Below are 72,089 nucleotides of genomic sequence, written 5' to 3' on the forward strand. Positions count from 1 at the left end.
AATTTTTATCCTATCAAGCATGTCCACTACCTCCTCCTTTACTATATCTATGTCAGCAACCTCTTCCTTGGTGAAGACAGATGCAAAGTACTCATTTACTACCTCAGCCTCACCCTCTGCCTCCATGCATCGGTCTCCTTTTTGGTCCCTAATCGGCCCCACCCTTCCTCTTACTACTCTTTTACTAGTTATATACCTATAAAAGACTTTTGGATTACCTTTTATGTTAGCTGCCATTCTATTCTCATATCCTCTCTTTGCCCCTCTTATTTTCTTTTTCACTTCTTCTCTGACCTTTCTATATATAGCCTGATTCTCAGATGTATTTGCAACCTGACCTGTCATACGCATTCTTTTTCTGCTTCATCATATTGGCTATCTGTTTCGTCATCCAGGGAGCCCTGACTTTAGTTGCCCTGCCTTTCCCCCTAGTGGGAATGTACCTCAACTGTACCTGAACTATTTCCTCTTTAAAGGCAGCCCATTGTTCTATTACAGTTTTGCCTGCCAATCTTCCAGTTTACCTGGGCCAGATCCGTTCTCATCCCACTGAAATTGGCCTTCCCCCAATTATTTCTTAACTCTAGCCATATAAATTCTTAGTGCCGGTTCTGCAAACCGCCGGCACTTGGGAAATTAACAAGGAGGCGGGTTCAGAGTGGACTTCCGCTGCGCTGTCAATCACTGCCATTTTGATAGTGGATCCTCCTCAGAACCTGTCCTCTGAGCACCTGCAAAATTCAGCCCTAAATGTTTAGTTCTGTATTTATTCTGACCCGACATGTTTCTGGAATTATTCACAAGATCATTTTATACTAAAAAATGGTAAATTGTATTAATTATGCCCATTTCTCAGAACCTAAAATAAAATACGTCACTTGTCCTCAAAGGGTTGAATGACATAAAAAAATATCAGAGGGAAGTAATTATGTGCTATAGTGGATTTCTTCTCTTGCCACTTATAAATTGGCATTCAAACATGACAATCAGCATTTACAGCATGGGTTCACTTCAGTATCATTTCGTTTTTCTTTTCAGAGAAGCATTTAGGAGGAACCATTTTGTGATAAAATTGCTGGAAATAATTTGGTGACTTTTTGAAGTGACCAGTGCTGCAATTTGGTGAAGATTCTGATTGTATAATTAGAGGAAGCTGTGGACGCAAGTCAGAGATATGTAGGAGAATTGTATAGACATGAAAACATGGAAACAGGCTGTTCGACCCAACCAGTCCACGTTGGTGTTCATCCTCCACATGGGCAGTAGTCCTGATCCCATGTGCACACACTGTTCTCCTATCCCTTCATCCCCCTTTTCTTTAACCGCCAATATAACCTATAATTAAATGTTGACGTGGGAGGGGGGGGGATGTTTTGGCACGTGGCCCCTTCATCAGGCGGGCAGTGGAAGGAGCGAGCCCACTGCCCACCCAAAGATGTATGCTGGAGCTCCAACCTATTTTAATGGTCGGGCCTCATTTGAATAGAAGTGGCAATAGTGAGCATTTGCGAGCAGGTTGTCAATGCCTTTGGCAGAACATTTTCAGAGAAGTTGAGAGCATTTAAATTTAACACAGTGTGTTGTGGCGAATATTATATTTAAAACCATCAAAAGTTTTATGCACAGTGGTTCCACTTAAGACTGGCTGTGGTGACAAAGGGGGTGAAATTTAACTTTGATGGCGGCACAAAACAGGTGGAAGCGGTTCAGGCGTCAGTAATACACCCTGCCCGATTTTTCCTTCCATTGAAGTCAATGGGAAAGAATATAAATTGGGATGTGCAAGAGGCAGCCGATCTGCTACCGCCTGTTGTGTGTCCCTGCCAAAGCTGAATTTCACCCCCATAATCTCTACAAAATAAAGAAGAAAGGAAAGGACTCTCTTAGAATAATATTATGACAGGAGTTTTTCCCTGCTGCTTACACTCGTGGTTCTAACATTCCACTTTGTTTTCGAATGTAACGGTTAGCTCTTGTCGTCACATCACCAGGAGTTGCAACAGAGTGCCAGTCACAGAATGGTCTCGCACAATGCACATGGGGTTAAAAGGTAGCAACGTCTAAGGAGAGGATTCTTTGTTCACAGTATTCCACCTTTTTATAGGAGACTATAACAGTCTTACTATAAATGTTGCTAACATTTTACTAATTTTCTTGCAGCGATGGGGGCCCGCATTGTCGGAACTCCCTCCCTGCTAGGCTGTGCTAGTGAACTTGGAAAATCCTTGTGCATCCTGAAGTGACTCCATTGCAAACAGTTGGGTCCAAATTCAAAATGGCCTGAGAGCCAATTTACAGATGTCTAATCACAGCAATCCATGCTACAGGATGTGGATGTAGGTTTCCCTGAAGTCCTTAGCCTCCACTTGGTGCTCTGCCACAGAGGCACTAGGCTGAGACTCAGAACTCCAATGTCATTTCATCATCTGCGTCGTTATATTTATATTATTATGGAAAGGAAATTGCTGTGAATAGTTTTGAATTGGCTCGGATTTCAAACGTTGAGAGGAACAAGTAAATGTGGACAATGGCTACCTGGCAGTGAGTTACAAGACAAATTAAATCAAATGGTTCTGATGAAAATTAATCTGTGAGTGCAAAGATGAAGTGGTTCATGAAAGCCAGCAGAAACCTGAGACTGAATAATAACATTAAACTGGCAGCTGCATGTTATTGTGTATAATAAACAAAAGGTTTTTTTTAATTTATATTTAAAACGTATTTTCTCACCATTAGATGGTGCAAGTGTTGGACTTGCTGCAACACAGATGGAAAGATAACGGAACTGGCGCAGGACCTGAACTGGGGTGGCATCACAGGCTCCACAGCACAAGCCTGTGTGGCCCAGGAAAAACAGAAGCTTGGACAGCCTGGCTGTGTAACAGGTTCTAGGGGTGGAACATGGACTCTCCTGCAGTGGATCTGAATTTGAATCACAGACGTGATTTTATTTCAAAGTCAACTGCCCCTCAATGGTCCAGTTTTGCCTGTTCCCATGTATTTCAGTGCAGCAGGGTGCTCCAAACCAGGAGAAGAAACATCGCCAGGGCCCGAGCTGCACTGCAGTGGTCATAAAAAGCTCAGAGACTATACTATAGCTCGGGTTAAAACAGAGCATTTGGCAATGAAAGGCACCACTGTAGGACCTGAGAAAATTTATATTGTAAAAAAGTAATGATAGATTCTTCACAAAGCCAGAGAAACTGGTGAAACAATCTGGTTGCATAGCAACTGCATGCTCAGTTCAACATTTAGCAGTTTCTAGTAGGGTCAATCTCCTAGCATTTACCTGGGTGGGTCTTAATTACATGTTTAGTATGAGCTCCCATATTTTGTCATATTGCATCTGGTACTGGGAGTTCATCACAGGGAGAGGGTGGAAAATTGCACACAGCAGCAGCCCTTTAAGGAAAATTAAAGGAATATAGTCACGTAAAGTGCTGACGAGGATGGAATCAGTCTTACGGACAATGAGCTGCAGTATTTTTAGACTCATCCAGGATTTGACATCAAACAGGCCTAGAGTCAATGATAGTAGCAGAGCATTAGAGTTGGGTGTCTTTGGTGAACCTAACTCTACGGGCTGAATTTTGCTGGTGCTGAGGGTGGGTTCGGAGGTGGGTCCGCTGTCAAAATCGAAATGATTGACTGCGGGTTGGGAACCCGCTGCGAACCCGCCTCCGTGTAAGTTTTCCTAAGTGTCAGGTCTGCGATTTCAGAACAGACCCGACACCAAACGGCGGGGGAGGCACTTAAGATGGTTAAATGCTTGTTAAATGTTGTTAATTACTATTTTGCCAGCCTATTTCTATTTTACCACATTTTTTATGAGGTTCCCTTTGCTCGGTGATCACATCAGGTAAGTAGGTCGGGTTCTCTCTGTCTGCCCATTGCTGTGAATAGGTGACAGCTGCAAAAGTGGTATGAAAGCTACCATTTCACAGCTGGTCACTTTCCAGTGTCAGAAGCTTGAGCCTTCAGGACTTGGAAGACACGTTTGAGCTGTATGCAGTTTGGAAGTGTTTGGAGTAAACTCTCTATCCACTGTCCCCTCATTGGAGCAAGCTCTCTCACCATTGACAGATCGCTTCTATCATCTCAAGTTCAGCTGCCATCTATTCCAGCAACATCGGTGCCCTTGAAAAAATCTCACCTTGGTCCTGTGAATCCCTCCATGATCAGCCCCAACACCAACATCACCGGGCACACCAACACCACCAACAACAACACCAACCTTCTCCACAATCACCTGATGCTGCACAGGACACAGGGCATCAGCACCCGACCACATTGCTGCCCAGGAGGCCAGTGATGGCATCACCATGTCCAGATTTAATTCACTTGACGCTGTACACCCTGGCTGCTCATGATGCACCAGGTTGACACCACCCCACACCAGCACCATAAAGTATCCCTATAATGTCCGAGCCATTCCTTTCACACTCATCACAATTGGGGGGTGGGGGGGTGGAGTTATGTCTCAACATTCACTGGAACTCACTAAGACACTTCCAAAGGTGAGCACAGATCTGTCCAATTCGGTAAAGTGTTAAAAATATAGATTTCACTGTATGACATTACCAGAAACTTCACATGAACATTGGCTAAACCACTCAAGTGCCTACCCTTGTGTGTTGTTAGTTGGTATGATTGCAGTAGGATGAGGGTGAATATGAGGGGTGGCTTGTGAAATGGGGAGTGATAATGTAGATAGAGAGGGTTGGGTGAAAGTGTGAGTAAGGATGTGCAGGAGTAGGGTAGGGAAGGCAGAGTGATGGAAATGTGATGAGTGGCACAGCAGGATGAGGTTGAGTGTGGCTTTGCAGTAACATTTTGTGATCTACTGAGATCATTGAAAGGTTTGCACCACTGCAGCCTGGTCCTCCTGATGACATCCCTGCTTGTGCCCTCCTGAGCAATGTGCAACCAGGCTGCTTTGGTGTCCTGGGGAGGTCTCTTCCGCCCATTGGAAGGGAAGAGGACCTCACTGCGTGCTGTGACTCCCTCCATATGGAGGGAATCATGAAAGAGCCTGGGTGCAGCCGGCTACCTTTGTGCAATGCTTGTCAGTGTTTGCAGCACCACACTGCTGTAGAACACTGACAGCACAACTGTCAAAATGAATGTGGCCATGGTCCCTTTAAGGAAACCGGCTGATGACGCGTCATCAAAAGATGTCATCAGACCTGCTTTCTTTTAATTGGCTGGGAAACTCGCAGGGCGGTCTTAACAAGCCTAATCAACATAGAATCACTTGGAGAGAGTGTGCTAGAGCTGGGAGCAGGACCGGGACCCGCCACCCACTTCTCCTACCGTGATCCCACCTCCGCTGGCGAAATCACGGCCTAGGTTTTCAGAAGATGATGCCATCCTTACAGTGCAGATGATGAATAGGAAAGCACTAAAGATAGAGGCATTGGATGCACCAGAGGTAACTGTCAGGCAGAGCAGGAGAAACAATTTCAGGAAATGCTATAGTTGCATTGGAACTGGCAGAAAAAGAGCAACAGAGTGACGCCATTGAGGTAGATTGTGGAGAAAAGGCAGTGGAATAGAATAGACTGGTCAACAGTGTCAAAATGGCAGGAGGTTGACGATAATGAGAAGGAACATTGAATCGTAGCCACATTAGCATATTGCTGACTTTAATCTGGGCAGTAGGCTGGTTGAGATTGAAGGGACTCAACAGGGAGTGATGAGAGAGGTGAATACATTCAAGAAACTTGGAAAGAAAAGGCAGGTTAGATATAGTACAATAATGAAAAAAGATAGAGGGGGTGAAGTTGTGCCTTTTAAGAAGAGGGTCATGATGGTGGTTTGGCAGGGCCTGAGGAAAGGGAAATGTTGGGGCCAAGAAGGGGATGTTGGGTGGTTAGGCACCAAATCGCAAGAGGGTTAAGGAAGCCAAGGGTGGCTTGATGGAGGGCATGAGTCTGAGAGCTTGGAATGAGATGTGGAGAATCTGAAGAGATTATTGGATGCAGGCTGGTTTTGGAGGGGCCAAGGAGAAGGAATGGGTGGTGGAAAGTGGGTGAAGGTAGTGCATCTGAGTGAATAGCATGGATTTTGGGGACAGAAGCATGCATAACTTCCTCAAGTATTGGTGGTGAGAAGGGAGGGTGCAGAGGATAGGAGATGGAGGAGGTGGCTGTAATGATATCAGCAAATAGTGATGATATTTGTCTGTGTTTGATTACTTATGCCTTACAGCATATTTGTCTGTGTTTTTGATTGCTTGTGCCTGAGCAGCAGAGGTCATGTGACACAGACAAGCAGGCTGACAAGCTTTTACTTTCAGTTTCATTCTAGATGCATCACAGCATGGTGTGTCCTGTAAAGGCTGTTAAAAAGAGTTGAAAAGACTTTAGATTAAACAACATTCTCTTTCATAAATGAGTTGTTATTGAACCCACAAAGAAAACAATACAGTGGCTAGTTGGTGGAGAAGAGGAGCTAAGGGTTATAGAATAGAATAGAATCATAGAAAGTTACAGCACGGAAGGAGGCCATTTTGGCCCATCGTGTCCACGCCGGCCAACAAAGAGCCATCCAGCCTAATCCCACTTCCCAGCTCTTGGTCCGTAGCCCTGCAGGTTAGAGCATCCCAAGTGTACATCCAAGTACTTTTTAAATGTGTTTAGGGTTCCTGCCTCTACCACCCTTTCAGACAGTGAGTTCTAGACCCCCACCCTCTTGGTGAAGAAATTTCCCCTCAAATCCCCTCTAAACCTTCCCCCAATTACTTTAAATCTGTGCCCCCTGGTTTTTGACCCTTCTGCTAAGGGAAATAGGTCCTTTCTATCCACTTTACCTCTGCCCCTCATAATTTTATACACATCAATAAGGTTTCCCCTCAGCCTCCTCTGTTCCAAGGAAAACAGATCCAGCCTATCCACTCTTTCCTCATAGCTAAGATTCTCTACTCCCAGCAACATCCTTGTAAATCTCCTCTGTACCCTCTCTAGTGCAATCACATCTTTCCTGTAATGTGGTGACCAGAACTGCATGCAGTACTCTAGCTGAGGACTAACTAGTGTTTTATACAGTTGAACATAAGAACATAAGAACATAAGAAGTAGGAGCAGGAGTAGGCCATATGGCCCCTCGGGCCTGCTCCGCCATTCAATAGGATCGTGGCTGATCTGAACCTAGACTCACGTCCACTTCCCTGCCCGCTCCCCGTAACCCCTTATTCCCTTATCAGCTAGGAAACTGTCTATCTCTGTTTTAAATTTATTTAATGTCGCAGCTTCCACAACTCTCTGAGGTAGTAAATTCCATAGATTTACTACCCTCTGAGTGAAGAAGTTTCTCCTCATCTCAGTTTTGAAAGGGCAGCCCCTTATTCTAAGATTATGCCCCCTAGTTTTAGTCTCACCCATCAGTGGAAACATCCTCACCGCATCCACCCGATCAAGCCCCCTCACAATCTTATATGTTTCGATAAGATCGCCTCTCATTCTTCTGAATTCCAATGAGTAGAGGCCCAACCTACTCAACCTTTCCTCATAAGTCAACCCCCTCATCTCTGGAATCAACCGAGTGAACCTTCTCTGAACTGCCTCGAGAGCAAGTATATCTTTTCTTAAATATGGAAACCAAAACTGTACGCAGTATTCCAGGTGTGGCCTAACCAGTACCCTGTATAACTGCAGCAAGACTTCCCTGCTTTTATACTCCATCCCCCTTGCAATAAAAGCCAAGATTCTATTGGCCTTCCTGATCACCTGCTGTACCTGCATACTAACCTTCTGTGTTTCATGCACCAGGACCCCCAGATCCCTTTGTACTGTAACACTTTGCAGTTTCTCTCTATTTAGATAATAACTTGCTCTTTGGTTTTTTCTGCCAAAGTGCATAAGCTCACACTTTCCAACATTGTATGCCATCTGCCAAATTTTTGCCCACTCACTTAGCCTGTCTATGTCCTTTTGCAGGTTTTTTATGTCCTCCTCACTCACTGCTTTCTCTCCTATCTTTGTATCGTCGGCAAACTTGGATACGTTGCACTCGGTCCCTTCCTCCAAATCGTTAATATAGATCGTAAAGAGTTGGGGTCCCAGCACCGACCCCTGCAGAACACCACTAGTTACTGATTGCCAACCAGAGAATGAACCATTTATCCCAACTCTCTGTTTTCTGTTAGATAGCCAATCTTCCACCCATGCCAGTATATTACCCCCAATCCCGTGACTTTTTATCTTGTGCAGTAATCTTTTGTGTGGCACCTTGTCAAATGCCTTTTGGAAGTCCAAATACACCACATCCACTGGTTCCCCTTTATCCACCCTGTTTGTTACGTCCTCAAAGAATTCGAGCAAATTTGTCAAACACGACTTCCCCTTCGTAAAACCATGCTGACTCTGTCCGATTAAATTATGCTTATCCAAATGTCCTGTTACTGCTTCCTTAATAATGGACTCCAACATTTTACCAACCACAGATGTTAGGCTAACTGGTCTATAGTTTCCAGCCTTTTGTCTGCCTCCCTTTTTAAATAAGCAGTTTTCCAATCTGCCGGGACCTTTCCTGAGTCCAGGGAGTTTTGGAAAATTACCACCAATGCATCCACAATCCCTACCGCTACTTCTCTCAAGACCCTAGGATGTAAGCCATCAGGTCCAGGGGATTTATCCGCCTTTAGTCGCATTATCTTACCGAGTACCATCTCCTTAGTGATTTTAATCGTGTTTAGCTCCTCTCCCCCTATAGCCCCCTGTTTGTCCAGTGTTGGGATATTTTTAGTGTCCTCTACTGTAAAGACTGATACAAAATATTTGTTCTGCGTTTCTACCATCTCCATGTTCCCCACTAATTTCCCGGTCTCGTCCTCTAAGGGACCAACATTCACTTTAGCCACCCTTTTTCTTTTTATATAACTGTAGAAACTCTTTTTAAAATATTTTTTGCTAGTTTACTCTCATAATCTATCTTCCCTTTCTTAATTAATCTTTTAGTTATTCTTTGCTGGCTTTTAAATGCTTCCCAATCTTCTATCCTCCCACTAGATTTGGCTACTTTATATGCCCTTGTTTTTAGTCGGATACTATCCTTTATTACTTTACTTAGCCACGGATGGCTGTCTTTTCTTTTACGCCCCTTTTTCCTCACTGGAATATATTTTTCTTGAAAGTTGTGAAATATCTCCTTGAATGTACACTACTGCTCATGTACCGTCTTACACTTTAATCTATTTTCCCAGTCCACTTGAGTCAACTCTGCTCTCATACCTTCACAGTCTCCTTTATTTAAGCTGGTTTGAGATCCAACTCTCCCTCCAACTGAATTTGGAATTCAACCATGTTATGGTCACTCGTTCCAAGGGGATCCTTTACTAGGACATTTTTTATTAATCCTGTCTCTTTACACAGGACCAGACCTAAGATTGCCGGCCCCCTGGTTGGTTCAGTTACATACTGCTCAAGGAACCCATCCCTAATGCACTCTATGAACTCTTCCTCAAGTCTGCCCTGCCCAATTTGATTTGTCCAGTCAATATGAAAGTTAAAATCCCCCATGATTATAGCTGTTCCCTTATTACAAGCCCCAACTATTTCCTGATTTATACTCCGACCAACAGAGTTGCAACTATTAGGAGGCCTATAGACTATGCCCACTAATGACTTTTTCCCCTTATTATTCCTTATCTCCACCCAAACTGTTTCACTATCCTGATCCTTTGACCCAATATCATTTCTCACTATTGCAGTGATTCCATCCTTTATTAACATAGCCACCCCGCCTCCCTTTCCTTCCTGTCTGTCCTTCCTAATTGTCAAATACCCCTGGATGTTTAGTTCCCAGTCATGGTCCCCTTGCAGCCATGTTTCTGTAATGGCCACCAGATCATACTCATGTGTAGTTATTTGTACTGTCAACTCATCTATTTTGTTACGAATGCTGCGTGCATTCAGATAAAGAACTTTTAAATATGTTTTGTGACAACTTATTCCTGCTTTTGAAGCATAACCCCCCCTGCTCTTGTATTCTATGCCATGGCTAATAAAGGCAAGCATTCCGTATGCCTTCTTAACCACCTTATCTACTTGGCCTGCTACCTTCAGGGATCTGTGGACATGCACTCTAAAGTCCCTTTGTTCCTCTACACTACTCAGTGTCCTACCATTTAATGTGTATTCCCTTTCCTTGTTAGCCCTCCCCAAATGCATTACCTCACACTTCTCCAGATTGAATTCCATTTACCACTGTATTGCCCACCTGACCAATTTATTGATATCTTCCTGCAGTCTACAGCTTCCATCTTCAGTATCAACCACACAGCCAATTTTAGTATCATCTGCAAACTTCTTAATCATACCCCCTATATTCAAGTCAAGATTGTATATACCACAAAAAGCAAGGGACCTAGTACTGAGCCCTGTGGAACCCCACTGGAAACAACCTTCCAGTCACAAAAACACCCATCAACCATTACCCTCTGCTTCCTCCAGTAATAGGAGGATTTTGCTACATAGCGGGAGAGACGCTACTGCTTGAGGTAATCAAGCCTGTTCTGTATAGACTGGTCAAACACTATGCATGGTCTGGTCAAGGAACTTGAGGAAAAGGGAGGAAAGGAGACCAAAGTAGATCAGTTAGTGACGTTAGTTTATGGAAGATCAATAAAAGCTAGTGCACACGTACAAAAAGTCATCAAAAAGGCTAATGGAATATTGACCTTTATTTCAAGGGGGTTGGAATTCAAAAGTAAGGAAGTGATGCTTCAGTTGTACGGTGTAAGGCCCTGCGGCCTTAGTCAGACCCCATCTGGAGTACTGTGTTCAGTTCTGGACAGGGTACTTCATGAAAGCTATATTGGCCATGGAAGGCGGCACAGCGCAGATTCAGCAGAATGATACGAGGGATTAAAGGGTTAAATTATGAGGACAGGTTGCAAAATCTTAACTTGTATTCCCTTGAGTTTAGAAAATTGAAGGGTGGTCTAATTGAGGAATTTAAAATGATAAAGGGATTCGATAGGGTAGGTACAGAGGGGGAGAAATTCACAATTGCCCCGTTTGGGGTGCTAATTTTTAAAAGTTTGAAAAGATAGCGCCAGGTGCTAACGATTTCAAACTTTTGAAAAATTTGACGTTTGTGCTCCAAGAAGGAAGTGGAGCGCTAAATCAAGGTAAATGAAGCTAAATCAAGCTAAATCAAGGTAAATCAAGGTAAGTCAAGCTAAATCAAGGTAAATCAAGCTAAATCAAGCTAAATCAATGTAAATCAAGGTAAATCAAGGTAAATCAAGTGCTCCACTTCCTTCTTGGAGCGCAATCGGCAGCAGACGGGGCGGAGACTTCAGCAGCGCTGCACACTGGGCCGTGCAGCGCTGCCGCGTTCAAAGGCTCCTTCCCTCCCTTAAAGGGAAGGGCCATTGCCGCAGGCTCTGCAATTTAAAAAGTACCTACCTGGACCACCAAGGCAGCCGCAATCCCACACGATCAGCCCCGGCACTCAAGCAGAATGCCAGGCTGATCGATCGCGGGCAGGGACCCACAAGCAAACTGGAACAAGAAAGGTAATTTTTTATTACTTACCTCGCCCACCTCGCCTTTAATCATCACCCCCGAAGCGGCCGACCGCCCGATGCACGCCTCCTGCAGCTGTCAGTGTTTTCGACCGGCGCCGCTACAGGGGGTGGAAGTCAATTTCAGGTCCGGGGCGCTACCTGGGCGATGCGCACAGCGATGACGTCACAATCTCCGTGAGAAGGAGATCGGGGTGCAAGACCGTACCGCCGCCGCTAAACTCTCACCGAATATGGCGGGAGTCGATGTCAGTGCCGCACCTGGTCGCAAAGCCATTTGAGCCCCGTTAGCGCCCCCTGAGGGTGCTAATGGGAGGCACAAAGGCACCCAATTTTGCCCCCACAGGAACGATTTCCTCTGGTGAAAATCCACAACAACAGGGCATAATCTTAAAGCTCGAGCTGGGCCATTTATTCCTGAAGTTAGGAAGCATTTTTTCACACCAAGAATGGTGGAAATCTGGAACTCGATCCCCAAAAGGCTGTGGATGCTGGATCAATTTAAATTTTCCAGACTGAGGTTGATAGATTTTGGTTGGGTAAGGGTTTCAACGGATATGGAACAAAGGCAGATAATTGGAGGTGAAATGTAGATCAGCCATGATCCAATTGAATGGTGGAACAGGCTTGAGGGGCTGAATGTTCCTATGTTCTTATGTTACAAATTAAATTTTTTGCTTGATGAAAGGCTATAGGAAGCTACAAATGCTCTTACTTTTAAAGATTAAAAATATTTTTTCACAAATTCGAATAATCCTCCATATACATCAGGACAAAGTGACATCTGCTATTTCTGCCTCGTCCCTCCAATTTAAAATGGGTGATTGATGTCACTGTGATTAATGGACTTAGAATGGTTTGTAAATAAAATTATTCAGAAAATGTATTAACAGATGAAGCCTGGGGTATAAAATCAGAAAACCACAATCATTTCAGACCCAGTAGATGTTGTCATGCTTTATGCTTCAAATCCTGCAATTTGCTTAAAATTAAATATTTTAATTGCTTTCCTGGTCTAGGTTCATTCGTCTTCATAAAGGCTGATAGAAATTTTAACTGAAGCAGACTGTGCCCACGATGTAGGGAAAGGCTGTGAGGTGAGTGATTGCAGTCGTGGTATGGAATAGCCTAAACTGGTACGAGAAGCAATAAATGTGATTAGTAGGTTCAGGCCTACATCCATTTGTTTTTAAAGATTCTCTTACCTTTCCGGGTTAACTCATGACCAACAATAACCTTGGAAAGTGTTTGTTGGGCACCACTAGTCTCACAGAAAAAAATAGCTTCACAGAAAAATGTACAGTCAGTTATAATGCACGTCTTGTGTTAAGGGCCTTGGTGAGACCACACCTTGAGTATTGTGTGCAGTTTTGGTCACCTTATCTGAGGAAGGATGTTCTTGCCATGGAGGGAGTGCAGCAAAGATTCACCAGACTGATACCTGGGATGGCAGGAACGACGTATGAGGAGAGATTGGGTCAATTAGGCTTATATTCGCTGGAGTTTAGAAGAATGAGAGGGGATCTCATTAAAACTTATAAAATTCTAACAGGACTAGACAGACTAGATGCAGGAAGGATGTTCCCAATGGCGGGGGAGTCCAGAACCAGGGGTCACAGTCTAAGGATAAGGGGTAAGCCATTTAGGACTGAAATGAGGAGGAATTTCTTCACCCAGAGAGTGGTGAACCTGTGGAATTCTCTACCACACAAGGCAGTTGAGGCCAATTCATTAAATGTATTCAAAAAGGAGTTAGATGTATTTCTTAAGGCTAAAGGGATCAAGGGATATGGGGAGAAAGCAGGGACAGTGTACTGAATTTGGATGATCAGCCATGATCTCATTAAATGGCGGAGCAGGCTCGAGGGGTTGAATGGCCGACTCCTGCTCCTATCTTCTATGTTTCTATGTAACACAAAAGGAGAGATTTTACAAATTTGTGCTCTCACGGATGACAAATCCTGTGGAGCCTGCTGACCGCCTCACCCAAATTCCCAACATGAATTCCCAATGTGCCAGGAGCACAAATTCATAAAAGATGTCCTAAAATGGGTATTATGACTTGGGTGTGACGTTGCTGAACTGAAAGTGCTTCACGCTCCAGCAGCTGACGTGAGTTGTTGGGCATCACACCAGCTTCAACAGAAGTATGACGGGTGCACTATGAACTTTTTAAACGTAACTTTAACCTTTTTAAAAGTTAGGAGAGAAATATTTCTTTGGCTCTTTGCTCGTGCTAAAATGTAAGCTTCACTTGGATGTTAATGAGTGGAGCTCTGTGTGTGCACGTAAGTATCCATCAGGGAAATTCCATTTTTTCTGACTACAGTGCTGTTAGAGATAATTGTATAACTCAAGCCTTGCAATTGCCCATTGATCCAAGCAGCTATTGGTGTCAAACCAATCCTTTTAGCCTAATTGCATCCTAAAGTACCAGTATTCTACAGCAGAATATACAGCATACATAACCAATACACAAAGATATTACACCTAGAATGTTCCTGTAGATCTATCCAAAGCATGGTTTAATTTCATGAAAAAGTAAGTAACTCAAAGCAAAATACCATTCGCTGTTATAATAATGTAGTGCGAGTAGTTGATTAAATCTTGATGAAACTAACCTCCTGTGACAGGGCCTGATAGAAATGGCCACTTTTGAAGTCTTAGCAAGGTTAAATCAACATTTCCTAGTACAGTAGTTCTAAAAAATAATTAATTTTCTGATCGTGTCCTGTTGGCATAATTATTTTGTATTTTTGAGACTCCCACAACTTTAAAACCATGAAAGCAATATTATTTCTGACAGATTCATAACAACTGTAAGTTGATTGCAGAGTTTATAACGTTAGCAAGCACAGTAGAAGAATAAAGAGCTTATCCTGTGATTGAGAAGAATAGAAAATGAATGACAAGGAAAATAGATCATTGTTACTGAGGATGTGGGATGTAGATTTTTTACATACAGAACAGTAAAGAACTGCACTCTATGGAAACTGCTCAAGGAGCATCATTGTAACCTAAGCCTGCATGGCACTTGTCCCATCCACAACCGTGGCTTTGCCATTATGTAAGTCCTCACCATCTCCAAGATCTCTACCACTGACAAGGTCATTTCCAATCACTTCTTTATTCTTCTTGCCTTCCAGATGTCCATGTTGGCCTCCAACCCATCTACCATCATCCTCTGCCGCTGGGGGAAACAAACTATCCCCCAGCTCCCTTGCCAACTCCTAAATCTCTCTCCTATAGCCCTTCGGCTATCATGGTAAGACTTTCTGTACTGCCCTACTTATTGGCTCCATTTGCTTCTGCTTTTTACTCACTCACAGTATCCTATGTCACCATGTACAACATGCACAACCTTTGCACTCTCAAATCCGAAGGCTGCAAGCTTCGAGCACTCATAGTTTGAGCAGTCATCATCAGATTTGGTGCAACCACCTGAAGCAATATTGCTTCTTTTTTTACTGGCCAAACCTATTATTACAGCAGGGTCATCCTGAAGGGCAAGGGAATATCCAAAACTCCTCTTCTCTATTACTAACTGGAAAGATATGGTAAGGTTTTATAAAGCCATTTGATGGTTAGAAATGGGATTGATCTATAAACAATCCTAAATTTGTTAGCGCCCCAAACCATACGGGATTCCGCTGGCTGGAGAGGCAAAAGGACTGAGTTAAATTTGTCCTCTGGCCTCATCATCATAATTCAATTTTGGCCGGTACCGAGGCCCATAGGTGAGTGTGTGGAGGCCGGGGGCGGCGGGGGCGGGGGGGGGGGGGAACGGGGCGCTGCTTAGGATGGAGGCAGTTTCCCGCAGTTGTTTTGTGGAACCAGGAGGAGCACTTATCCTCCTTCCGACTTCACCTCCTTCCGACTTCACAAAAAACAAAATTTCAGACGTTTTGGGGCCTTTTTTTGAGCGGCCTCCAGCGGGACCCTTTAAAGTGGTTAGGCAGCTCGAGACCCGGAAATACTAGTTGGAGCTTGCGCATCGCCAGCTCTGACTAATCTAAATAAATTGAGGAGTCCAGGTCCGAAATGGGCACAGGAGCCTCGTTTAGGACTGTGTTCATTTCAGGCAGCTGCCAGGGCCGCCTAAAAAAAAGGCCTTGACCAATTTAGCAATGGTCCGAATGCCCTTGTGGATCGGGCATTGGACTCTGCACTGCTAAATAGGTTCTCCTTGTGGTCATTTTACACCCATAAAATGGGTTCAACAATATTGAATTTAGGCCCCATGTTCTCAGCAAGAGAGGCAGATATTTTGAATAAAGCTCAAAACTTGCTGCAGAGAGTCTCCTGAGAGTTGTTGTATGAATAGGCTTTACATGGTATTTATTCATGGGGTTAAAAATGTACGGTTTAAAGCTTCCAAATCCATTGAGAGTAGAAGAAAATGTTGCACGCGCATTAAGAGAATGGAAAGGCAGGCAATAGGTGAGGAAATGATAGAGATGTATATGTTTACTTATAGTGAGGGAGAAGAGAAAAGGAACCTGAAGGCAAAAATAGATACATTTGAGGAAGAATTCACACCTCGGAATAAAGTAATGTGTTAAATATCAAGTTTGAACCTCGAAGAGAAAACATTGATCAATTTATTATAGATTTACAAAATAGACCAAGTCTTGTGAGTACGGATTCTTTGTAGACAGGCTCAATAAAGGCAAAATTGTAGATAGAACGATCATGTCGGAGACAGATTACTAGGAGAAGAGTCTAAGGCCGGGAATTTCCTCAGAGCTGCTCCCACCCTGTCGCTGTAGCTTCTCCAGACAGGCAGCGGAAACCCCATTTACGTGCATAACCGGTGTTCCAGCAAAGTTACGGCAGTGGAGTGCGAGCAGCTCCAAGGAAATTCCTCACTTAAAGCTAGAGCAAGCAGTTGATATTAGCAGAGCAGCAGAACACAGCTAGAACATCTATACATGAATATGTCTGTGTGGTAAGTAACGCAAGTGGAATAGAGATGTTACTTCATACAATGAAAAACAAATCGATTTAACTTCTCAACAGCAGATCATGGCTTGTTAGTGTTGTAGAAAATCGACCGAGGGCAAAAATGTCCAATATCTGGCAACACGTGCGGCACAAAATGAAACCATTTTGCTACATTATGCAAAGACAAAGCAAAACTAACCTCATCAATCAAAGAATTAAAAAAATGTTCATAGAGTGGAAAAACAGGCTGAGAGGAAGAGGAAGAATTCAGATAGATGATGTGGGACAGACAGACAACCTTAAGATAAATGACAGAACTGTTCATTTAAGCTACAGTGAGGAGCTCAATGTGTCATACCACAGTCAGTTCACAAGAAGCTAAGAAAAAAACTGAGCAAATCGAATGTATTCTGACCGAAACATCAAGTCAATGTGAGAGTATAACGTGATGCATGAATACAAAGACAAATACCAAAGTCGAGAATTTCAAGTTCTGGAAGAGCGAGTACAGCCAGTCTAAACTTCAAGCGTACCGACAATTAGTATTGATAAAAAGAATTGAGCTTCTACTGTAGAGAACCAATTTCATGCTCCTGCACTGGTAGTGAGAAGCAGTGTTTGCAGGGAATGTATTATGGGAAATAATGGACATATAGTTGTGATTTTCCATCCATTCATTTTAATTGTTGGAAAGGTACCGTTGAATGCCTGCACTTTCCCGTAATGCACTCGGTGCGAGCACTGCTCCCCTCTGGAAGTGTGGGAATGTGGAATAGCTCTTGGCTATTTTACTTGGGTTGTGTATCTCGGATCACTCCCATAGTTGAGCCCTCACTCCCTATGACCCAGGTTGTGCCTTACCTGCCCAAAATCGAAGTAATTTGTTGCGTCAATGGATCCAGCAGACAAACCTCATTGCTGTAATTCGGCCCCAACTTATATGATGCATCCTCCAGTAATATTCTTGACTTCGGAAAGTGGTCGGATAAGCACATCACCAGACCATGACTTAGGCTAAAAGCTGCCAAAAAGAATTATTAAACAGTAAATATATATAAGCGAATAGAAGCAATGACACAATTCAGATTTTGAGTAGTTAACAGCTTAACAAAACTCACCAGAGGAGTGAAGAGCAACAAACATTAGTGTCTGCTGTGTTAAACTGCAATGTTAACTGGAGTGAACAGAGTCCCTGGATATTAACCTTACATGGCAGTTTGTCCCTGACCATCTATGGAGTCTCTCTGGTTTATCTATCTCTCTAATGGCTTCAGACAGATTGCTCATTTTTTTAAAATGCTGCGAAATACTTGTAAAAATCCCTTCAAGATACCTGGAATTGAGGGTACCTGGAATAAGGTAGGAAATCCATTTTAATTTAAAGCATAGTCTTGTTAAACTTAGAAGGAGCTGCCAATCAACCATTATACAGTACAAGTAAGATCCACAAAGTACTTCATTTAAATTGAATGGCTTGGTCGTTCCTTTGGACACCTGGCCGGAGGCAACATCTATAATCTGGGACTACTGTATCAAAACAAGCTGGACCATTTTCTGTGAGTGATCCCATTTTTTTAACCCCATATGAGCTTTATCAGCAAGAAAAATATCAATACCACGAGATATCTAGAATATATTAAATATGCTATGTAACTCCTTTTCTGAGCATCGCTCTTCTGTGACTCAGTGATGTCTGCAGGGGCACTTCCTACCACTAGATGGAGCTTCAGAAGCTCGAGGAGCTGCAGATCCCCATATCGGTACCTATAGCAGCACCAACACACACTGAGGGAAATTCACTTTGTCCTGACTTTTCATGGCCAAAGCCCTGGGAGGTCCATTAGTTATAGACAAAAAATGTTTCATTTCATGGCAGCTGTCACTCGCAATGAATGTCTAAAAATGACAGAGAAATATTCTGATGTCTTTAAAGGCTTGGGGTGCATAGCAGAAAAGCAATGCCTGTGAGTAATGCCAGGCACTCAACATCCACCAAGGAAAGTACCAGTCACCAATGTTCCCTCTAAGCTGCGCGGCCACACAACGGGAAAGGTCCCGCGCAGGCCGCTACCCGGATTCTCCAGTGTAAACGCCGCACATGCGCAGAAATTTAAAGGGACCGCGCACAGAAAGAAATAGGACGCACAGAACAGAGGGCAGCTTACAGGGAAACATTGCCAGTCACACATTGTGATAAAGTTCACCATAAGCTAAACAGAATGAGAAAACTTGGTGTAATAAAGAAAGCCAAAGAACTAAGCTGAGTCAGCAGTGTAGTGACAGTAGTCAAGCCAAAGCGATTGAGTGAGAACATGCCTTGAGTCTAAAGATTTAAATAATGGAAAGATAACATTGTCCAATACAGACCATAGAGGAAATAGTATCATGACTATCAAATGCAAATATCTTTAGCACACATGATACCAAACTTTGGCGACTGACATGAACAATTGAATGAAGACTCCTGAAAGTTCAGCAGCTTTAAATAATCCCTTTAGCAGATATGTGTCCAATAGAATGCCCTTTGGGATCAGGTAAGTTGCAGAAGTTTCCCAACAGATGATGCAACAGTTGCTAGATGGCAGTGAAGGAGTGGAAGTTATTGTAGATGATGTCCTGATTTGGGGAGACAGAAATATGATCAAAGGTTATAAAGCTCCTACAGTGCCTAAGAGAACACAAATCTACATGCTGTTGTCATGGTTTAGGGTCACGATTTGCTTTCAAACTTTACCACTGCAAATTGCTATGTCAACAGTTCTCATTCAAGTTTGCTATACCAATTGTCATGATGTAGTCACCGTGCTCTGGCTACTAGTTGGCTTTGTGCAGCATTTTTCTGAGCCACCTTGAATATGAAAAAAATGATTAACTAACTGTAGGTAACACTATGCGCAACTTAGTAGTATATTTTGGTAACTATGCTGTTTATTGTGTGGGTTTTTTTATTCATTCATGTGATGTGGGCATCACTGGCAAGGCCAACATTTATTGCCCAACCCTAATTGCCCTTGAGAAGGTGGTGTGAGCAGCAGTCTGCTCTGTGGTGAAGGTACTCCCACAGTGCTGTTAGGGAGGGAGTTCCAGGATTTTGACCCAGCGACGATGAAGGAACGGCGATATATTTCCAAGTCAGGATGATGTGTGACTTGGAAGGGATTTGCAGGTGGTGAAGTTCCCATGTGCCTGCTGCCCTTGTCCTTCTAGGTGGAAGAGGTTGCGGGTTTGGGAGGTGCTGTTGAAGAAGCCTTGTCAAGTTGCTGCAGTGCATCTTGTAGATGGTACCCACTACAGCCACGGTGCGGCGGTGGTGGAGGGAGTGAATGTTTAAGGTGGTGGATGGGGTGCCAATCAAGCGGGCTGCTTTGTCCTGGATGTTGTTGAGCTTCTTGAGTGTTGTTGGAGCTGCACTCATCCAGGCAAGTGGAGAGTATTCCATCACACTCCTTACTTGTGCCTTGTAGATGGTGGAAAGGCTTTGGGGAGTCAGGAGGTGAGACACTCGCTGCAGAATACCCAGCCTCTGACCTGCTCTTGTAGCCACAGTATTTATGTGGCTGGTTCAGTTTAGTTTCTGGTCAATGGTGACCCCCAGGATGTTGATGGGGGTTTAGTGATGGTAATACTGTTGAATGTCAAAGGGAGGTGGCTAGACTCTCTCTTGTTGGAGATGGTCATTGCCTGATACTTGTGTGGCACGAATGACTCTGAACCTCCATGCTGCCTGATTGTGACCATGTGTGGTTAATATGTCCTACTAATTTTGTAAGGCAGATTGAAGTAGCAATTTACTGAGAGACTAGTAACTGTTTTAGTTACATAAAACACATGACTGAACAGTATACAGTTTTCATAATGAGAACAATCAATTTCCCTGCACTCCTTGGTTATGGGAAGTAATAAAGACCCAACTTACTAAAACTCTAAATATGGGATAAATTTCTGTAGCTAAACTTCCAAAGCTAAGAGCTGGGCCAGACTTTAAAACACAGACAGCTTCTTGCTCCTGCTGTGAAAACACAGACCATTGTGTCACAGGGAGAGAAGTAGAGAGCTGCCTGTGAACCATCCCGCCCTTAAGGTGGAGCTTGGGCTTTGGAGCCGTCAATCAATTACTGGCCTGGGTTGAAAGTCTACCCTTTGATGTGGCAGTAGAAGGACCCCCAGTGTCTGCCTAACGAAGCCTCCATTGCACAAATGGAACAATATTTGGACCCTCTGGTGTCGCAAGGAACCATCTTCTCACAATAGCCCAAAATGTTTGAGATTATATATAATCAACTTTGAATAATTAATGAAAATTTCAAATCACCATTGTAACCAGCCTGGTTCCAGACTGCTATTTTATTGTTCAGGAAAAGGCCGAATTCAGCGTTACAGAAATATCCGGAAGTTCAAAAAGCCAACTCAGGCAAACCAAGCAAAATTGAATTTGCCACTGTCGGCTCCCCGGTCTGATAATAGGATTACATAGGATATACAGCACAGAAACAGACCATTCGGCCCAACCAGTCTGATGTAAGAAAACTACTCGGCACTTGGTCTGAGTATTAAACAAGGCTTTAATCAACTGTTTTTCAACATGGAGATCTAGTTGTGTCCTTCACTAGTTCCTGTTAAAGAATGTCCTGAGCAAGCTGGGCCCATGCCCGAGTATTTATACTCACTCTGGACAGCGCCACCAGCAGGCCGCCCAATATCATTTCATAAGTCATTTCCACATGAATGACAAGATTCATGTCACAGTCCATGCTGGCATTTATGCTCCACTCGAGCCTTCTCCTGTCTTTCCTCATCTAACTCTATCAGCAGAACCCTTTATTCCCTTTTCCCTCATATGCTTGTCTAGTCTCCCCTTAAATGCATCTATACTATGAAGGGATAATTACTAGTCCTAGCCCCTTTCGGGATACCCCGGATCAGGCGTATTCCCCAGACGTTCACCTTCAACTAAAGTTAGAGGTAGCTGAATCCTAAAGATGCTTAATTGGGTCTAAAGGTCCGGACTATCTCTCCCTAAAGGAAAGGAATGACCTGAAGATGTTACCGTCCTCCAGATAGCACTTTAATAAGTTTAGCTAGACTGTAACCTTCCGAATATTATGAGGGTCCGGAAAACTCCCCCAGAATTCTGCAACTCCTCACCAAGGAGTGTACAGAGATTGAGTTTGCGCGTTTGATACAGAGGTACTATGTGAGACAATTCTAAAAAAATATAGATTTATTAAAGAACTGACATGTAATTACAGCTGGTGATTCAGTCACAACATTAACAGTTCCAAATACAAAAGCTTACAAATCTTATCATCAGAGATCCTTATTCTCAAATCTTAACTTCATTACTTTTTTTACAGTTCTTAGTTTATTCCAGGATATCCACCAAAATCAAATACCTTTGATACCCGAGACTCAAAGAGTTGAAAACTTACAGAGCCTGCCTCTGAAGCCTGCGAATCGCTTTGCTCCTTTCAGCGAATCTATCTTCCTATTTGAAAGTTCTATATTTATACCTTTTTTTCAGTGGTATATCCTTTGAAGTTTTCTGCTGATGTAAGCTAATTATCTTTAGTCATTTTTCTGTTGACTCCTGCTATTCTTACAGTCAGTTCAGCTGTAGCATTAAGAATTATGTCTCCTCCTTTAGGTTTTCGAAGCTTATCATAAAAACAATGTGACAGCAGTGGTTCTATTTGATGTCATTTTTATCAAAGTCTCCTGTTTATATCTTTTGCATTTAGAACACCTCAACTGGTTACACCACAGACTTTGGGCTCGATTTTCATTGGGCCGTTGAGGCTTAATTGGAGGTGTGTGGGGGTTTAAAATCACAAAATTGGGGGACACGAACCCATCCCGCCCCAATCCGCTTCCATGCCATTTTTAAAGTTAACAGGCAGTTTTTGGCCTAATCCCTATTTTTATTCCTGAAGTGTGGGATTCCCGATGGCTCCAAACCATGCCAAGTTAGTGAGGCGGACCGTCGGGCTGAAGAGCTTGGAGGGGTCGAGATGTCCAGTGTTCAGGTGAGTGATGCGTGCATGAGTGCAGAGGTAAGTGTGTTTGGTGTGTGTAAAGTGTTTAAATAAGTTTTACTTACCTTTACTTACCTTTACAGCCTTCCTTCCTTCAGGTCTTGGGAGTTCCTCATCTCACCGGCACAGAAAGCAGAATGGCCGCGATTTGTCAAAAGTTGCAGCATTCAGCTTTCTGTTCTGGAGAGATCTCTAAATCAGCCTGAGAGGAAGGAATTAACTTAGTGTTACAGATTGTTAGTGTTTGACAGCTTCAAAGAGCTGTCAAACGCTGATAATTCATCTGTCAAAAGCTCTTGACAGATGAAATGTCAATCTATGGCATCACCTGTTGCCGGGTGGCCCTTAATTGGCCTGCTGAGCCCACTGGGTGGGCTCAACAAGGTCAATCAAGTGAAAATCGCATGGATTGGCCACAACTCGATGGAGGCAGGACTACAACCCCAAAAGTTGTAGTCCCGCCTCCTACACGCCTCCAGTATCAAAGTCCAGCCCTTTGTGTCTCCTAGGTGTTCCAAGTACAACACAAAAACAATGTGATTGTTGGTGCCTCCCGTGTTTCATTTGATGTTATTTTTACGAAGGCATATGTTTCTTTAATTTTATGTGTTTCTTTCCGAAGTATTGGTTTATGACACCTTAACTGGGTGTATCATTGTCTTTTTTCCAATGCTGCGGACTTAGAGAAACCTCCAACCTGCTGCTTCAATAAGGCTATTGTTTCAGTGTCAACAAGTTATCTTACCTCAAAAGCCTGTATGCTGTTTACAGCTCTTGATTGTTAAGGCTTCGAGACTTCCAGACCCAATATGTCATGTTTTAATAAAGTCAAAATTCTGTTCATAGGATCGTGTATTTTTCTGAATATGGCTATTCCTTCACACCCCCCTCTTGACCAAAAATTAAACTGGAGCATCTAGACAGAGTTTGGTCAATGTTACTAATAAGGTTACAATAGCACATTAATTTCACGAGATTCACAATCATGTGCTACATGAAACTTTTAAGTCATCCTAGGACAATGTTTTGCCTTATTTTAAATTGAACACAATTTAAAAGGATGATAGGTACATAGTCATGCAAGTAGCGAAACAACATGTACTTAGAATGTCCAATTGGCAGATGTACGTTCCGTAGAGGTGAGTTATTCATATGAGTCAAGGAGACGTCATTTGGAACTAGCTGAAGTTTACACGCTGTGACATGAATCAGTCATTCATGAAAGAAAGACTTATGAAATAATACTGAGCGGCCTGTGGCTGGCGCTGTCCAGGGAGAGTATAAATACTCGGGCACGGGCCCAGCTTGCGCAGGACATTCTTAACAGGAACTAGTGAAGGACACAACTAGACTTCCATGTTGTAAAACAGTTGATTAAAGCTTTATTTAATGCTTAGACCAAGTGCCTAGTAGTTTTCTTACGTCATGCTGTTCTTTAGAGCCGGCGTGTGTACTGATTCTTGTTTTCATAAGGGCCTTGCCAGGCGCTCAGTTCATTCCTTCTTCATCCGCTGTGTTTTCCTCCTTTGTTTAAGTAACTCGTTGATCTTTCCTTGTTTTGGTTGTTGTTTTTCGCGAATCCAATTCCTGATGCGTTGCCAAGCAACGTGTGGAGGAGTCGGCGACACTGTCCTGGAAGTGCCCCATCTCCCTCTTGGGGTGCTGCGAGGGCATATCGCGGCGTGACGTGCCGCAGAGCCACGCGCTGTGGCACGTCGCGCCGTGGTATTGCAGGCCTTCCTCCCCTTCTTAAAGGGGAGGAGCCTTGCGCAATGCAACCCGGGGCCCAACTGGGCCCCCGGGGATCGGGAATGCCGGCAAAAGAGCCCGGCACTCAAGAGAGGTGCCGGGCTCATGGAGTGCAGCCGGCACTCCACAGCGGGGTGGGTAAGGAGTCCGGGGACGGCAGGGGAGGCAGGTGCTGGCAGGCGGCCAGCAACAAAAATGGCCGCCCGGCACCTCGCCTTTAAATAGTGCCACCCCGGCCAAAGGTAGGCCCGTCGGACACAGCGTCTGGCGTAAAGTCAGGGGGCGCGACCGAAGATCACGGATGGGGCATGAGCGGAACGCTGCGCACAGCAATGACATCATCACCGGTGGCGCAGTGACGTGGGGTGCTAACGGTTAGCGGCGCCGCTAACCTGCTGCTGAATTTCACAGGAGGCGATGGCGGCGCCGTGCCCGGGCGCTAGTCGTTTCTGGTACAATATGTAAATACTTTTTCTTCTTAGGCAGTCCCTCGGAACCGAGGATGACTTGCTTCCACATTAAAAATGAGTTCTCAGGTGACTGATGAGTCCAATGTGGGACCTACAGTCTCTGTCACAGGTGGGGCAGACGGTGGTTGAAGGGGCGGGTGGGTGGGGTGCTTGGGTTGACGTGCGCTCCTTGCGCTGCTTACGCTTGGCTTCCGTTTGCTCCCGGCGAAGAGACTCGAGGTGTTTGGCGCCTTCCCGGATGCTTCCCCTCCACTTTGTGCGGTCTTGGGCCAGGGATTCCCAGGTGTCGGTGAGGATGTTACACTTTTTCAAGGAGGCTTTGAGGGTGTCCTTGAAGAGTTTCCTCTGCCCACCTGGGGCTCTCTTGCCATGCCAGAGCTCCGAGCAGAGCGCTTGTTTTGAGAGTCTCATATCGGGCATGCGGACCATGTGACCCATCCATCGGAGCTGATCAAGCGTGGTCAAAGCTTCGATGCTGGGGATGTTGGCCTCAGCAAGAACACGGACGTTGGTGCAGCTACCCTGCCAATGGATTTGCAGGATCTTGCGGAGGCAGCGTTGGTGGTACCTCTCCAGTGCTTTGAGGTGCCTGCTGTAAATGGTCCATGTCTCTGAGGCATACAGCAGGGCGGGTATTACTGCTGCTCTATAGACCATGAGCTTAGTGCTGGGTTTGAGGTCCTGGTCTTCAAATACTCTCTTCCTCAGGTGACTGAAGGCTGCACTGGCACACTGAAGGTGGTGTTGGACTTCATCGTCGACATCTGCCCTTGTTGACAGTAGGCTCCAGAGGTATGGAAAATGGTCTACGTTGTCCAAGGCCTTGTCGTGGATTTTGATAATCGGGGGGCAGTACTGTGTGGCAGGGGCAGGTTGGTAGAGGACCTTTGTCTTGCGGATGTTTAGTGTAAGACCCATGCTCTCGTATGTTTCGGTGAAGGTGTTGGCGATAGTTTGGAGTTCGACCTCCGAGTGAGCGCAGACGCAAGCGCCAGCTGCATACTGTAATTTGACGACAGAGGATGGGACAACCTTGGATCTGGACTGGAGGCGACGGAGGTTGAACAGTTTCCCGTTTGTTCTGTAAATTAGCTCCACTCCAGTGGGGAGCTTACTGAAGGTGAGATGGAGCATTGCAGCAAGGAAGATCGAGAAGAACGTTGGTGCAATGACATAGCCTTGCTTGACCCCGGGTCGTACATGAATTGCGTCTGTGGTGGAACTGTTGGTCAGGATCACAGCTTGCATGTCGTCGTGAAGCAGGCGGAGGATGGTGACAAACTTTTGAGGCCAGCCGAATTTGCGGAGGACACCCCATAATCCCTCATGGTTGACAGTGTCGAAGGCCTTTGTGAGATCAAAGAAGGCCATGTACAGTGGTTGGTGCTGTTCCCTGCATTTCTCTTGTAATTGACGTGCGGTGAAGATCATGTCCATTGTGCCCCTTAGTGGGCGGCATCCGCATTGCGACTCTGGGAGGAGCTCTTCGGCCACTGGGAGAAGGCGATTGAGGAGGATTCTTGCGATGATGTTCCCTGTGGCAGACAGCAGGGAAACTCCTCTGTAATTAACGCAATCGGACTTGTCACCTTTCTTGAAGATGGTCCCAATTACGACGTTTCTGAGATCCCCTGGCATGCTTTCTACCTTCCAGATAAGAGAAATTAGTTCATGAATTTGCACCAGTAGTGCTTCTCCGCCGTGCTTTAGTGCCTCGGCGGGGATTCCATCTGCTCCTGAGGCCTTGCTGTTCTTCAGTTTTCGGATGGCCTTTTCAACCTCATGCCAGGCTGGGGTTGTGCTGAGATGGTGATGGGTAGCATACTGCGGGATGGAGTTGAGGACCCTTGCGTCAAAGACAGAGGTGGATATAGAGGTGGAATACAGGATTATACTGTAGGGGTGGAATGCAGGATTTTACCCGAGTAATTATTCTAAAGCATCAACATCGACTGGAGTTAATGGTTTCGCTTTCTTATTTAGTTTTTGTGTAGAGAGGCAGATCACAGCAGCTGTCACAAAATAATTACATTTTTGGCTAGGTGCCTCGACTTATGTGTTGAAATTATCTTTGGCGTTCAACCACAAACAAGCACTCCATCTTACCTTTTACCCCAAAGGACTTTATTCTGCGTCTCATTAGAAATGCTTGCTTACCTCTGACAAAATGAAAAAAAATAACTAAATTCCTCATTGGATGTGCTTTGCATCCCATGCACACTAATAGCACTTCTAGTTTTATATATGATGATAAAGAACTGCTTGCAATGCAAAATATAAGGGGCAATTATTTCTCTGCCTTTTACTATAAAGAATCACTATTGGTTCAGCTACTTCATGAACTGCCCTGGTTTTTTTTTGTGCCGTAACTGTCATCAGCCTATTCAGCCGTATAGTAACTTGAGTAAATAAGATGGCCTTCCTCAGCAATAGCAACAATAACGTTTTACAGCAACAAGATTAACAACAAGAACAACATCTTGTCTTTAATGTAGTCAAATATCTGAAGGTGTTTAAGATCATCAGATTATATTATACAATACTTTATACTATTCAGTCTTGATAAGTGCATAATTAAGTTGTCAAACAGTCATTGTATTTATTAGGATTATAAATGGCTTGATATATACCACATACTAAGCTTGCAATATTGTCACTTTTAATTAATTAAGAGTCTCCCCCACCCCACCCCCAACAAAGTAATCTAACTAAACACTTGACGATGAAAGTAAGTTATTCTACTGATAGTCCAGAGTGAAGCCTATTAACAAGCTAATAGGTTTTCAGCATTGCTCAGCTAGTGTTGATAAAGATGTTCTTTTTCAATCCCCTTTGCTGTTTCAGCTGTGATACAGATAGCTGTTGTACATCAATGCTGTGTTCCTAATTGTCAGTTCAGTCAGAATTTTCTGAATTTCAAATGTTCTGCCTTTATCTGTTGAACATTTCACTGACGTTCATCCATATATCATCAGGATAATAATGTAATGTTTGGCACCCAAGGTGATACGTTATGGGGGGTGCTGAGGTTTGTTCAGTGTCCCGTGTGCAGAATGCGCAATAATAAAGTTGTGACAATATTGATCTGATTACACTTTCTTTGAATTGCCTTGGGTGTTTTTCTACTTTAACAGCGCTATATAGATGCAAGTTGTTGTTATTCAAGCAGTTGTAGCATCGAGACCCTGCATTCCCGGCCTGAATTGCATTGAAATGAACGGAAGCCCCATAACGCACTTGTGCTGCTTGAACAGCATTCCAGACAAATGGGGGGAATTTTCCCAGCCCTGGGGAGGCGGGTTTGGAGGCGGGACTGCCGGGAAAATGGCAGAATCTGGGGGAGGGTGCCCATCCCGCCCCCAACCCGCCTCTGTGCCATCTTCCCAGGAGGTGGGTAGCCGACCCGCGCCGGGTCCCGTCTCCTGGAGGCGGGAAGGGGATTGCAGCCACTTAGCTGCCTGTTAACAGGTAGTTAACAGGCAGTTAAGAGGATTATCCCCATTTTTTCACCAGAGCCACGGGCTTCCCGACGTCAAGAAACCCCGCCAGGGTCACTGAGGCGAGCAGTGAGTCTGCGGGGTGCAAAAGTGCGCTGTGAAGGTAAGTGATGGGTGCAAGTGTAGAGAGGTAAGTGAAAAGTGATAGAAAATGTTTACTTACCTTTGTTTCTTCCTGCAGGCTTCAGCAGTTGGGGATGCGGAGAGTCTCGTATCTCACCGGCAGAGATGAAAGATGGCCGCTGCATTCTCCGATGCAACAGCCATCTAATTTCTGCTCACAAAAGAAGTTTGGTGAGTCTTGAATACAAGGACTCATCAAACAACAGAGAATGTCAGTGTTTGACAGTTTCACAGAGCTGTCAAATGATGACAATTCATCTGTCAAAATTTTTTGACAGATGAAACGTCATATGCTGATGTTCTCTGTAACCGGCTTCCCCTTAATTGGCCTGCTGAGCCCGCTGGGCGGACTTAACAAGGTCAATCAAGGGAAAATAGCGTGGGTTGGCCACAAGTTGATGGAGTCGGGACTAAAACCCGACAAGCAGCAGTCCCACCTCCAACGCGCCCCCATTGACAAAATCGCTCCCTCAGAATTTGTATGATATGTCATTGTATCTGAAATCCCTTCCGATATATTTCTGTCCTTTATCTTAAAGGGAATGAACCTGTTGCTACTGTGTTTTTCCCTATCTATTTTAGTGCTTTCTTTGTTGAATAGCTGTTTACCTGTTAAGCTGATCAACCGCTTCGCAAGAAATCAACTTACCAGTTTTCGTGACCAAAGAAACTGTCCTTTTACCCTACTCGCTCTTGGCAACACTTGCAATTTAATTTTATAAAAAGGCGATTCAATCGCCTCGTGGCCTTCTTAAATTACCTCATCTTCTATTTGTGCCTGTTCACCCACCCAACGGTATTTCATTATGCGCTTTCTGTATAGAGGCTAAAGATATTGCTCTGGGCGCCCTTTTGGATTTCCAGGTGGTCGAGGAGGAGGTGGATCAGATGAGACATGCTAAATAGTTACCTTTGGAGCTTAAGGGGTCACTTATGTCCTGTGCTTACATCACCGCCAGTGTTTGTGTGCTGGCCAAACATACTTGGACACGTCCTAAGAAATCTGAATTTTCTCAAAGCTGCTCCCACTCTGCCTCCATATCCTTACTGGAAGTGTAGCAGAAACCCTGTTTGTGATCGTAAATGGGGTTTCCTCTGGATTTCCGGTGAAGTTACGGTGATGGAGCGGGAGCAGCTCCCAGGAAATTCTGGGCCTCTGATTCCCTAAAGAGCCTGTTACACAACTGTTCGCAGTTCCGTAGTCATATCTGGAAAACCCTTGTAGGACATGGACAGCTCTGTCAGAGGGTACCAAAGCACTCTGCTTTGAACTTTTACATCACTGAGTCCTTTCATGCGACAGCAGAGAAAACCGTCAAGTCACCCAACTTGCAGTCCAGTTTCATCACGGACATCACAAAGTTTTGTTTGCCCAGGCCAGTCAATCTATATAGTTCCCTACTGAAAACACACAGCAGCACAGCGTCACCCTGTAAAGATGTTTTACCATAGTGTAAACAGGAGAAGATAGACCTGTCAATATCAATAGCAGAAGATAACCATGATTAACAGCTAGAAGACATGTCAGCACAGCAAAAATCTTAGGGCAGATTATAATAAATGACACATTCACTTGAGTGCCTGAAGTGCCTGATGCGAGGAGCATTCGTAATAAGGTGGATGAATTGGCTGCGTAGATAGAGGTAAACAAATATGATTTGGTTGGGATTATGGAAACGTGGCTCAAGGATGGCCAAGGCTGGGAACTCAACATCCAGGGGTATTCGATATTCAGGAAAGATAGGCAAAAAGGAAAGGGAGGTGGGGTAGCATTACTGGTTAAAGAAAGGATTAACACAATTGTAAGGAAGGATATTAGCTCTGATGATGTGGAATCTGTATGGGTAGAATTGAGAAATACCAAGGGGCAGAAAACGTTAGTGGGAGTGGTATATAGACCTCCAAACAGTAAGGTGGAGGCTGGGGATGGCATTGAAAGGGAAATTAAAGAAGCGTGCAATAAGGGCACAGCAGTCGTCATGGGTGACTTTAATCTACATATAGATTGGGCTAACCAAATTAGTAACAATACTGTGGAGGAGGAATTCCTGGAGTGTTTACGGGATGGTTTCCTGGACCAATATGTCGAGGAACCAACCAGAGATCAGGCCATCTTAGACTGGGTATTATGTAACGAGAAAGGATTAATTAGCAATCTTGTTGTATGAGGCCCCTTGGGTCGGAGCGATCATAATATGATCGAATTCTTCATTAAGATGGGGAATGAAGTAGTTGACTCAGAGACTAGGGTCCTAAATTTAAATAAAGGAAACTACGATGGTCTGAGGCGCGAGTTGGGTAGGATTGATTGGGGAATGTCACTCAAAGGGTTGACGGTGGATAGGCAATGGCAAACATTCAAAGACCGAATGGATGAACTACAGAATTTGTTCATCCCAGTTTGGCATAATAATAAAACAAAAAAGGTGACTCAACTGTGGCTAACAAGGGAAATTAGGGATAGCAAAAAGCAATAATCCTAAGGATTGGGAACAGTTTAGGATTCAACAAAGGAGGACAAAGGGATTAATTAAGAAGGGGAAAATAGAATATGAGAGTAAGCTATCAGGGAACATAAAAACTGACTGTAAAAGCTTTTATAGATATGTGAAGAGAAAAAGATTGGTGAAGTCAAGCGTAGGTCCCTTGCAGTCAGAATCAGGGGAATTTATAATGGGGAACAAAGAAATGGCAGACCAACTAAATATATATTTTCATTCTGTCTTCACAAAGGAGGACACAAATAACCTCCCAGAGATGCCGGGGAACATAGGGTCTGATGAAAGGGTGGAACTGAAAGAAATCAGTATTTGTAGGGAAATGGTGTTAGGGAAATTGATGGGACTGAAGGCCGATAAATCCCCAGGGCCTGATAATCTACATCCTAGGGTACTTAAGGAAGTGGCCCTAGAAATAATAGATGCATTGCAGATCATCCTCCAACATTCGATGGAATCTGGAACAGTACCCATGGATTGGAGGGTAGCTAATGTTACCACATTATTCAAAAAAGGTGGTAGAGAGAAAACAGGGAATTACAGACCGGTAAGCCTGACATCAGTAATGGGGAAAATGCTGGAGTCCATTATAAAAGATGTAATAGCAGAGCACTTGGAAAACAGTGACAGGATCGGACAAAGTCAACATGGATTCACAAAAGGTAAATCGTGCTTGACTAATCTACTGGAATTTTTGAGGATGTAACTGGTAAAATAAATAAGGGAGAACCAGTGGATGTGGTGTATCTGGACTTTCAGAAGGCCTTCGATAAGGTCCCGCATAAGAGATTAGCGTGTAAAGTTAAGGCATATGGGATTGGGGGCAAGGTATTGACTTGGATAGAGAACTGGTTGGCAGACAGAAAGCAAAGAGTTGGAATAAACGGGTCTTTTTCTGAATGGCAGGCAGTGCCTAGTGGGGTACCGCAGGGATTGGTCCTTGGACCCCAGCTATTCACAATATATATAAATGATCTGGACAAGGGAACTAGATGTAATATCTCCAAATTTGCAGACGACACAAAGCTGGGTGGGCGTGTGTGCTGTGAGGAGGATGTCGAGAAACTCCAGGATGATTTGGACATGTTGAGTGATTGGGCAGAAACATGGCAGATGCAATATAACGTGGATAAATGTGAGGTTATCCACTTTGGTGGCAAAAACAGGAAGGCAGATTATTATCTAAATGGCAATAGATTGGGAGAAGGGGAAGTGCAACAAGACCTGGGTGTCCTTGAGCACCAGTCGCTGAAGGTAAGCATGCAGGTGCAGCAGGCGGTTAAGAAGGCAAATGGTATGTTGGCCTTCGTAGCGAGGGGGTTTGAGTACAGGAACAAGGATGTCTTGCTGCAGTTGTACAGGGTCTTGGTGAGACCACATCTTGAGTATTGTGTGCAGTTTTGGTCGCCTTATCTGAGGAAGGATATTCTTGCCATGGAAGGAGTTCAGCGAAGATTCACCAGGCTGATACCTGGGATGGCAGGAATGACGTATGAGGAGAGATTGGGTCGATTGGACTTGTACTCGCTGGAGTTTAGAAGAATGAGAGGGGATCTCATTGAAACTTATAAAATTCTGACAGGACTGGACAGACTAGATGCAGGAAGGATGTTCCCGATGGTCGGGGAGTCCAGAACCAGGGGACACAGTCTATGGATAAAGGGTAGGCCATTTAGGACAGAAATGAGGAGGAATTTCTTCACCCAGAGAGTGGTGAACCTGTGGAACTCTCTACCACAGAAGGCGGTGGAGGCAAGTTCATTAACTATATTCAAGAAGGAGTTGGATATATTTCTTAAGTCTAAAGGGATCAAGGGTTATGGGTGAAAGCAGGGACCGGGTACTGAATTTGGTTGATCAGCCATGATCGCATTGAATGGCGGAGCAGGCTCGAGGGGCCGAATGGCCTACTCCTGCTCCTATCTTCTATGTTTCTATGCACAACAGTCATCTGCACATGTGCCTGTCCAAATAAACCATCGCCATCTTTGCCTACTGCTTTGTATCAGACCCATGAATACATCAGCATTTCCAGCTCAACTATCTTCGCACCATCTCAAATGTACTCTCATGATACATTAGAGTTTAATTTATGCCAGATTTTATTTACTTTAACGATGCATGTTGCAGGTATGTTCACTGTTTTTCTCTGTTTTTTTCCCCTTTGTGACAGCATATGATGTGTGTTTTTTACTTCCTAACTGTGTGCTCCTTCTGTGTATTGCTTCAGTGAAAGGAGGAATTGAACTGGATGGCTACTGACTGTTAGGGCTCGATTTTAATAGCCCCGAGGAGGCGGGTTTGGAGGCGGGTCGACATCGAAAATCGGAGAAAATGGCTTCAGACACCCAACCCGCCTCCACGTAATTTTCATGAATGTCTGTTCAGCCGCTCCCAAACTGATCTGACGGGACTCAGATGGACAGGTAGTTAAGGCAGTTAAGAGCCTGTTAACTGCTTTGCTAATCCTATTTTTATAAAGGTTTCCCATTTTCGTGCCTCTGGCTCCTGTTTCCCGCCTTGTCAGAAACAGGCCAGCGGCAAGGAGATGAGTTTCTCGAGGATATGATTTGTAGCCATTGGTGCAGCACTTTAAAAGTGCTCCTGTAACATGGCTGGCATTCAATGCAACAACCTTGTTGTTGGAGGTTTGGGATAAGATTTTGCAAGTCTGCTGACCTTGACTGTTCAAGCTGACAGCTATCTGCAGTGTGACCTGATAGGAATAATTTCAGGCCACTTTGAGAGTGCGCTTGCAAGCTTCTTGCCTCAAATGAAATCTATAGCTACGGGATACGAAACATTTATATCCTCTCATCCTGGTCGTGAGATTCGGAGGAAGAGCAGCCGTGGCAGCTCCACAACCAGCTACAACAGCAGCACCAGCACCAGGAGCGCCAACCTCCTCCTTACCCACCTGATGATGCACAGGGCGGAGGGCCTCAGCGTAGGGCTGCACCTCACCACAGGAGATACCCCCAACACCGGGTTTACAGGCAGAGGATCAGTTTCCTCAGCATGACTGAGCAGCAGTGCCAAAGGAGGCTCAGACTTTCAAGAGAGGTAGTCGCTGACATCTGCGCAATGCTGCACCAACACCTGGAGCCCAGAGGAGTGCGTGGACACTCGTTACCAGTTGCTGTCAAAGTCACCACCGCATTCAACTTCTTTGCTTCAGGGTCCTTGCAGGGATCAGCTGCAGACATCAGCGGCATCTCCCAGTCGGCCGCACACACCTGCATCATGCAGGTCACCGATGCCCTCTTTGCAAAGGCGGACAATTACATTCACTTCTCCACAGATGTCTCAAGTGTGGTTGGCTTTGCCAATATGGCAGGCTTGCCAATGGTGCAGGGTGTCCTAGACTGCACACATGTAGCCATTAGGGCCCCCTATCATAACCCAGCTGTATTTGTCAACTGCAAGGGATTCCACTCCCTGAACGTCCAGCTGGTGTGTAACCACAGGAAGATCATCCTGCATATTTGCGCAAAGTACCCTGGCAGTTGCCATGACTCCTTCATCCTGCGCCAGTCTACTGTGCCCCAGCTCTTCCATCCGTCAAATCAACTTTCTGGATGGCTTCTTGGAGACAAGGGCTAGCCCCTGAAAAAGTAGCTCATGAAACCGATGAGGAGGCCATCAAACGATGCTGAGGAGCGGTACAATGTGAGTCACATATCCACCAGAAGCATCATCGAACATCATCGGCTTGCTCAAAATGCGCTTCCGATGCCTGGACAGATCTGGTGGAGCCTTGCAGTATGCACCAGCCAGGGTGTCCAGAATCATCGTGGTCTGCTGTGCCCTGCACAACATCGCACAGCAGCGCGGCTTAGTGCTGCCGCATGAACAAGTGGCCCAGCACAGAGGAAGAGGAAGAGGATGAGGAGGAGGACGGGGAGCGATGCTTTGCGGGGCCGGATATGGCCAATCCAGCAGCAGGCGAACACATTGCTGGCCGTCAGGCAAGGGATGCACTCATCCATGCCAGATTCACGTAATCTTACGCTTCAACCACAGGTGGCTGGCACATGGAGCTGAAGATAAGTCCGACATTCTCAAAACCCCAGGCATCATCTGTCTATTAAAGTGCTCAGTGTCACCACCAACATTCTACATGGCATTCGCCCTGAGCCCTCACTCTTGAACTTCCATTTCCCAGAACACAGAGGCCACACATCAGGTGATCTCAGCAGATCATTAAACCTTTTCCCACACTGAACCCATGTGTGTCTGCACACAGACCTCGAGCTCACCTCCTCAGCAATTTGCAGCCAAACTGCCTTGGTTTGCTGAGGAGACCGCCTCCTTCCGTTTCCAGGGAAGAGGAGCTCCTGATGTCCTCTAACTCCCTCCACAAGAGCATGGCGGGAGCCCTCATTGAAGCTGGCTGCAACCTTAGTTTTTGGGGCTGCCATTCCTGCAGCAGCCAGCACTTTTAACAGAAAAAAGCATTAATTTTACTAAGCTGATCATTGGAACACATCTGGCAAACTTTTAATTTCTTAGTCACATACTATATTGATAGATAAAAAAATTATAAATTGTCTTTCTGGAATAAAATAACCAGCAATTCCATTCAATTATTTGTGTTCACACCAGCTACTGTCAACTCCCCTTTCTAGATAATACAGCACTAAGCCATTCCAGTTACATTTTTTGCAACGGGGACATGGCCCCTTTAAATTCTTACTCCAAAAACGCGCCATCAGACGCGAGAAGCTGACAAGCTCCAAGCAATTGCCTGGAGGGACCCGCACGTTGGCCGTAACGAGACCAATCAAGCAAAAATCAGAACTGTGGGCCGGCGGCCTCCGGGAGCGCGTCCGAAAGCTGCTGAGCAGCGGGCCCGCCCTCAACCCGCCTCCTCTATAAAAATCGAGCCTTTAGTGTCTGACTCTAGGGATGAGGATACTCCAGTGCAATGTAGTTGGGTCTACAACTACAGATGGCATAGGTTTTACCTGGGCCTGCACTCTATCAAACATCTGCAGTCATTTGAGTAAGCTGGTTGAGTGTTACAGATGTGGCACCATCTGAGAGCTACCTCCATCATCCATGCAAGCTCCTGTCATTCCCTGGCTGCTGAGAATGGCCAGAGATCTGTGTGGAAGCAGACTGTGGGCAGCAATGAAGTTGTTGACGCATTGGGTTATGGCTGCCTCAGTCTGATTCTGCAGCATGGTGAATCCAGACAAGTAGATTGGAGCCCAAGGTCTCCATAGCCCCAGTATTTGCACTGGGACCTGTAGTGTATGTACCTTTAAGAGAGAACTACTTTTACAGCTCCTGTACACTGTAGTACCGGCAGTGACCACACCTGTATATAAGCCTTGAGCTTGCCTCTGTACCCGCAGTCTTGAGACTACCCTACTCCAGTAAACACCTGTTGATTGTTAAGTTACAGCATCCATGTAGTTATTGGAAAACATCATACTCTCAGAATCACGGATCTAACAGTGGCGACGAGTGTCGATTCGAATCTACCGGCAACTCTGCATTTCCCTTCGAGGATTCGCTCCGGGAGGGCGGTGGAAGAAAGTCGAGGCCAGAAACACGGGCGTCGACCACGAGCAACCGCCCAGTCATCCGGCAGAGAGTGAACATCGCAGGGGAGGCTGTTGAGAGCCGGGCTTGGTTCCTGTGGTAAACCACTGTTAACCCTGTACATGTCTGTGTGGTAAACCACTGTTAACTCTGTACAAGTCTGGGCATGTCTCCACCCCTGGCTCCACCCCTAAGCCCGGGTATAAAGGTGACTCACCACCCTTCCCCCGGGAGTTCTTAGGATGGATTCACTAGCAGAGGCATGCTCCAGTTCTTAGTCAATAAAAGCCTACTTCATATAAGTCCATCTTGTAGTCTTTGGTGTTGTTGATAGCGCATCAATTTTATTGACTAATTTTCGACATGGAGCAAATCTTGAAGCCGGAACGTTTAGACCTGGATCCTCAAGCAGCAGATGCAGCCAATAACTTTGAACACTGGCTGAGCTGTTTCAAAGCCTTCCTGGAGGCCTCCAGCACTACCGTCACTACAGATGACGCGAAACGGCTTGTCTTGAACTCACGGGTGAGCCACCGAGTCTACTCGATCATCCGAGACGCCACTACTTACGCGGCCGCCATCGCGGCGCTAAAGGAACAATACGTGAGGCCTGTTAACGAGGTCTACGCCAGACACCTCCTGGCTACCCGAAAACAGCGCCCCGGGGAATCGGGCGCCGAATATTTACTGGCACTGAGAGTCCTCGGCCGGGACTGTAATTGCAAAGCGGTGACGGCCAAGGAATGCACGGAAGACCTGATCCGAGACGCCTACGTAGCCGGCATCAGGTCCAACTATACTCGGCAGAGGCTGCTGGAACAGAGGGGGCTCGACCTGCAGAAGACGGTGGCCCTCGCTAACTCGCTAGACGTGGCCGTCCAGAACATGGACGCCTACCCCCCTGACTGGATGGCCACGTGGATGCCACGGGAGCAGCCATCTTGGGACCCGGTAAGGCCACAAGCCGCCAGCAGCCCAACTACAGCTGCAATGACCAGGGGCCAAAAATGCTACTTCTGCGGCCAGGCCAAGCACCCCAGACAGCAATGCCCAGCAAAGGACGCGACCTGCTCCAAATGCGGCAAGAAAGGCCACTACGCGAGAGTGTGCAGGGCGAAATCGACACCCAATTCCAGCAGCGCCGCGTGTGAACCGTACAGGCTGCCATTTTGGACTCCACCAACCACGTGTGAGCCGTGCGGGCCGCCATTTTGGGCACCACCAGCCGAGGGGGAGCCGCCATCTTGGACACCATTCCGGGACCAGGCCCCCGGCGCGGGCGAATACTACAGCGACCCACTGACCTCGACGATGGCCTCCATCACCCTGGACCAATCTAGGCCCTATCAACTAGCCAGGTCCATGATGAACGTAAAGGTAAATGGCCATGCCACAAATTGCCTTTTCGACTGCGGAAGCACGGAGAGCTTCATCCACCCCGACACGGTGCGACGCTACTCCCTATCGGTTATGCACACACGCCACCAGGTCTTTATGGCCTCAAAGTCCCATACGGCGGACATCGGCGGCTACTGTGTAGCGACTCTGACAGTGAACGGCGTGTAGTACAGAGAGTTTAAATTCCTCGTCCTGCCATAGCTCTGCGCTCCCGTACTGCTAGGATTAGACTTCCAGTGCCATCTGGAGAGCGTCATGATGGCATATGGCGGGCCCCTGTCCCCACTTACAGTCTGCAGCCGGCAGAATTTAAACACGGCGCCGCGCAAAGTATGCAGCCTGTCCACCCTGAAGGTCAAACCCCCCCCGTTGTTCGCTAACCTCGCCAAAGACTGCAAGCCAATTGCTACTAAAAGCAGGCGGTACAGTGCCGGGGATAGGAGCTTTATTAAATCAGAAGTAGAAAGACTCCTGAGGGAAGGGATTATCGAGGGCAGCACCAGCCCATGGCGAGCCCAAGTGGTGGTAGTAAAGACCGGCGAAAAACAGCGCCTGGTTATTGATTACAGCCAGACGATCAATCGATACACGCAATTAGACGCATACCCACTTCCCCGCATATCTGACATGGTCAACCAGATAGCACAATATCGGGTATTCTCGACGATTGATCTGAAGTCGGCATACCACCAGCTCCCCATCAGGCCTGAGGACTGCCAGTACACGGCCTTTGAGGCTGACGGTCGCCTCTACCACTTCCTCTGAGTCCCCTTCGGCATCACCAACGGGGTCTCGGTCTTCCAAAGGGAGATGGACCGGATGGTTGACCAGAACGCGCTGCAGGGCACCTTCCCCTATCTAGACAACGTCACCATCTGCGGCCATGACCGGCAGGACCACGACGCCAACCTAGAAAAATTCCTCGGTACGGCCCAACGGCTGAATCTGACTTACAACAGAGAAAAATGTATGTTCCGCACCGCGCGCCTCGCTATTCTTGGCTGCGTGGTGGAAAACGGAGTCATCGGCCCCGACCCCGACCGAATGCGCCCCCTCCTGGAACTACCCCCCCCCCACTGCCTAAAAGCCCTGAAGAGATGCCTAGGGTTCTTCTCTTACTACGCCCAGTGGGTGCCCAACTATGCGGACAAAGCCCGGCCCCTCATCAAGTCAACCTCCTTCCCCCTGACGGCAGAGGCCCATGCGGCCTTCACCCTCATAAAAGAGGACATTGCGAAGGCCACAATGCACGCAGTGGATGAGTCCATCCCTTTCCCAGTGGAGAGCGATGCATCCGACTTCGCCCTAGCCACAACCCTTAACCAGGCGGGGAGACCCGTGGCCTTCTTTTCACGGACCCTCCAGGGCCCCGAAATTCGACACTCCTTGTGGTGTATGTAACCTGTTCCACCTTAAGAGAACTTAAGCCTGTTCCACCTTAAGAGATGTATTACTTTCTCTGGCTGCTGTATACGTAATACCGGTGGTGACCACCGGTATATAAGCACTGTGTAGTAATATTGTATTTAATATAGTCCTGACCTCCAACCAGTAAAGACCTGTTGAACTTTAATCTTGTAGTCTGTGTTAGTAATTACAACTAGAACACACAGACTTAACAGTGGCGACGAGTCCGATTCTTACCCTGCGGCAGTTTATATCCACGACGGCTTCATCCACAGAACGGACGTCGAAGAGAGGCTTCCACCCTCATCACCCTGCTGGAAGACACGTCGCGCGGCAGACATCGAGAAACCAGAGTGCAGAAGACATCCTGAACTCGAAGCCTCCATCAGCGGCTGTCAGCTATCTTCTTTCTACCTCGGTGGTGGGTAAGCCGGGCAGCGACGCGACCAGAAAGTCGGCCGCGTTGGCTGTACAGACGGGGAGGGAAGACGGAGGAATAAGGGCGGTGAGATCGATCGCGACCGGAGATAAGGGCCGGGCCGCATTCGGGCCGAAAGGCGCAGCGCGGGGATATCGATCGCGGCTGGTGATAAGGGCCGGGCCGCATTCGGGCTAAAAAGGCGCAGCGTCTGGGGCAACTGAAGGCGCGAGAGCCGCGGTGAAGCGGAGACAGCGTTGGGGGACGGGTGAAGACCGCCATTTTGTAGGCGGAGGACGAAGACAAGAGCAGGAAGCCGCCATCTTGGATAAAAATAAAAATAAATTAAATTGCAACGATGCCTAAACATGGGAACATTAATACCTTTGATAGCGACATCGAAGATTGGGCCATGTATGTGGAACGCATACAAAATTATTGTAAAGCAAATAAAATCCCAGATGAAGAGAAAGCACTAACATTATTAAACTTAATGGGTGCGAAGACATATGGGCAATTGAAACACCTTTTATCACCAGATGAACCGGCGGATAAGACGTTCGAGGAGATTGTTACTGTCCTGAAAAATCATCTAAACCCCACGCCGCTGATGCTAGCGGAACGATTTAAATTTTACAGCAGAAGGCAGCTGAAGGATGAAAGCAATGCTGAATATTTAATGGAATTGCGTAAGCTAGCAAAGTACTGTCAGTTTGGAACGAGACTGACAGAGGCGCTACGAGATAAATTTGTGTGTGGTTTATTAAAAGAGGATACACAAAAGCGACTGCTCGGGGAGAATGAGCTGACGCTTGAGAAAGTGGTCACTATGGCAGCAGCACACGAAGCCGCAGCGAGAGGCACGGCAGTAATGCAGCTACGGTCACCGGAACTCAGTACAAATAAATTGGGTTTGAGTACTGTAAAATGTTATCGTTGTGGAAAGACAACGCACGATCAGAACCAGTGTTGGTTTAAAAACCAAGAATGCAGAACGTGTGGCAGGCTTGGCCACATAGCTAAAGTATGCCGGTCAGGAAAGAAGACCAGCAACAAAAAGTCACCGCAAGGAAAATACATAAAGGTACACAAGGTGACAAAGAACAGTTCGACCGAACAGAAGTCAGATTCAGACGCTAGCAGTAATGAACTGGGTAGCTTAAGAGTACACAACGTTGGTAAGGATGCAGATCTCCAGACAATTTGGGTCACCCTTCAGATAGCAGGAGTCCAAGTAAAGATGGAATTGGACACTGGATCGGCATTGACGGTCATGAATAAGAAAGGTTACAAAAGGTTATTCCAACATATTCCCCTACGGGATACGGAGATTATATTGAAAACATACACGGGGCAAAGAGTGTACCCCATCGGAAAGATAGAGGTAAAAGTGGTCCACAAGGGCGAAGAAAGCCAAGTAATGGACTTATATGTGCTACCTGAAGGAGGTCCACCACTACTGGGACGGGAGTGGATTAGGAAAATGAATATGGACTGGCACTCCTTGAAGGCACTAACGGTAGATTCCGGGGAAACAGATGTCAAACCTAAACGATTGTCCAAAATATTGGATGATGCTAAAGAGGTGTTCCAGCAGGGACTGGGAACACTGAGAGGAATTGCGGCAAACATCAAGATTGATGAACATGCACACCCAAAATTTTTTAAAGCCAGACCGGTACCCTATGCAATACGACCTACTGTAGAAGCGGAACTGGAAGCGCTAGAACGTTCAGGTGTACTGTCTAAGGTAGATTGGAGTGAGTGGGCTACGCCCATTGTTCCCGTTATGAAACGTCCTTCGAGCAACAAGCCAGGAGAACCAGGGAAGGTTCGCATCTGTGGAGATTTCAAAATCACCGTTAATCCAGTGCTTCACACGGTGCAGTATCCGCTTCCGCGGATTGAGGATATTTTTGCTTCATTGTCTGGCGGGAAACACTTCACCAAGATAGACCTGGCGCAGGCGTACTTGCAGATGGAGGTTGAAGAAGAGTCACGCCAATACCTCACGATCAACACGCATCGCGGTTTGTACCGGTACAATAGGCTGGTTTTTGGAGTGGCATCGGCTCCAGCAATTTGGCAGAGGGCCATGGAGCAGGTATTACAGGGAATTCCAGGCACACAATGTTACCTGGACGATATTCTGATTACAGGTGATGGTGATGAAGAACACCTCGCAAACTTGGAACTGGTGCTCAACAGACTGAAAGAGTATGGACTTAGAGTTAATCGGCAGAAATGTGAGTTCTTCCAGAAGCGGATCTCGTACTGTGGTCATGTCATTGACCGGGAGCGGCTTCATAAGTCTCCTGACAAGATAGAGGCAGTTGTAAAGGCTCCCGCTCCGGATAATGTCTCTCAGTTGAGGTCGTTTCTAGGATTGATTAACTATTACCATAAATTTCTACCAAATCTATCCACGGTACTGCACCCGCTAAACGCTCTTTTACAGAAGGGGGTACCATGGGAATGGAGCGAAAACTGTAAGAAGGCATTTCGCAAAAGCAAAGAATTGATCACCTCAGAGGAAGTGTTGGCTTACTTCAACCCGACACTGCCTATTCGGTTGGCTTGTGATGCTTCTCCATATGGTATTGGGGCAGTACTCTCACACAAGTTGCCAAATGGCACGGAAAGGCCAGTCGCGTTTGCATCCAGATCATTGACCTCCGCTGAGCACAACTATGCGCAGATCGATAGGGAGGCTCTCAGCCTTGTATGGGGAGTGAAGAAGTTTAATCATTACCTGCAGGGCCAAAAATTCACACTTCTGACAGACCATCAGCCGTTGGTATCCATTTTTAACCCTAAGAAGGGTGTTTCAGTGATGACAGCACAGCGTCTCCAGAGATGGTCCCTTTTCCTAGGGGCACATCAATATCAAATAGAATTCAAAGGTACGAAGCAGCATGGCAATGCTGATGGGCTGTCACGCCTGCCACTACCTGAAGAAGAAGAAACGATGAAAGTTGACCCTGTTGAGTTATTTCATTCGACCATCATCGAGTGTTTACCAGTCACCAATGCAAGTATTGAAAGAGAAACCAGGAACGACCCGACACTGTCCAGAGTCTACGAGGTGACAGTGAAAGGATGGCCAACACGTGGTGATCCTCTGTTACCGGCATTCTTGGCAAGGCGAGACCAGCTGTCCGCCTGCCATGGTACTTTGATGTACGGGACAAGAGTGATTATTCCTCCCAAGTTAAGGGAAAGAGTTCTAAAAGAACTGCATGAAGGTCATCTGGGGGGAGTTAAGGTGAAAAGTCTTGCTAGGGCTTATGTATGGTGGCCGGGTATTGACCAACAGATAGAGGAGTTGACGAAAAGCTGCGCTGGGTGCCAAAAAGTGCAAAATGCACCTCCGATCGCACCACTACACCCATGGGAATGGCCTTCAGCCCCATGGCAACGCATACATATTGACTTTGCTGGTCCATTCATGGACTCCATGTTCCTAATTGCGGTGGACGCACATTCCAAATGGCCAGAAGTGATCAAGATGAATACCACTACTTCAGAAAAGACAATTGCGGTGTTAAGAACAATATTCGCAAGGAACGGATTGCCAGAACAGATCTGTTCGGACAACGGACCTCAGTTTGTGTCGGAAGAATTCCAAAAATTCTTAAAGAAGAATGGGGTGAAACATTATACCTCTGCCCCATATCATCCGGCGACAAGCGGGTTGGCCGAGAGATTTGTCCAAACATTCAAAAAGGCAATAAAGGCCATGAACGATGATCAGATTCCGCTACAGCACAAGGTGGACAATTTCCTAATGGCATATCGAAACGCCACTCATGCAGTGACTAACCAAAGTCCTGCCATGATGTTTTATAACAGGAGGTTGCGGTCCAGGTTGGATTTGTTAAAACCAAATGTGCGGAGGGAAGTGGAAAACAAACAGTTCCGGCATATTAATAACAAGACCACTCGAAGTTTCGACGTAGGACAACCAGTGTTGGCAAGGGGCTATGGAAACGAAAAATGGCAGTCCGGAACAATTCGGGCCAGACAAGGACCTCTGATGTACACAGTAGATATTGGTAACAATGTGATAAGGCGTCATGCGGATCAACTGGTAGAATCGAGAGCAAGGGTCGAACCCATGGTTGCGACAGAGACAACTGTGGAAGACGTTAATGAACCTGAAGCATCTACCTCGGCAGGGAATGTACCTGATGATGATAATACCCAATGCATGGGAGACCAACTCGAGGAGTCACCTCAGCAACAGGAATCAGAGACCACTGAAAGGCGTTATCCAAACCGAATCAGAAGGCCTCCTGAGAGACTAAACCTTTGAACTGTTTATACCTGAAGTTAAAAATGTTATTATGTTATGTTAAATGGGGATATGACTGTTAAGCTAAAAAGGGAGGATTGTGGTGTATGTAACCTGTTCCACCTTAAGAGAACTTAAGCCTGTTCCACCTTAAGAGATGTACTACTTTCTCTGGTTGCTGTATACGTAATACCGGTGGTGACCACCGGTATATAAGCACTGTGTAGTAATATTGTATTTAATATAGTCCTGACCTCCAACCAGTAAAGACCTGTTGAACTTTAATCTTGTAGTCTGTGTTAGTAATTACAACTAGAACACACAGACTTAACACTCCTCAGTCGAGAAGGAGGCCCAGGCGATAGTGGAGGCTGTTCGGCACTGGAGGCATTACCTGGCTGGTAAACGTTTCACCCTGCTCACTGACCAACGGTCAGTAGCATTTATGTTTAACAACAGACAAAGGGGGAAAATCAAAAATGGTAATATATTGCGGTGGAGGATCGAATTATCCACCTACAACTACGATATCTTATACCGGCCCGGGAAACTTAATGAGCCCCCAGATGCCCTACCCCATGGGACATGTGCCAACGCACAAGTCGATAGGCTACGGATCCTCCACAATGATCTCTGCCACCCGGGGGTCACCAGGTTCTTCCACTTTATTAAAGCTCGCAACCTGCCTTACCCCATCGAGGAGGTCAGGACCATAACCAGGAACTGCCAGGTCTGCGCCGAATGCAAACCGCATTTTTATAGGCCAGACAGGGCACACCTGATTAAAGCCACCCGCCCCTTCGAACGTCTCAGCGTCGATTTCAAGGGGCCCCTTCCCTCCTCTGACCGCAACACGTACTTCCTCAATATTATTGACGAGTACTCCCGTTTCCCCTTCGCCATCCCCTGACCAGCGCCACAGTCATCAGGTGCCTCAACGACCTGTTCGCCATATTTGGCTTCCCCAATTACATCCACAGCGACAGGGGCTCGTCGTTCATGAGCGACGAGCTGCGCCAGTACCTGCCCGAGAAGGGCATAGCCACGAGCAGGACTACCAGCTACAACCCCCAGGGTAACGGACAGGTAGAGAGGGAGAACGCAATGGTGTGGAAGACCGCCATGCTCGCCCTATAATCCAAGGGCCTCCCAATCTCCCGCTGGCAAGATGTCCTCCCCGATGCGCTCCACTCCATACGATCACTGCTTTGTACTGCCACAAACGCCACCCCTCACGAGAAGATGTTCGTCTTCCCCAGGAAATCCACCTCGGGGACATCACTACCGCCATGGCTGACATCTCCGGGACCCGTCCTGCTCAGGAAACACGTGAGGAGCCATAAGACGGACCCCCTGGTCGAAAAGGTTCACCTCCTCCACGCCAACCCACAGTACGCCTACGTGGCGTATCCGGACGAGCGGGAGGACACAGTCTCAATTCGAGACCTCGCACCCTCAGGTACCACCCGAAACAACATCGATCACCATTCACTATCTCCACCCGCCACCACTACCCACGACGCACCACCGGGGTGTCTACCACGAACTGACGACATGCCGGTGCCATCCCTACCCCGAGAGGACGACACGCCAGTGCTCCGTCCCACGCGAGAAGCGGCCGCGGGCAAAGAACCGCTGCAACCGGCACCACGAAGGTCATTTGGGCAGACAAGACCCCCGGAGAGACTTTCGTATGCGAACTTTTGAAACACTTCACCCCACCGGACTCTTTTTTTAAACGCGGGGTGAATGTGGTAAACCACTGTTAACCCTGTACATGTCTGTGTGGTAAACCACTGTTAACTCTGTACAAGTCCGGGCATGTCTCCACCCCTGGCTCCACCCCTAAGCCCGGGTATAAAGGTGACTCACCACCCTTCCCCCGGGAGCTCTTAGGATGGATTCACTAGCAGAGGCATGCTCCAGTTCTTAGTCAATAAAAGCCTACTTCATATAAGTCCATCTCGTAGTCTTTGGTGTTGTTGATAGCGCATCAGTTCCCCAGCCACGACGATCAGCAACAGACTGACAACAGGTACAGCGCAGACCCTTCCCGGACAGCGACGGCTGGAGCCGACCGATGGCAGAGAAAAAGCCGAGCAGCATCGATGGGGTAAGAGAGAGGGTGAAGCGCACAGGGCGCAGCCGGGGGTTGAAAACCGAGCAGCGTCGAGGAACAACAAAAGAGAGAGTGAGAGGGTAAAGCAGCAGCCGGGTTCAGGACCGAGCGGCGGAAACGAGAAAGGCGCACAGAAAAAACGCGCAGAGCACAGCCAGGGCTCAAGGGCTGAACAGTGTCTGCGGGGAGAAGAAGGGAGAGCACGGGAGATGCCATTGAGCTGCGGAGAAGAAGGAAGAACGCGGGAGACGCCATTTTTAGAAGCCGCAGCGGAGAAGAAGGGCGAGCGCGGGAAGAAAGGAAAGCGCGGGAGACGCCATTTTGTGCCAGCAGAGAAGAAGGGAGAGCGCGGGAGATGCCATTTTTGACAGTTAAATCACACGCAGGGATGCCGAAGAGTGGCAGTATCTCTAAGTTCGACAATGAAGTCGAAGATTGGGCGACATATGTGGAACGCATTGAGGTGTACTGCAGGGCGAATGAAGTGCCAGATGCTAGGAAAGCACTGGTTTTGTTAAATTCCATGGGTGCAAAAACTTATGGGTTACTGCGAAACCTAATAACCCAAGAGAAGCCTGTGGATAAGAATTTCGAAAGCATAGTAGAAATCCTACAGGACCACTTAAACCCCACACCGCTGCTGATAGCAGAAAGATTTAAGTTCCACAAAAGGAACCAGCATAAAGACGAAAGTAATGCTGAGTACTTAACGGAACTGCGCAAGCTATCGAAACACTGCCAATTTGGAGTGGGACTAGCAGATACGTTAAGGGACAAGTTTGTGTGTGGGTTTCAAAGTGAAGGAACCCAGAAACGGCTTCTATCAGAAAAGGATCTTACGCTGGACAAGGCTTTCAGCATGGCAGTATCACATGAAGCAGCCACAAGGGGCACTGCAGAGATACAACGGAGACCGCAAGAATATGGCACCAATGAAATGTCATATGGAACAGGGAAGTGTTATCGCTGCAGCAGAACAACACACGACCAGAAGGATTGTTGGTTCAAGGACCAAGTGTGCAGACAGTGTGGAAAAGCAGGACACATAGCAAGAGTCTGCAGGTCTGGGAAGAAAACCAACAGCAAGAAATCTCCACAGGCGAAGTACGAAAAAGTACATAAGGTGATGGACAGTAGTTCAGACGAACAGAGAAGTGACACAGACTCCGGAAGCAAGGAGCTGGGTTGTCTGAAACTACATAAGGTAACCAAAATGGAGGATCACCAGACTATCTGGGTTACACTCAAGATAGACGGAGTCCAAGTGAAAATGGAATTGGACACAGGATCAGCCCTAGCAGTCATAAACCAAAAGGACTACAAGCGGCTATTTTCACATAAACCCTTGAAAGCTACAGAGATTGTCTTGAAGACATACACGGGGCAAAAAGTCTACCCCAAAGGAAAAATAAGGGTGAAAGTGATATACAAAGGCCAGGAAATATCTAAAATGGACCTATATGTATTGCCAGATGGAGGACCACCACTACTAGGACGTGAATGGATCCGGAAGATACAATTAGATTGGCATTCCATACAGGCACTGAAGGTTGAGGCCAAAAAGGATGACGACGTCACACCTGGACGACTGTCAAAAATGCTAACTGACGCAAAAGAAGTGTTCCAGGAGGGACTTGGAACACTAAAATGCATAACAGCAACGATTAAAATAGAGGAAAATGCAAGCCCAAAGTTTCTTAAGGCCAGACCAGTGCCTTATGCGATCCGACCAGCCGTCGAAGCAGAGCTGGAGGCGTTGGAACATTCAGGAGTACTGTCCAAAGTAGACTGGAGCGAGTGGGCTACACCCATCGTTCCTGTAATGAAGAGGTCGTTGAGTAATACGCCTGGGGAACCAAAGAAGGTCCGCGCCTGTGGGGTATTAAGGTGACAGTGAACCCAGTCCTTCACACGGTACAATATCCGCTTCCACGAATTGAGGATATTTTCGCCTCGCTATCTGGAGGTAAACGCTTCACCAAAATTGATCTAGCCCAGGCGTACTTGCAAATGGAGGTAGAAGACGCCTCGAAACAATACCTCACGATCAACACTCATAAAGGTCTCTACCAATACAACCGGCTGGTGTTTGGGGTAGCATCAGCTCCGGCTATTTGGCAAAGGGCGATGGATCAAGTCCTGCAAGGGATTCCAGGGACCCTGTGTTATTTGGACGACATCCTGGTCACGGGCGAAAATGACAGTGATCACCTCACCAACTTGGAGAAGGTGCTCACTAGATTAAAGGAATATGGGCTACGAGCTAATCGCCACAAATGCGAGTTTTTCCAGAAGCAGATCTCGTATTGTGGCCACGTTATCGATGAAGAGGGGTTAGATAAGTCCCCTGAAAAGATTGAGGCAGTAGTCAAGGCTCCAGCACCGGAAAATGTGTCACAACTGAGGTCGTTCCTCGGGCTGGTGAACTACTACCATAAATTCTTACCAAAGTTGTCTACAGTATTACACCCACTGAACACCCTACTGCAAACAGGGGTACCATGGAAGTGGAATGACGAACGTAAACAAGCTTTCCAGAAGTGCAAAGAATTGATCACATCAAAAGAGGTGTTGGCCCATTTCAACCCAGCACTACCAATTCGTTTGGCTTGTGATGCATCACCCTATGGTATTGGAGCGGTGCTGTCGCACAAATTCCCAGACGGGTTGGAGAGGCCAGTAGCCTTTGCGTCTCGGTCACTAACCTCAGCCGAGCGCAACTACGCCCAGATTGACAGGGAGGCCCTCAGCCTAGTATGGGGAGTAAAAAAATTCAACCACTATCTGCATGGGCAGAAGTTCACCTTGCTGACTGACCACCAACCACTTGTCTCCATCTTTAATCCAAAGAAGGGCGTTCCGGTGATGACTGCACAACGGTTACAAAGATGGTCCCTTTTTCTTGGGGCGAACCAATATGAAATTGAATATAAAGGCACGAAACAGCATGGAAACGCTGATGGGCTATCACGCTTGCCACTGCCTACTGTGGAGGAAGCATCAGCAGTGGACCCTATCGAGATATTTTATCCGTCAATAATTGAACGATTGCCAGTAACTAACGCGGATATAGAGAAGGAGACCCGCAATGATCCGACGCTGTCTCGGGTATATGATTTGACGGTGAGGGGATGGCCAACACATGGCGACTCACTGTTGCCAGCATTCTCATCCAGAAGAGAACAGCTGTCAGTATGCCAGGGGACAGTGATGTGTGGATCCAGAGTGGTGATTCCACCCAAGTTAAGGGAGAGAGTGCTAAATGAGCTTCATGAAGGTCATCTGGGAGGGGTGAAAATGAAAAGCCTTGCTAGGGCTTATGTGTGGTGTCCGGGGATCGATCAACAAATCGAGGACCTAACCAAGAGCTGCTCAGGATGCCAGAAGGTCCAAAATGCACCACCACATGCCTCTCTACACCCATGGGAGTGGCCCTCCTCTCCATGGCAATGGGTACATATTGACTTTGCTGGTCCATTCATGGACTCAATGTTCTTAATAGCAGTGGATGCTCACTCGAAATGGCCTGAGGTGATAAAAATGTCCTCAACCACTACAGAGAAAATGATTGCAGTCCTACGGACCATATTTGCCAGGAACGGCTTGCCAGAGCAGATTTGCTCTGATAATGGACCACAGTTTGTGTCTGAAGAGTTTCGGAAATTTATGAGAAGGAATGGGGTAAGGCATTACACATCCGCCCCACATCATCCAGCCACAAATGGATTGGCTGAGAGGTTCGTACAAACCTTTAAAAAGGCGATAAAGGCCATGTGCGACGATGAAATTCCACTACAGCATACGGTGAACAATTTCCTATTAGCCTACAGAAATGCGACACATGCAGTTACCAACCAGACCCCGGCCATGATGTTCTTTAACCGAAGGTTGAGATCTTGTCTGGATTTGCTCAGACCAAATGTGCGAAGAAATGTTCAGGATAAACAATTCCAGCACATCAATGAGAAGCCGACAAGGAGCTTCAATGTAGGACAACCAGTCTTGGCCCGTGACTACCGAACAGAGAAATGGCAACCCGGAACGATATGCACAAGGCAGGGGCCATTAATGTACACAGTGGATATCGGGGAGAACATTGTGAGACGCCAAGTCGATCAGATCTTAGCGTCACAGGAACGAGTCAACCCCATGTCTCGCGTACCTGGGGATGAACCCAACATACCGGTAGCATCTACCTCAGAACCAGTAGCAGTGGAAACTGATGAACTAACCGACGAAAAGGGGCCAGAATCGCCTCCGCACCAAGAACAAGAACCTCAGGAAAGGCGCTATCCCGAAAGGATCAGGAAGCCGCCCCAAAGACTGAATCTATAAATGGACTATTGTTGTTAATGTGCATGTTAAAGTGTTAATTGTTATTTGAATATTATGGGTACTGCTAATCTAAAAAGGGAGGAATTGTAGTGTATATACCTTTAAGAGAGAACTACTTTTACAGCTCCTGTATACTGTAGTACCGGCAGTGACCACACCTGTATATAAGCCTTGAGCATGCCTCTGTACCCCCAGTCTTGAGACTACCCTACTCCAGTAAACACCTGTTGATTGTTAAGTTACAGCATCCGTGTAGTTATTGGAAAACATCATACTCTCAGAATCACGGATCTAACAGGATCTATACCAGGCCAAAAGGGACTCTGCTTCACAGGGCTGAAGTGGCTTGCTCTTTATGGTGGTATGCAGATTGGTCAGATGGTCATGCACCTCATAAATGGAGGTTGTGGACTCCTCCATAAATGCCTGAATACTGTAGAAGCACACTCTGAAAAGATGGCATGAACTGCTAATGCTCAGCTACCACACTGTGCTTTGGAAGCAGGACCTGTAAGGTTCAAATTCCTGGGCTCAGCATTTGAAGGAGTCTTTGTTGAGCTTTCTAGAGAGCAGATTGTGTCTCCTCCAAATCCACCTGCACTGGCTCCTCCTCAGTCATGCTATGTGCTTTGCTTTTGCGATTGATGACTTGAGTAGCCACCCCCAACCCCCCAACATTGGATATATCTGTCCTGGTGCTTGCCATTATAGTAGTGATGAGCAGGGTGCTGTGAAAGTGCTCAGTGTCTTACTGTCAGCATTCTAAAGTGTAATAGTCTTCGGCTCTTCCTCTTTGGCATCTGGAGAAGCAGAAGAATAATATATTTTAGTATGCTGACAGTAAGACATTTATTGAAACAAAGCTATAGATGGCAAGGCCCTGTGGTGTGTTATGCTGCAGTGCTTCATTGTATGCCTGTGCCTGAAGGAATGAATGAGTCGGGAGAATGAATCAAAGCAAATGATAATACTAACCATGACCTTAGAGGGTGCCTTCAATCTCACCTTCCCACTTCCTTTACTGTCTCCACGCTCACAATTTCCAGGGTCTTCTCCTTGTAAGGACTCAAGAGTCACAGCTTAGGTGGTCTACCTTCTGTCTGCATGCACTGGTGGTGGTTATGTGCGGCCTTCTTTTTTGGAATAAGGATTTTGAGAGAAAATGTGTGTCACTGGAGTGCCCAGTGTAGCAGCCATCTTCAATGAGTCTGTGAACACACAGCATGCAGGCACCTTGTTTTGGAAGTGTGTGTTGCTGGCCACATTTAAATGGGATACAGAGCAAATGCATTATAATGGCAATGATGCAGAGTTCCCTTTTAAAAGTCGGGCGTGTCTGTGCATTTGGAAAGCACAAGAACAGTAGCCAGACTACTGGGTATTCTTTCTTTATGGTGATGGACCCAGCTTACGGTGAAGTGCTGTTAAGATGCATTGTACGGCAATACTTTGAAGTGGAGCAAACCTTCCTAAAACCAACAAATTTCTTCCTCATCCGATCCCAGGTTCAGTGCACAAGTGACACAGTAAAGACTCTTTCTGCAACATCCATTTGGTGCTGCTCTTAACTACAGATGCTTCAGCTCCAAAAAGAACCCCTCTCCTGCAGAAGTTCTTTAAGAACTGCTGCATCGCATATGCACTGACTAGCCATGGTCAAATGTTTCATATCCAGAAGTGCCAAGAGGTTATGTAAATAAGCTAATCTCACATTGGCACAAGGTTAGTTCAGTGCAGAGCAGGCCTGAAGACCATTGGTCCTGTTGCTGCTGTGGCCAGACTGCATTATCAGTTGCTACAAGGACACATGATAACTTCAGATAAATAAGGCCCTTCAGCCTATTTAATTTCATCTTTGTAGAATAGTCTATTATCTTCATTACAGCACCTTGCTGCACCTTAAATCTTCTGTCTTCAAGGATTCTTCTTAACAGCCTGTTCCAGCTGTTATAATCCATGGAAATGAATATTTGCAACATCTACCCAAAACCTTGCCCTTTACAGCCCTAGCTTCCTATCCTGCTGCATTATTGTATCTGAAAATATTGCTGTAGGTTCCTCTGCAATACATCTTTTTTCATTTCTCATAATTCTTCCCTCTGATACTGGGGATCAGCCTCATTGTTTGCCTCTGAATTCACTTAAGGCCTGGATACTCTCTTTATGTCACAGTGACCAGAACTATATGTAGTACTCAAGTTGAGACTTGACTAAGATTCTGTACAGATTCTGTATGATGCCAAAGGGTTTAAGCTCAACTGATCTGGCAATATAACCTGTGAGTTAAAACAGCCCGGCCCCTAAATTGATGATGATGGGTGGGCTTGACGCTCGCCCCACACCCCACTTGTCTGAAACCCGCTCCCAGTGAAAATCCCACCCCCTGTTGTAATGGGACTCCCCCCGTTTTCCCTCCCTAAACCTCTCCACCTCTCCACTCTCCTCCTTTAAGACGCTCCTTAAAACCTATCTCTTTCACCAAGCTTTTGGTCACCTGTCCTAATAGCTCCTTATGTGACTCGGTGTCAATTTTTGCTTGATAACGCTCCTGTGAAGCGCCTTGGGACCTTTCATTACATTAAAGGCGCTATATCAATGCAAATTGTTGTTGTTTCCTTCTTATAATACCAAAGATTAAAGCACTAACATGGCACAAACAGGAGGAAACTCAGGACCATTAGGCACGCTACATTTGTGACATAGAGGGAATGATTTTTATGCCGTTTTCCCGGGGTTTCTGCATCTCTTCCACCAAAGTTATGGTGGACAAGCGTGAGAATGTCCTGAGAAAAATCACCGTCATTGTGCCACACACAGGCAGGACCATCTAGTGAAAAGTAATCTACTGTAAGAAAGTGCTGAAGCACAAATGATTCGACTTTTTAACAAGCGCTGGGATTTGGAAAGAGAAATAACTGAGTAAAACATTACGCTTGAATCAGTCTTATATATGAAAATTTCACTCTTGAATCCAAACATTTATGATAATGAAAATGAATGAGAAGAGTTATACTACACTGGAATTCTGTGTTTGAATAAGAATTAGGACAAAGTCAAACAATTGTGTTTATTGATGAAAATTCTTCAAAGCTGGTATATTAGATAACCAGATAAATATCATGTTGTTAAACCAGCTGATACATTATTTTTTTTTTAATTGAGACATCTAGGCAAATTGGCAAGATCCATTGAACAGGAACAGCACCAAGATTTAAAAGATTTAAGAGATGAGGTAAATGAAGAAGAATTAGTTAGCTGATGCCAGGCGTGGGTTTTCAAAGCTAGTATGTTGTAGAAGGAAAGACCAAGAGAGGTAAGGAGTGCCACACTTTTGAGGTGCTCAGAAAGAATGATTTAGAATAGGAGATATATTGATGTGTGGCGGTCCTACTGGTTGTCCTTTACATTGAGACACATAATTCCCTTTAACTTAACTTACTTATGTATATATAACTTACCTAATTGTATGTACTTAACTTACTTATTTGTATAACTTACCAGTTAGGGCTGTTGCCCCTTTAACTTACCTGTTGGGCTGTTGCCCCTTTAACTTACCTGTTGGGCCGTTGCCCCTTTAAGAGGCGACCTAATGCGCTGACGTCACGCATCACGTGACGCATGCGCGCCGGCCGCCGGCCCGACTCGGGTTTCCTAGATGGCCGCGGGCACAGCCCGGCCTACCGCGACTTCGGCCGCATCGGCCAGCAGGCGGGAGCGAAGCAATCCTCCACTCCCGCGGCAAGTACCGGCACAGCCCGGCCTTGTAACCTCGGCCTCAAAGGCCAGCCTCTGTACCGGGGAGATGTACCGATGCAACGGCGCAGGTCATGTGACCGCCTAAGCGCACGTGAACGTGCTGACGTCACGATGCGGTCACGTGATGCCCAAAGCGCGGGAATATAGAGCAGAGCGTAATGAGGTCATGACGCTCCCCACGGGACTGGGAACTCAGTCCTTTTGGAGTCCCCGCTGGGACAAGACCTACAACACGGTGCTCCTGCAGTCAGCCATCTTACCTGCTGTAATTATCCTGTTCTGGTAAATAAACAACTTATTTATAGTTCGTCGATGTTAAACTCTTTCATTTAGTGGCGATTTACACGAACCGCTACAGATGTCTCTTTATTTCGGTGCAGCGAGCATGCAGGGTGAAGGAAGAATGTGTGGGATAGTGTATTCACAATTTACAAGGAATTGAAAGGGAAAATTCAGAAAATCATTGACCATAGTAACATAAGTTTTTTTTTAAATTCATTCACAGGATGTGGGTGTTGCTGGTAAGACCAGCATTTATTGCCCATCCCTAATTGCCCTTGAGAAGGTGGTGGTGAGCAGCCTTCTTGAACCGCTGCAGTCCGTGTAGTGAAGGTACTCCCACAGTGCTGTTAGAGAGGGAGTTCCAGGATTTTGACCCAGCGATGATGAAGTAACAGTGATATAAGTAGAGATTGGAGGCTAGAGGTGAGTGAAGGATCATTTATCAGATGAGAATCTTGTTTTAGTATGGTAGAACACAGTACATTTGGGCATGGTCCAATTACTCTTGGGTTTTATAAATAGGGGCATAGAGTACAAAAGCAAAGAAGGAATATTAAATTTGTAAAAGGCAATAGTTAGGCAATGGATAGAATGCAGTGTGCAGTTTGGGGTGCCTCATTATAGAAAGGACAACAAAGCCAAAGGGAGCATATAGCGTAAATTCACCAAGGTGATAATAGGGATGAGAAACTGAGTAGACATGTACTGGGACTATTTCTAATGGAGAAGGTTAAGCAGAGGTTTTAACATTATGAAGGGTTTTGATAGGGTGAATAGTGAAAGACTATTTCCTTTGGCTGGGGAGTGAGTGACAAGTGAATAAAAAATGTCACTAAAAGGGCAGTGGGAGAGGTTAGGAGAATTTTGTTATGTAGAGAGTTTTAGAGCATGGAATCCTTTGCAACAGGGAATAGTTGAGGCAGAGACCATTGCATCATTTAAGGGAAGAGTAAGTAGATAGCGGGCTACAGGCAGAGAGCAGACAGTGGGAATAGTTTTGGATTAACTGCATCAAAGAGTGAGCACAGAAAAGGTGGACTGTATGGCCTCCTGCTGTAGTGTAAATGTCTCCAGTTCTACACGTCCATACAACTGAGGTGACCACTTGGACACTGTTCTACACGTACATACAACTGAGGTGACCACTTGGACACTGTTCTACACGTACATACAACTGAGGTGACCACTTGGACACTGTTCTCCTGAAGGTTGCTGATTTGTAGTTTGAATGGTCTGAGATGGAATCATTTCCTGGTTGAATATATTATCAGCATTTTGCACAGTAATCTGAAGATGTTGGGCTGGACGCACATTTAACCAGAAATTGATAGAAGTAACCTCTAGCTCCTTCGCTTTTCTTGCCAAGTGCCCGGCTAATAACCTAACATCGTAAAGTGATTTCCACGTTTGATAGATTCATGATGCCTTTTGTCAATGCTGTGAATAATGAATGATCACAAAGTACTTGCATATGCTTGTTTCTGAAATTACATTTTGTATATTTCAATATTTGCTGAACCATTTCAGTAATAGAATATTTAAAGAGAAAAATATTCAGTTGGCAAAACCCTGTATCGTATAACATATTAATCTGACAGTGCCTGTTTGTGGATTTTTCACGGCCAGCTTCATCTGATTTTTGGCATTGGATCAGGACGGTGTCTGTTTGGATTTGATTTCATTTTGTGTCAGATGCAGTACTTTGATGTCGCACGGAATCTTAGAAGTTAGGGCTGCACCAAAGGCTCAGTTGTAGAGGTATGTTATTGAGCAATAATTGGCCTTGATGTGGCTGGAGGGTGGGGTGGGGGGGGAGTGAAAATCAGCCGGGCTTTCTGCTGCTGATCACTATCCAGTGAGCCCTGCTGGAAAGTGTATGTGTGTGTCTGTGCGCACACGTGATTTTGTGTGTAGTATTACTGAGAACAGGATTGCACGCAGTTGTGATGCTGCCTATGATCACATAGAAACATAGAAACATAGAAGATAGGAGCAGGAGTAGGCCATTCGGCCCCTCGAGCCTGCTCCGCCATTCAATGAGATCATGGCTGATCATCCAAATTCAGTACCCTGTCCCTGCCTTCTCCCCATATCCCTTGATCCCTTTAGCCTTAACAAATATATCTAACTCCTTCTTGAATATATTTAATGAACTGGCCTCCACTGCCTTCTGTGGTAGAGAATTCCACAGGTTCACCACTCTCTGGGTTCATCACAGCCTTGCATGATTCAGCACTCTCAGGGGAGGTGGTGAGGGAAGAAATTGAGGAGAAGGGGGTTTTATTTTAAAAAACTACGTATTTGTTAAACTGATCTATTCCATTGCATTTTACAATTTGAATTTTCAAACCTCACAATCCATACTCATGCGTATTTCAATAGGATATCTTTGAACCAGTTCTTATATTGCACAGAATTTTATTAATGTTGGTCTTGATGTATCAATAAATGCCATAGAAGATAATGACTGCCTGGGATGGATTATAGTCAAAGCCCAAATTGATTTGGAGGTTTAAAAATGTTTTATTCAAATGCAGAATGTGGGGGTGCCTGGCAAGGCTGGCATTCATTGTCCATCCCTAGTTCCCTTGAATTCTTTGTAGCGGTTTGATAACACTGAGGGCCTTGCTAGGAAAGTTCAGAGGACAATTAAGAGTCAACTACATTAGTGTGGGACTGCAGTCACATATAGGCCAGTCTGAGTTAGGACAGCAGTTTACCTTCCCTAAAGGACATTCATGACAGCCTTATGGTCACTTTTATTGATATCAGCTTTTTATTTACAGATTTTAACTGAATTTAAATTCTCAACTGTCATGGTGGTACTTGAATTCATGTTCTAAGCATTATTTACCTCTGGATTAGTAGTTTAGTAACATAACCATGACTCTACCACACCCATATTAAGTACGTGAGATATAAACTACAACTACGTATACAAACCCAAATCAACAAAGAATCACATACACATCCGTAATTCATCCTTTTAACTGGGTATGGGAATCGGGCGGGTGGGGAGGGTGAAGAAACAACTACTTTGGACTGGGGAGCCTAGGGATCCAGATCTCAGGGGCCTGCTCTTCTAAAGAGCTATGATTGGGGAAAATCAACCTGATGTGAGGCAATGGATGCAGTTTCCTTGCACAGGAAACTTTGGTTTATCCGGAGGTTAACTGTCCGGAATGCTCGAGCCACCAGCAAAAATCAGGAGCCGTTTTGTTAGTTTTTTTTTCTTTTCGTTGCTTTTTTTTCACCAGTCAGGCTCTGCAAGGTCTTGCTGAAGCTGTTGCTAAGCTACAGAGATGCTTGCAAGGTACGGCTGACTGTTTAGAAGCTGTTGCTAAGCAACAGGGTTTGTTGCCAGATACGGAGCTCAAAATCTCCGTATGTTTCAACATTAGCGCTGGTTTGTCCGGCAGTTTTGATGGGACGGCAACAGCTCGGTCCCGTCGGTGCCGGATAGCACAAAGTTTCCTGCATATGGTTGAGATGATGGAGAAGTAGAAGAAGACCACTATACACACCTGTGACGTAGTGTAGGAAGTTTCCCATGACACGTGAAATACCCTGGAGAGTGTGACAGGACAGGAGATTTCTGCAGCAATAAGGCAACAGGAGGAACAAGTATCAACCCTGTTTCATGTTTGGTCAAAAATTAAACATTTTCTCATATTGGAATGGGTTGATGCTCAGACAACAGTTATTTCAATATTGAGCCAAGGGAGAGAAAACATCCCTGGGATGAAACTATTAATTCATCCATGTGCATATTAGGATTGTGGGTGAGGTTTGGAGGCGAGAGATAGAAAAATAGAAAGGGAAAAGAAAGAGAAAAAGAGTGAGAAATTAACAATTAATATGAAGAGGAATATGAGAATTCAAGGACAAGAAAAGGCCACTCGACCTAAATGAAGTTCATCCCTTTAGTTCCATGCATCTCCCAAGGTGCCAGCCTTAGCTCAGTGGTATCACTCTTACCTCTGAAGGTTGTGGGTTCAAGTCTCACTCCAGGACTTGAGTACATAATCCAGGCTGACACTTCAGTGCAGTACTGAGGGAGTGCTGCACTGCCAGAGGTGTCGTCTTTTAGATAAGACATTAAACTGAGGCCCGTCTGCCCTCTCAGGTGGACGTAAAAGATCCCGTAGCACTATTCAAAGAGGCCCAGGGCAGTTCTCGCTGGTGTCCTTGCCAATATTTATCCCTCGATCTGCATCACTAAAACAGATTATCTGGTCATTATTTTATTGCTGTTCGTGGGAGCTTGCTGTGTAAAAATTGGCTGCCACATTTCCAACATTGAAGCAATGACCACACTTCAAAAAAAAGTACTTAATTGGTTGCAAAGTGCTTTGAGACAACGTGAAAGGGGCTATATAAATGTGTGTTCTTTTATTATAACTTACCTTTTTGGATTCTTTTACTCTTTTTACTCTAGTCAGGTCAGGTCAGCCCTTAGTCCCTGCGTCCTCAATAATTTGCCTTGATATTGAGGTAACTGGGTGTGGGAATTGAGTGGGTAGGGAGGGTGAAGAAACAACCACCTTCAGTTGGGGAGCCTAGGGCCTGGTCTTATAACGAGCTATGATTGGGAAGAATCAGTCTCATGTGAGGCAATGGATACAGTTTCCAGGTGATTTTTATGCCTCCACGGGATCCTTCAGAAGCAATAGAGCAACATTATACTAGACCTCACTTTAAGATTTAACTAGCAAACACATTTATAAAGCAATAGTAGAACAAATCAACAGTAGCAATAAATTTTTTCAGTAGCTGTTAAACTTCACAACTGCTCGTATGGTAGAAAATAATAACTAACGTACGAATCTAAAACTACACTATCATAACTTTTTTATGTAGTGGCTCTTTAATCCTGTTCTCACTAACTATAGAAGTTAACTGGCTCACCCAATTCTTTTCAAAGGGTCCAATCAGAGGGCCTGACTTTGAAACACCCAATCATATTCATCGATTTGAAAAGTGCTGGAGTTTTGTGACCAAGGTCCTAGTGGAAAGGATAAATAGGGCGGTCACAAGGACTTTAAACTAGTAAATGGGGGGGGGGGGCGCAGGGGGAAATTACAATACAAATAGTAGTTCAAAAACAAACGAAAGGGAAGAGAGTAGAATAGCAGTCAGAAATTGTACTTTAGACACTGCAGGTAAAGGAAAAACTAAAAGATGTAAAGTAATTAAACCAGGAGAGAGAAATAAGAATCATGTGAATAAAGCATCAGAGCTGAAGGACAGGCTAGGGTGTGTGGCCCGAATAAGCGTTCTTTATACAAACGCACGGAGTATAAGGAATAAACTGAATCAACTGCAGGAGCGTATTCATGGGTATGACATGGTAGCCATTACTGAGACATGACTGCAGGACAGTCAGGACTGGGAACTAAATATACCAGGTTATAATGTTTACAGGACAGATAGGGAAAATGGCAGAGGGGGAGGAGTAGCCTTAGTGATTAGGGATGAAATCATTCCAATGATAAGAGAGGATTTAAAGAGAGGTAAGCAGCCAGTGGAGACCTTATGGGTTGAATTAAGAAATAGGAAAGGATCTAAGACTGTAGTGGTAGTTGTGTAAAGGTCCTCTGGTAGTAGCTCTGAAGTGCTAGATTGTATAAATGCAGAGATTAGACAAGCGTATAGCAAAGGCAGAGTGGTTTTAATGGGGGATTTTAACTTTCATATTGATTGGGAAAAGCAGACCAGCACCTGTCAGAAAGGTAGTGAATTTCTTCAGTGTGTCCGGGATAGTTTCCTACAACAATATGTCCCAGCGCAATGTTGGCCCCTTAAAAACTGAAAGTGGTGATATTGTCAATGACAATGGGGAAGTGGTGGACATGTTGAATAAATACTTTGTGCCAGTATTTACAATAGACAAAGAGGATAGCATGCCGGAAATCCCAAAGAAGCTAATATTGAATCGGGGACAGGGACTCAATAAAATTAATGTAGGTAAAATAACAGTAATAAAGAAAATAATGGCACAAAAGAGCGACAAATCCCCAGGGCCAGACGGTGAGCACATTGCAGATGCCCTAACTATAATCTTCCAAAGTTCTCTAGATTCAGGAACGGCCCTTTAGTTTGGAAAATTGCGCATGTCATTCCGCTTTTTAAGAATGGTGAGAGAGGGAAACCAGGGAATTATAGATCAGTTAGCCTAACATCTGTTGTCAGGAAATTGCTAGAGGCTATAATTAAGGATAGGGTGACTGAACACCTTGCAAATTTTCAGTTGATCAGAGAGAGCCAGCATGGATTTGTGAAAGGTAGGTCATGCCTGACAAGCCTGATGACTAAAGTAGTGGACAGGGGAATGTCTATGGATGTCATTTATATGGATTTCCAGAAGGTATTTGATAAAGTCCCACATAACAGACTGTTATCTAAGGTAGAAGCCCATGGATTTGAGGGCAAATTATTGACCTGGTTAGGAAATTGGCTGAGCGGCAGGAGACAGAGTGTAGGGATAATGGGCAGGTACTCAAATTGGCAGGAGGCAACTAGTGGTGTCCCGCAGGGATCTGTGTTGGGGCCTCAACTATTCACAATATTTATTAACGACTTAGATGATGGCATAGAAAGTCATATATCCAAATTTGCTGATGACACAAAGATAGGCGGCATTGTAGGCAGTGTAGAAGGAAGCATAAAATGACAAAGGGATATCGATAGATTAAGTGAATGGGCAAAACTGTGGCAAATGGATTTCAATGTAAGCAAATGTGAGGTCATCCACTTTGGAACTAAAAAGGATCGAGCAAGGTACTTTCTAAATAGTGAAAAGCTAAAAACAGTGGATTTCCAAAGAGACTTGGGGGTTCAGGTACATCGATCATTAAAATGTCATGAACAGGTACAGAAAATAATCAAAAAGGCTAATGGGATGCTGGCCTTTATATCTAGAGGACTAGAACACAAGGGGGTAGAAGTTATGCTGCAGCTGTACAAAACCCTGGTTAGACCACACCTGGAGCACTGTGAGCAGTTCTGGGCACCACGGCCTAGAAATTCATTTTGGGGCGCCCAGCTCGCCTGGGCGCTGGAATTACAGCTGCGCGCGGATCCACTTGCGCAAGCGGGATATTCAGTGTCAGCGCACCAAGTGGAAGGCGGCCGCTAAACAGGGGTTTCGGCGCCCCGCTTGGGCGCTGAAACTGATTATCGGCGCGCTAGTGGCCGCAGCGCCACCCGCAGCGGAGCGGCAGGCTGCGGTACTGCAGGCCTTCCTCCCTCTCTTAAGGGGGAGGTGCCTGCAGCAGCCGGAGCCCCGATCGCGAGTGCCGGCAAAAGAGCCCGGCAGAACGGAGAAGTGCCGGGCTCCCGGAAACCAGCCGGCAATGCCGCGGGGGGTGGGGTGGAGGAGGCCGGGGAAGGAGGTGCGGGCAGGCGGCAGCCGAAAAAGCGGCCGGCCGCACCTCCACTTTAATTACCGCCACTACCGCCACAGGTAGGCCCCTGTGTACCGGTCGCTGTTTGCGGCCGGCGCTGAAGAGGCGGGTGCAACTTAATATGGCGTTCTTCGCGGAAACGGGGCGCTGCGCACACCGATGACATCATCGGTGGCGGCGCAGCGCTACAGCCTAACGCCGCCATTAGCGCACCGCTGAATTTTGCCTGAAGTTTGCAGACTGGCGCAAAAGCCCTCTTTGGGCGCAAACTGGTGGCGCAGGCCACTGAATTTCTAGGCCCACACCTTAGGAAGGATATATTGGCCCTGGAGGGAGTGCAGCGTAGGTTTACCAGAATGATACCTGGACTTCAAGCGTTAAGTTACGAGGAGAGATTACACAAATTAGGGTTGTATTCCCTGGAATTTAGAAGTGATTTGATTGAAGACTTCAGGATATTAAGGAGAACAGATAGGGTAGATAGAGAGAAACTATTTCTGCTGGTTGGGGAGTCTAGGACTAGGGGGCAGAGTCTAAAAATTAGAGCCAGACCTTTCAGGAGTGAAGTTAGGAAACACTTCTACACACAAAGGGTGGTAGAAGTTTGGAACACACTTCCGCAAACAGCAATTGATGCTGGATCAATTGTTAATTTTAAATCGGAGATTGATAGATTTTTGATAACCAAATGTATTAAGGGATACGGGCCAAAGGCGGATATATGGAGTTAGATCACAGATCAGCCATGATCTCATCGAATGGTGGAACAGGCTTGAAGGGCTGAATGGCCTACTCCTGTTCCTATGTTCCTATGAAATAATTGTCTGTTCAATTCAAAGTGGGCTGCTAATCAGACATATTTGAATAAATCACACAAAATGTGTTAATTTGAGTGGCTTGACCCCTCCCTTGAATGATTGCTTTCCACACAAGCAAAAGTATGATTACAAACAAAATGTAACTATTGAGTTGGAACTTTCTCTTGCAAGTGATGCTATATTTTAACTCCTTATGTAATGTGACAGAATCAAAGAAGCCAATATCCAGCTAAATATTAACATAAGAAGTAAGAGCAGGAGTAGGCCATACGGCCCCTCGGGCTTGCTCCGCCATTCAATAGGATCATGGCTGATCCAAATCTAGACTCACGTCCACTTTCCTGCCCGCTCCCCGTAACCCCTAATTCCCTTATCTGCTAGGAAACTGTCTATCTCCGTTTTAAATTTATTTAATGTTGCAGCTTCCACAGCTCTCTGGGGTAGCAAATTCCATAGATTTACTACCCTCTGAGTGAAGACGTTTCTCCTCATCTCAGTTTTGAAAGGGTAGCCCCTTATTCTAAGATTATGCCCCCTAGTTCTAGTCTCACCCATCAGTGGAAACATCCTCACTGCATCCACCCGATCAAGCCCCCTCACAATCTTATATGTTTCAAACATATAAGAACAATGCTTCATTTTTGTCACAATAACATCAGCCTCATACTGAACCGTTAACTGCCTGACTGGATTGGTATTCAGGTAAGAAATAAAAAGAGAAGGAATGACATAGAAAGGTACAAGATTATGAAGAAAGCTACATTTAGATTGCACACGTGGCTTTCCAGTGGCTCAGTTGGTTAAGAGGTAGCGAATAAGAAGTAAGAGCAGGAGTAGGTCATACGGCCTCTCGAGCCTACTGAACCATAGAGACTGCAACAGTCACGGTCTCTGGTCTGTGATGAGTTAGCTGATTGCAGCCAGGGTAGCTGTAGAAGAATTACAATAATTGGCCTCAGTGCCCCTGGCAAATTGCTTTTAGATGTTGCAGCGCCACCTCTGGAAAAGGTAAGAATAGCAGTCCATACTATTCCTGTTCCTGCAGTGTTACCCATCGAATTCAATGTACTCGGGGCATTACCAACTCAAGGATTTTAATATATTAATGAGAGATTAGTTTTGGACATCTCTCAAAGTGACATTTTTCCCATCCTAATTTGCATAATAGATGACTAGATTCCACTAACGAGTTAGTTAGGTTGACTTTGCTAACCCACATTAAAATAGATTTGTCTAATATAACAATTATTCCACGTGAAGTTTAACTTTCTTTCTCTCACCATTAATGTACTTCATCGTGAACTTCTGCATTCTTATTTTGTGCTGTCATTTCATGATCTCATAAATGTATTCACATAATGTTTGACAATATAATTTTAGCCTAAATTTGTTCGAGGAAAAATTGATACTTGGAGTGATTACAGGTCGTCATTTTCAGAGAAAGGTGCAGATGATATCATAGGCCATTAAAACAAAGCTTGAGAGGTTTATAACCACCATCTGAACCCTGAGCTGCGATTACAGTCTTGAATTCATGCCAGAGGACATATCATTTGTTAACAGAAAAAGCTGCTGCTTCTCCCACCATGTGGGTGGTGAGGCATCACTAGATATGGGTCCCTACAACAGTACACTTGGATGGGGGTGGGGCGCAGCCAATGGGGGTGTTGTCAGGTGTTTCTACCTGCCCTTGCAAAGCCATGTTAGGCTGCAGGCTTTAAACCAAGCTTCCCTCTGCCTGCTCTGTTCCTCCAGTTGGAAGTTAAAGACCCGATGGCACTTTTCAAAGAAGGGCAGGGAGTTCTCTTGGCTGATATTCCTCCCTCAATCACCACCAACAAAAACAAGTCATTCATCCCATTGCCGGTCTGTAGGACCTTGTAACGTGGAAAATGGGTGCCAAGTTCACCTACACAGGAACAGTGACTGCATTGCAAGATAATTCATTGTTAAGGACTTTTGGTATGTTTCAGATAAAGTTCTATATTAATGCAACTTTCTTTTTACCCTCTCTCTTTCCTTGTGGGGTAATTCAGCTTTAGGTCTATTATGTTCATTGAACATTCAGTTGATGTGGCAATGTAATAAGTATTTTATTCAGTTCATTTTGGAACATTCTTCTATGCATATATTAACCAGTATCAAGAGGAGACCCTTGAGTTTATTTTTACATTATGTTACTCCCATTAAGGGGCCCTCTAGTGTTCAATTAACAGTATTCAAGTCCAATACATATCAAGACCTACTTCTCTGTAATCTCCTCCCCACAACCCCCCGAGATATCTGCGCTCCTCTAATTTTGCCCTCTTGAGCATCCCTGATTATAATCGCTCAACAATTGGTGGCTGTGCCTTCTGCTGCCTAGGCCCTAAACTCTAGAATTCCCTGTCTAAACCTCTCCGTCTCTCTACCTCTCTCTCCTCCTTTAAGACTCTCCTTTGACCAAGCTTTTGGTCATCTGCCCTAATTTCTCCTTATGTGGCTCGGTGTCAATTTTTTTGTCTTATAATACTCCTGTGAAGCGCCTTGGGATGTTTTACTGTTTTAAAGGCGCTATATAAATACAAGTTGTTGTTGATACTTATGTTGTTGACAGCAGCTCTCAATGTGGCTGCCAATGGCCAGTGTGGTCCCTGGCGTTCAGGCATGGTGACATTCGGACCAAAGTATTGGAAATTATGACCGAAATCACAGCAAGTTTATTATGTGATAATTATCAGGAAATTATCCAACTGGAATGTATTAAATGTATTATGTGAGTGAAACTGTGGTGCTAAGAAAAGATTTTGTTCATGTGCTTAATCACTGATGGTGAAAATATGAACTAGAAATAGAAAGTGCTGGAATTGTACAAGAGTCCAGTCAGCATCTGAAAGAGAAAGACAAGTTCACTGAAATGTTCACTCATGGTTTTGCTTTACCTATTATCTTATGCTGTATCTTTCTAGGATGGTAGCTTCTCCATTTGCTAACTTTAGCGTAAAAGCAATCAGAATCAATATTGCTTTCTCCCCATGTCTTTTGTTTTTGCTAAGATTTGAGAGTGGAAGAAGTTCTACACTTTAGAACACTCTGGCATTTGTCATACTAATGGTGGTATGTTTATTTCTTCGCTCGTGTCCATATCCTGATGAAAGGTCCCACTAAAGATGTCAGATGCCAAGTGACCTGCTGTGCATTTCCAGTGTTTTCCACTTTTATTTTGGAATGTCACCAGAGTAGATGGAATTCTGTAGCTGCAGAATTGGACGTGGAATTTCTTGATTGTAACCAAAATTTCCCATCATCCCAGATCTGTCAAGTAATTCTTCTCTTCTCCTTCTTCTTCTTAAGCAGTCCCTCAGAACCGAGGATGACTTGTTTCCACATTAAAAATGTGTTCTCAGGTGACTGATGAGTCCAATGCTGGACCTACAGTCTCTGTCACAGGTGGGGCAGATGGTGGTTGAAGGGGTGGGTGGGTGGGGTGCTTGAGTTGACATGCGCTCCTTGCACTGCCTGTGCTTGGCTTCCGCTTGCTCCCGGTGAAGAGACTCCAGGTGTTCGGCGTCTTCCCGGATGCTTCTCCACTTTGTGCGGTCTTGGGCCAGGGATTCCCAGGTGTCGATGGGGATGTTACACTTTTTCAAGGAGGCTTTGAGGGTGTCCTTGAAGCATTTCCTCTGCCCACCTGGGACTCCCTTGCTGTGTCGGAGCTCCGAGTAGAGCGCTTGTTTTGGGAGTCTCGTATCAGGCATGCGGACGATGTGACCTGTCCATTGGAGCTGATCGAGCGTGGTCAAAGCTTCGATGCTGGGGATGTTGGCCTGAGCAAGAACACTGACGTTGGTGCGTCTATCCTGCCAATGGATTTGCAGGATCTTGCGGAGGCAGCGTTGGTGGTACCTCTCCAGTGCATTGAGGTGCCTGCTGTACAAGGTCCATGTCTCTGAGGCATACAGGAGGGCGGATATCACTGCTGCTCTGTAGACCATGAGCTTGGTGCTGGGTTTGAGGTCCTGGTCTTCAAACACTCTCTTCCTCAGGCGACCGAAGACTACACTGGCACACTGAAGTCGGTGCTGGACAATTAAACAACTGATAACATAGCTCCTCGTCTTTTGTTGTATTCATCCATGTGATGTGGGCGTCGCTGGCAAGACCAGCATTTATTGCCCATCCCTTGAGAAGGTGGTGGTGAGCCGCCTACTTGAACAGCTGCCGTCCGTGTGGTGAAAGCACTCGCACAGTGCTGTTAGGTCAAGTTTTTCTGATTCACTGAAATTTTGAACCACTGAAAAATCACTACCCACATACTTCACTATCTCTCTCATGGGCACATCTGTTCTATTCTATGACTCACAATGAGAGCCATGAAAATTGAAAAAATATTCAATGCCTTCAGGCCACAAACACTCAAAACTAACACTGAATATCTCAATGGTTATTCGTGGTATTGTCCTTTCAAAATAATTGCTTTATAAACACTCCACAGAAAACTATTATTTTCAATTACCAGAGTTGAGTTTTAATTACTACGACAGAATTCCACCGATTTTATGCAGAATTTCTAAGTAAAATCGGTAAAACTGTTAACTACAGGCTAGTGGTCATTATTCAGACAATTACTAAACTGAATGAAATTTGTGATTATTAGTTTAGTTTCCCCATACTGTAGTAATGTATCGGGTATTCTTAAAAATGTTGAACAATCAATGGATGTGAGGAAGAAATTGATCGGAGCATCAGAAACGTATGCTCTTTTTATTGAGAAACGAAAAGTAAAAAGATCAGATAAATTAAGTAACAATTATGTGGTGACAGACAGGTTTTTAAATTTTTTTAAATTGAAAAAGGAAGGATATTTGAGCGAATCATGGCCCATATTTTCTGATGCCTACGGGTGTGTATGAGCTGTGTTCACACCCGTAGGGACATTGGAAATGCCGGTTTCAGGCATGCGAAGCACATACGCTGAAAACCGGCATTTCTGATCTGTCAAGAATGCTCTTGTAATGTAATTTTAACTCATTTTAAAAACGTGATGTTTTAAAAAAAAAAATTATTTAATGTTTTACAGTGTTTTTGGGGTGATCTCCATTCATATATTTGACAGGTCTATCTGTCAAAAGTATGAAGTGAGATTCCCTTCTATCATTGGCTGGCCGGGCCCACGTGATCCCAGGAACGTTTGTGAACCGCCTGTGCCCCTGGGATACCCGGGCCCTGCGCATTTCGACTGTGGAGAGGCCCAGGAGCGGAAGTGTCCGGACCTCGGGAGCCCTCCGGTAAGGGTGTAGGTTTTTTTCAGATAGGAGGCCTCCGCACGCAGGGGCCATTGAATGAGTTCCACAGTTTCAATGCCCAAACAAAGAATGAGTTAAGAGTGGGAGTGCAATAAGTATGAGCTGGATCACCTAGAAGTCTTTTCTTGTATCATGTCCTGGAGCTAAGAGAGATGTTCCAAATATTTGAGCAGTACTTAAATATTGCGTATACTTGGGTTTCATAGAGGGCTAAGTGTTGTTGAGTGTTAAATAAATGTTTGGCATTAAATATGAAACTGAGCCTCGAACACATAATCCTAGAATAAGCTTCCATTTAAAAATCCCGAATCTATTTAGGTTTCCAAAATATCAAATAATATAAATTATAATTGCACTATGCAAGTGTGATTTATATTTGCATAATTGATTTACTGTAAGCAAAACCCAATTAAGTAAGTGTTCATTTAATTTAGCCATGCAATTGCTTTACTAATTACTGAACCAACATTTCCTAATATAATATTTCCAGGTTTCATTTTATTTCCATGCAGTGTGTTAAATATCCAATCAGTATGAGGTACGAGTCTCCAGGCAGAGGTGGATGTATCATGTACCTTAAAATTCCATCACAAGCTAATCTTTAACTAATTTACAATTACACACCTCTCCTGTACTAGGTTGAATTGGGGTGGTGACCGATCGTGACGACTGTGGAGTCGGGGGAATACTCCTCCTGACTCCACTGGAAGGCTTTTTACAAATTTAGTTTTTTTTAAACTTGGGGGGGTTGTTTTGGTGAAGGGGTGAAAACAGGCCCTAAATGGGTGCTGAGCTAAGACACGCCTGTCTGAAAGTCTGGTTTGAGCACACAATTTTGGTCCTAATTGCTGATTACCATATTTTGAGCTTGCCTGGAGGTGCTAAAGCAAACACCTGCAGGTTTAGCACTCGAGCACTGATTAGCCACAATTTTCATGGAGCAGTATCTGTGGGTTCCTCGCACTCACTTTCACTGAAGGTGTGGAGTGCGCTGGCTGACACACAGCGGCAGGTTTCAGGGTGGCTCAGGTCTTGGACGCGCTACTGGAAGTCCTGTTGGAGGATGTCCAGTGGAGGAGAGATGTCCTGTGCCCACAGTAGGGAAGGAGTCCACCTCCCTCTCCTGTCCCTCTTGTCTCTCTCTCTCTCCTGCAGCAGCTGGTGCTGCTCTGCCTGGCCTCATGTCCTCCTCCCATTCCTCCTGCAGCCCAGGGGGGACCACTAGCAAGATGTGCAATCTGCCCGCGTCCATTGAAAGTAATGCAGGCAGCACACGAACGTAGCATGATTGAAGCGCTGAACCCAATGCTGAACGTGCTGCTGGTTGACTCAGCAGGGGGCTCGATTTCATGGGAACTGTGATCTGTATTCAAAGGTGGCCTGCAGTGTGAAACACCGTTGCACTTCTTAAAGGGGAGGTGTATGGTAAACCACTGTTATTGTATCCTACTGTTATCGTTATTGCATATTGTTACCTCTGGTTGGCGCTGTGTACCAATGCATGCCTCAGCTGGCTCCGCCCACATGACCAGGTATAAAGGTGGGTGTTTTGGCAACCCACTTCCTTCTTGGAACCAGTTGGCCACGAGAGGCATGCTCTGTTCTTTAGTTAATAAAAACCTCTTCATTACTTTCCTAATTCATCGCCTTTTATGGAGTAATTGATAAGCGTATCAATTTTATTAACTAAAAGTAAAATGTCGACACCTGAACAGCAACAACAGCAGGCGTTGCTGCGAGCCCTCAGACCAGCATGCCTGGACCTCGACCCTCAAGCAGCGGGTTCATAGAAACATAGAGATAGGAACAGGAGTAGGCCATTCGGCCCTTCGAGCCTGCTCCGCCATTCAATGAGATCATGGCTGATCTTCGTCTGAGATCATAGCTGATCTTACCAGTTCAGTACCCCGTCCCCGCCTTTTCTCCGTAACCCTTAATCCCCTCAGCCTTCAGAAATATATCCAATTCTCTCTTGAAAATATTTATTGAATTAGCCTTCACAGCCCTCTGTGGCAGGGAATTCCACAGGCTCACCACTCTTTGAGTGAAGAAATTCTTCCTCATCTCTGTTTTAAATGATTTGCCCGCTATTTTTAGACTGTGGCCCCTGGTTCTGTGCTCCCCGGCCATTGGAAACATTCTCTCTGAATTCAGCCTGTCCAGGCCTGCCATAATTTTATATGTTTCGATGAGATCCCCTCTCAATCTTCTAAACTCCAGTGAGTACAAGCCCAAACTATTTAATCTCTCTTCGTAGGTCATTCCTGCCATTCCAGGTATCAGCCTGGTGAATCGCCGTTGCACTCTTTCCATGGCAAGAACATCCTTCCGCAGATGGGGCGACCAAAACTGTACACAATACTCCAGATGCGGTCTCACCAGCACCTTGTACAGCTGTAGTAAGGTATCCCTATTCCTATACTCGAACCCCCTTGATATGAAGGCCAACATACCATTTGCCTTCTTAATCGCCTGTTGCACCTGCATGCTCTCCTTCAGTGACTGGTGCACAAGAACACCCAGGTCCCTCTGCACTTCCCCATCTCCCAATCTATTGCCATTTAGATAATAATCCACCCTCCTGTTTTTACCCCCAAAGTGGATAACCTCGCATTTATCCACATTATAGTGCATCTGCCACGTATCCGCCCATTCCCCCAACCTGTCCAAATCGCACTGTAGCCTCCTGACATCCTCATCAGAGCCCACCCCTCCTCCTAGTTTAGTGTCGTCAGCGAATTTGGAAATATTGCATCCAATTCCCTGATCCAGATCATTTATATATATTGTGAACAGCTGGGGTCCCAGGACAGATCCTTGCGGCACCCCGCTGGTCACTGCCTGCCACTCTGAAAACGAGCCGTTTATTCCAACTCTCTGTTTTCTATCCGCCAGCCAGTTCTCTATCCACGTTAATACTTTGCCCCCAATCCCATGAGCCTTAATTTTGCATGATAATCTTTTGTGTGGAACCTTATCGAAGGCTTTCTGGAAGTCAAGGTACACCACATCCACTGGCTCTCCCCCATCTATTTTACCAGTTACTTCCTCAAAAAATTCCAGCAGATTAGTCAAACACGATTTACCCTTTGTAAATCCATGTTGACTCTGTCCGATCCTTTCCCCATTTGTCAAGTGCTCCGCTATTTTATCCTTAATAATGGACTCTAGCATTTTGCCCACAACCGATGTAAGGCTTACTGGTCTATAATTCCCTGCTTTCTCTCTACCCCCCTTTTTAAATATTGGGGTAACATTAGCTACCCTCCAATCCACGGGTACTGTTCCCGAGTCAATGGAGTTCCGGAAGATGATCCTTAGAGCATCTGCTATCTCCAGGGCCACCTCCTTAAGTACCCTAGGATGTAGTTTATCAGGCCCCGGGGATTTGTCGGCCTTCAGTCCCCTCAACTTACCCAACACCATATCCCTAGAGATACTAATTTCTGTCAGCTCCTCCCTCTCATTAGTCCCTATGTTTGCCGATATTCCTGGGAGGTTATTTGTGTCCTCCTTTGTGAATACAGAGCCAAAGTATGAGTTTAATTGGTCTGCCATTTCCTTATTCTCCATTATATATTCTCCCGAATCGGACTGCAAGGGACCGACTTGGGATTTTACCAGTCTTTTCCTCCTGATATACCGATAAAAGCTTTTGCAGTCTGTCTTTATGTTTGCTGCAAGTTTACTTTCGTATTCTATTTTCCCCTTCCTGATTAATCCCTTTGTCCTCTTTTGCTGTATCCTGTACTGCCCCCAATCTTCCGGTCTGGTGCTTTTTTTTGCCAGTTGATATGCCCTTTTTTTTGATTTTATGCTGTCCCTAATTTCCCTCGTTATCCACGGTTGAGTCACCTTTTTAGGTTTATTTTTATGCCAAACCGGTATAAACATGTTCTGGAATTCTTCCATTCTATCTTTGAATGCTTGCCATTGTCTATCCACTGTCAATCCCCCCAGAAACACCACCCAATCAATCTTACCCAATTCCCGTCTCATACCCTCGTAATTCCCTTTATTTAAGTTCTGGACCTTAGTCTCTGATTCAATTTCCTCACTCTCCATCTCGACTGAGAGCTCGATCATATTATGATCGCTCTGACCCAAGGGGCCTCGTACAAGAAGATTGCTGATAAGTCCCTTCTCATTGCACAATACCCAGTCTAAAATGGCCTGAT

This window comes from Somniosus microcephalus, chromosome 22 (assembly GCF_052327205.1).
Source record: "Somniosus microcephalus isolate GS21.2 chromosome 22, FLI_Smic_1.0, whole genome shotgun sequence".
Taxonomy (NCBI): domain Eukaryota; kingdom Metazoa; phylum Chordata; class Chondrichthyes; order Squaliformes; family Somniosidae; genus Somniosus; species Somniosus microcephalus.